Below are 72,089 nucleotides of genomic sequence, written 5' to 3'. Positions count from 1 at the left end.
GTAGGAACCCGAACTATAACCCCGGAGTCGAACAGTTTTTGTAGGTCTAGAAACATAGGGGAATCTTTGGCTAACATTGTTGGTAAGATACACCTCTGAGGTACGCGGGATATTAACTCTATTCTGTAACCTTCTGAGATTATCTTGAGGACATAATCGTTGTCTGAGATCTGACTCCATTGTTTGAGGAAGAAACTTAATCTCCCGCCTATTCCTATGGCGTCATTGTTTCCTTGGTCTATAGCCAGAACCGAACAAGGAATTCCTACCCCTTCTATTCTGAGCGTAGGAACTCCTAAAGGATCCTCTACCTGATCTCCATTGTTCTCTATACTCTGGAAATCTGCGGGGGGGGGAGGGGGAGGGGGGAGAGGCCTCCTCCGAAAGGGCTGAAACTTCTTGGGTTTTTCCTCGGGAAACCCTCTTTTACTATCAGCTGCTGACTCTAGGATGTCATCTAAAGCCTGACCAAATATTCTGGAACCTGAAAATGGAATGGCGCATAATTTATTTTTGGATGCATTATCCCCCGACCAAGATCTAAGCCAAATAGCCCTTCGTGTTGCATTGGACAAGGAGCTATTTCTAGCCGCAAATCTCACAGATTCAGCTGATGTATCTGCCATAAAGGCCGTGGCTGACTTAATGATAGGCAGAGAAGCAATTATATCCGCCCGTGAAGTCTTATTAATTAAATGTTCTTCCAGCTGTTCCATCCACAGGAACATGGATCTCGCTACAGAAGTAGCTGCGATGTTAGTTTTTATTAAAGCTGCTGAAGTCTCCCAGGCTCGACGTAAAAGGATATCCGCCTTGCGATCCATTGCATCCTTAAGACTAGATGAATCTTCGAAAGGTATGGATGTTTTCTTTGCCACCTTGGCTAAAGGGACATCTACCTTCGGAATCTCTTCCCATGTCTTGATCTCTTCTGAATCAAACGGAAGACGGTTTTTAAACTCTCTGGACATCACCAATCTTCGCTCCGCATCTTTCCATTCTTGTGAGATCATCTTACGTATGTGTTCACTCACCGGGAACACCGTCCGTTCCTGATATGTGAGCCCTCCGAACATCTGATCTTGTCTAGACCTCGGCTGGGGGTCTTCTTTCACCTGCATAGTACGTCTGACCGCCTGGACCAGTTCTTCTGTTTCTTCGACTGGAAAGTAGTACCTTTTCCCTTCTTGTTCTTCTACTGGCAGTTCTCCTTCTTCTTGATCAGAACCTCTATATTCTGATTCCGCCTCCGACGAACCATCCTGAACCTCCTGTTCTGGATCTTTCCTTGGTCTTTTACGAGCCGGGCCCGGACTGTACACTTCCCGTTGTAACATTGAAGCTAAGGAATTCTGGACCTCCTCCCGGATTATATTCCTCATTTCGGACAACATTGATGGTTGTTCTTCTCTGACAATTTTCTTAATACAAGAGCTGCACAGATCCTTCTTGTATGTTTCTGACAGTTTTGTGTTACAAAGAGAGCACCTCTTAGATTTAGTCAATACCTTGCCAGACTTTTTAGACTGAGGGAGGGGAGCTTGACTGGCCTCTTTATCCTAAATGTAATAATAAGGACAAGAATGGCTCAGTATGTGCAGGCGTATATTTGAGTACTCTGCGCATTGCGCACTTACCCCCATTTCCTCATTCCTGTTCTCCATATCTTCTGTGGAGAAATGCCACTATAAGTAAGAGATCCTTATGGTAACAGATGTAAAAAAGGGATATAGCAGCGACTGCTGCACTCACCCTTAGACTCCGGCATGTCTGCAGCAATCTGGTCGTACGGACCTTACTGTGTCCTGTAGCCAATTTCTCCAGGGATGCCCTCTAGCGCTTCTTACCACTAGAGGAAGCACTGGAAACATCTGCGAGAGCCCCTCTTTGCGCTCTTAAGTCTGCTCATTTCCGCGTTCCACCAGGTGGAACGCACGCCGAGATGGCCCCGACCCCGGATGTGACGTCACCTTACCTGCGCCTGACACCGGAAGTATCGCGCCTGTCTTATTAGTCCTACTTCCGCGTTCCACACAGTGGAACGCACGCTGCTGGATCCTCTAGCGGCGCCTCTTCTCCTGGCGCCCGAACCGAGAGCCCCCCACCGGGAGGAAGCGGTTCGACCCAGGAGCTCATCCGCTCTACTGGTCTTTATGGCAGAGGGACTCCCCACCGGGAAGTTTCTGCCTGGGGCTTAGTGGAGCGGGGGAAGGATATTGGCGTTAGCCGCACGATCCCCCGAGCCTCCGGACTGGTGAGTCTTCACGCTAGTATAGCGCTCCTTCTCTCGTGTGTCCCTCCATGCAGGGACAGGAAAAACACTAAGGAAAAGGGGGTGGAGTGGGACCTTTTAACCTCTCGTGTTGTGTTTCCTGTCCCTGCAAGGAGGAGGAGGACGTCCTCCAATGTGCTGTCAGGGGGACGTCCTGGAAAAGGTCTGCTTTTTTTTTTTAGAGGATCCTTCAAATTTCCCATATCCTCAAAGAGGAGTGAGGTTCTTTTTGCAGCTCTTGCTACGGCCGCATCTAGTTTTTGGGCTTTGTCCCAGATAGACGAGGAAGGCTCATCAAAAGGATATCTCCTTTTAAATGATGGGGGGAAAGAGAGCCTCTCCTCTTGGGTCTTTTCCATTCCCTCTAAACTAGGGCGTGGATCCTGTCATTTAATGGAAATGATTACCAATCAATGTCCTATCACAATTGATGAACAACTTCTTACTAATATCAACACACACAAGAGACAGTAAAATAGCTATCACTTCCCAAGAAGCAAAAACCATCGAAGTAGCAATTCAAATTCTTTTATTAAAGATATAACAGAAAAATTAAAAACAGCCACATATTGCATATCCCACCATATGACCCCAAGGAGGGTAACCACACTCTCTATTTGTATGGAGGAAATAAGTAAATAACAGATAATAAATAATAAATATTTTTTTATTTTTTTAAATATTCCCATATATTAATATTTCCTACCCAACACAAAGAGCATTTTCCAGAGCAAATATCTCCTATATAGTACGAAACATATCTCAGGTGCTACATAGCATCCCCACAAGTTAGTAACCCTATATAGCTGTAAGGAGACCAAAAGCCCTAAACATATGTGCTCAGTCCCTTAGTAAGGAGGAGGGTACGCATCTCAAATCCGAAGAAAGAAATAATAAATTCAATAACACATGTCCACATACTTTACCTCCAAAAAGTGCCGTGACAGAGAGAGCGGTGCCGGTGTGTGACCCTCCGTGCCCCGACGCGCGTTTCGCCCACTAGCTTCTTCCGGGGGCGTACAAGATGATATTAGGGAGGTCTTTTTATGTCCACAAAGGACCAATGAGAGAACCGATAGGAATTGTTTGCTTACGTGCCCGGTCGTTGCTACGGAGCTCCTTGACGCATGCGCAGAATCCAAATGCTCCGGATATATACCAATTCCTTCCTGTCATGCGCCGTCTGAACTGCGTGTATTAAATACACCGGTTTCACTATTGGCACTGTCAGGAAGGCTCAGAGCATGGATACTACGCGCATGCGTGCCGCCCCCAGAAAGGACAAAAGGAAGACGTGCCAAAAAAGTATGCCGTGCCGGGATTAGATAATAAGAGTTAATAATAAATATAAATATAAAAAGGGAAAGGAACAGAAACAAGCAGGGGAAGATACAGAATACCGCTCATTAATATAAAGTGCCGCAAGTGAAAAAATAATAGCGGAAGACTAAAAAGTAAATGAAAGAATAAATATGCCTAAATAAGACTAAACGTGAAATATAATGTACATACAAAGATAATAATTAATCAATCCTGAATAACTCTAAGATCAAAAGTGCTAAATATTAAAGTGACCAATAGTGCATGTCATGTATATTAATTAATCATATAGCAAATATGATTACCTCTCCTTAATAATATACAGTGGGGCAAAAAAGTATTTAGTCAGTCAGCAATAGTGCAAGTTCCACCACTTAAAAAGATGAGAGGCGTCTGTAATTTACATCATAGGTAGACCTCAACTATGGGAGACAAACTGAGAAAAAAAATCCAGAAAATCACATTGTCTGTTTTTTTTAACATTTTATTTGCATATTATGGTGGAAAATAAGTATTTGGTCAGAAACAAAATTTCATCTCAATACTTTGTAATATATCCTTTGTTGGCAATGACAGAGGTCAAACGTTTTCTGTAAGTCTTCACAAGGTTGCCACACACTGTTGTTGGTATGTTGGCCCATTCCTCCATGCAGATCTCCTCTAGAGCAGTGATGTTTTTGGCTTTTCGCTTGGCAACAAGGACTTTCAACTCCCTCCAAAGGTTTTCTATAGGGTTGAGATCTGGAGACTGGCTAGGCCACTCCAGGACCTTGAAATGCTTCTTACGAAGCCACTCCTTCGTTGCCCTGGCGGTGTGCTTTGGATCATTGTCATGTTGAAAGACCCAGCCACGTTTCATCTTCAATGCCCTTGCTGATGGAAGGAGGTTTGCACTCAAAATCTCACGATACATGGCCCCATTCATTCTTTCATGTACCGGGATCAGTCGTCCTGGCCCCTTTGCAGAGAAACAGCCCCAAAGCATGATGTTTCCACCACCATGCTTTACAGTAGGTATGGTGTTTGATGGATGCAACTCCGTATTCTTTTTCCTCCAAACATGACAAGTTGTGTTTCTACCAAACAGTTCCAGTTTGGTTTCATCAGACCATAGGACATTCTCCCAAAACTCCTCTGGATCATCCAAATGCTCTCTAGCAAACTTCAGATGGGCCCGGACATGTACTGGCTTAAGCAGTGGGACACGTCTGGCACTGCACTGGTAGGCCTTGTTACATTGGTCCCAGCTCTCTGCAGTTCATTCACTAGGTCCCCCCGCGTGGTTCTGGGATTTTTGCTCACCGTTCTTGTGATCATTCTGACCCCACGGGGTGGAATTTTGCGTGGAGCCCCAGATGGAGGGAGATTATCAGTGGTCTTGTATGTCTTCCATTTTCTAATTATTGCTCCCACTGTTGATTTCTTCACTCCAAGCTGGTTGGCTATTGCAGATTCAGTCTTCCCAGCCTGGTGCAGGGCTACAATTTTGTTTCTGGTGTCCTTTGACAGCTCTTTGGTCTTCACCATAGTGGGGTTTGGAGTAAGACTGTTTGAGGGTGTGCACAGGTGTCTTTTTATACTGATAAGTTTAAACAGGTGCCATTACTACAGGTAATGAGTGGAGGAAAGAGGAGACTCTTAAAGAAGAAGTTACAGGTCGGTGGGAGCCAGAAATCTTGATTGTTTGTTTCTGACCAAATACTTATTTTCCACCATAATATGCAAATAAAATGTTAAAAAAACAGACAATGTGATTTTCTGGATTTTTTTTTCTCAGTTTGTCTCCCATAGTTGAGGTCTACCTATGATGTAAATTACAGACGCCTCTCATCTTTTTAAGTGGTGGAACTTGCACTATTGCTGACTGACTAAATACTTTTTTGCCCCACTGTATAAGACCTATTACCATTAAAAAATATATTGTAAAAAGGTCATAAACCAGAAACAAGATAACGTAAAAGCAACCATAACAAAATAAATTATTCATGCAATATATATAATAAATAATTGATAATTAATAATTAGTGATATTTGTTCCTTTTTCTTTTTTTCTTTATCCTTTTCTCTCTTTTCCTGCTCTTCTTTCTTTTTTCTTTCTTTCTCTTTCTATCCCTTTCTTCTCTTCTTCATCCGACATTCCTTCTTTTTTTTTTCTTTCTCCCAAATAAGTCCTTCAAACTACATACCAAGCAGCCGTTGCTAGCATAGAGATGGATTTTCAAAAAGGCCCAATAGAATATACTATGAAAAAACTATGAAAAAATAAATTTTAAAACCACATAAAGACAATTGAATACAGTTAAAACCATAAAACAAAAGCCCACCCTAACCTCTAAAAAATACCTCCTCAAGAAATATAAATAGCTCCATAGCAAAATCAAGACAAAAGAGAACTACAAAAATGAAGAGAAGCCCAATGTTTCATTCAACCCATCTGGACTCAAAGTTCCCAGACGGTATATTCACCTACTCTCAACCTGTGAAAGGACCTTAGCAAGATCTCCGCCCCGGGGACCTAAGACTCCAGGGGTTTGATGATCAGGGCTATAGATCAGGTGAACTTAGGTCCCCGGGCGGAGACCCATCGTGGCCCTGACTGCCTTTATGAGGTTCTGTCTCCTCTTATAATAAAACAGAGACACCTAGTGTTGCCGTCTAGTGAGAAGGCTAACGAGGAAGAATCAGAAGATTTCTCGTTATCTGAATTACAAGACACATCTGATTCAGGGGATAACTGCCTAGCCCTTTTATCCTTCTTCCCCAATAAAGGGATTTGAGAGATTGTTTAACTTCTAACCTGATGATGGACCTTAAATCAATGGCAAAGTTAGGGGTCTTTTACAGCACTGTTTGCTCTATACATGACTGGCAATGTCTTTTTTTTGGTAGGAATCAGGAGGCAATATTCTACATAGTGCACACTCCTTATGCTTAGACTTTACCACACGCTTTTTTCCCTGGCAATAAATGATGAGGGAAAAAAAAAAAACAATATCACCAAGTGAACTTTCAGGAAGATCACTTACCATTGTGAGGCAATTAAAATGGTACCGAATTAAGAGAGGGACACATCTCAGCTGAAAGACTATCTCTGGAGGCTGAAGACTTGTCTACTTTACTGGGACTTCTCTGACTGGATCTGCTTCTCTTTGCAGGACTCTGTCTCTCACAGACACGAGTGCCGCCACTACTGCCACAGTGACGCCACTCCACCTGCTTCTGGGGCTTCCCATCAGGCTGCTGCTCAGTGTCATCATTTTCCTGGAGGCAACGGTGAGCAAGGAAGCCTTGATCCAAAGGCCCTTCTGCCCTAAACGCAGGAGCAATGTTATAGACCTGCCCCCCAAGCCTCTCTGGTACCCCGGGAAGTTCTGAGTCATCATTCTCTTGCGCATGGGATCGTCACCCGGGCATAACTCCAGACCTTCAACACCTGGACACGACCTCGGACATCCAGACATGCCTTCTAGTGTGCATTCTTTGCCTGATGAGCCATGCCAGAGCAGCCCATCATCGACCCGTAATGCAGCCCACCTGCACCCACACATGTGAAAATCCCTCATGGACCCACCGTGGCGCTTCCAGGTACACCCACACCAATCAAGGCAGGGAAGGAATAGATCTTTGGTTCTTCAATCTAATTTCTTCAGGCAGATCCCTGTAAGATGTCCTCCTGTCAAGGACATGAAACCAATTGATGCGGTGAGAGGTTCCGCCCTTTTCAGCCTGTAGGTTTCCTGTCCTTGAAGGGCAGATCCCCTCTCTTCTGGTGCTGTCATAGGTGATCGATAAAGCTTTAATTCTGCACCTAAAAGTGCAACTGCCTTTTTTTTAGGCTCCACATAAAAGCTTTTAGGCTACGTTACCGCAATGAGCTTTTATTGCTGCTCCATATTTTTGCTGCTTCAAAAATACAGCATCTTACAGTTCCAAAAAGTGGATGTGATATATGCTTCTTTTTAAACTCGGCATAAGCTGACCTATATTGCGCGTTTCACATCTGCAACATGTCATTTTCTCTTGCGAGTCCATTGAGTTTTCTGTGCAGACTTACCCCATAAACTTGCGTTGTGTGGAAATTCTGCAGATAAAAAACGGACAAATGTTTTAAGTGCATTTTTGCTGCGGAAACTCTTAAACAAATGCAGGTAATCCACACCTAGGTATATCAATAAGGTTTTGAAAGCAAAATACCAGGAAGTATCAAAAAACAAGGCAGCTTTATTTAAAAGCCTGACACACGAAAGACAAAACGCAGAGTCAAAAACGCACTAAAAACATTTTAAAGTAACCCAATTTATAAAATAGGTGCAGAAATTCTGCAACATCAAAAACGCACCAAAAGCTCATCATGGGAACGTCGCCTTAGAGAAAAAAAGTAAATAAATGCACAGTGCAACAGCGTCTTTAGACGCACAGTGGGCAGGAGTTTTCATAAAACCACATCCACAGTTAAACACAGCAGTATCTTCTGCACAAGAAAAAAGTCGGTCTAAAGGCAACAAACGTTGTATTCGGAGTTGGTCTAAAGGCAACAAACGTTGCGTTCGGAGGCGGCCTAAAGGCAACAAACGATGCGTTCGGAGGCGGCCTAAAGGCAACAAACGTTGCGTTCGGAGGCGGCCTAAAGGCAACAAACGATGCGTTCGGAGGCGGCCTAAAGGCAACAAACGATGTGTTCGGAGGCGGCCTAAAGGCAGCAAACGATGCGTTCGGAGGCGGCATAAAGGCAACAAACGTTGCGTTCGGAGGCCTAAAGGCAACAAACGTTGTGTTCGGAGGCCTAAAGGCAACAAACGTTGCGTTCGGAGGCCTAAAGGCAACAAATGCTGCGTTCGGAGGCCTAAAGGCAACAAACGATGCGGTCAGAGGCTGCGACTGTGTAACACAGCCACAATCTAACTTGTGCTCCATAAATGTTCACCACATTGGATGTGAGAAAGGGATTAAAAGATTGGGGCACAGCTGGTAATGGATAAAAGTGGCACAGTTTCTGCAAACAAGCCTTTTAAATCTATTCTCACCCATGATTCTCGTTGTCTATCCAACTGAAGGTTTTGGCTTCTCAAGAACTACAGACACAGGTAACACTATAAGTAAGAACCAGAACCATTTTGTGTATATATTACATTATACAGTCATGGCCAAAATGTTTGAGAAGGACACCAAAATTATATTTTCACATGATCTGCTGCCCTCTGGTTTTTATTAGTGTTTGTCTGATGTTTATATCACATACAGAAATATAATTGCAATCATATTATGAGTACCAATAGGTTATATTGACAGTTAGAATGAGTCAAGATTAGAATGCAAGTCAAGATTTGCAGTATTGACCCTTCTTCTTCAAGACCTCTGCAATTCTCCCTGGCATGCTCTTAATCATCTTCTGGACCAAATCCTGACTGATAGCAGTCCATTCTTGCATAATCAATGCTTGCATTTTGCCAGAATTTGTTGGTTTTTGTTTGTCCACCCGTCTCTTGATGATTAACCACAAGTTCTCAATGGGATTAAGATCTGGGGAGTTTCCAGGCCATGGACCCAAAATCTCTATGTTTTGTTCCATGAGCCATTTAGTTATCACCTTTGCTTTATGGCAAGGTGCTCCATCATGCTGGAAAAGGCATTGTTGGGCGCCAAACTGCTCTTGGACGGTTGGGAGAAGTTGCTCTTGGAGGACATTCTGGTATCATTCTTTATTCATGGCTGTGTTTTTAGGCAAGACTGAGTGAGCCGATTCCCTTGGCTGAGAAGCAACCCCACACATGAATGGTTTCAGGATGCTTTACAGTTGGCATGAGACAAGACTGGTGGTAGCGCTCACCTCTTCTTCTCCGAATAAGCTGTTTTCCAGATGTCCCAAACAATCGAAAAGGGGATTCATCAGAGAAAATGACTTTGCCCCAGTCCTCAGCAGTCCACTCCCTGTACCTTTTGCAGAATATCAGTCAGTCCCTGATGTTTTTTCTGGAGAAAAGTGGCTTCTTTGCTGCCCGCCTTGAAACCAGGCCTCGCTCAAAGAGTCTCCGCCTCACAGTGCGTGCAGAAGCCCTCACACCAGCCTGCTGCCATTCCTGAGCAAGCTCGGCACTGCTGGTAGTAGGATCCTGCAGCTGAAAGTTTTAAGATACGGTCCTGGCGCTTGCTGGTCTTTCTTGGGCGCCCTGGAGCCTTTTTGACAACAATGGAAGCTCTCTCCTTGAAGTTCTTGATGATGCGATAGATTGTTGACTGAGGTGCAATCTTTGTAGCTGCGATACTCTTCCCTGTTAGGCCATTTTTGTGCAGTGCAATGATGGCTGCACGTGTTTCTTTAGAGATAACCATGGTTAACTGAAGAGAAACAATGATACCAAGCACCAGCCTCCTTTTAAAGTGTCCAGTGATGTCATTCTTACTTAATCATGACTGATTGATCGCCAGCCCTGTCCTCATCAACACCCACACCTGTGTTAATGGATCAATCACTGCTCCTTTTAAGGCAGGACTGCAATGATGTTGAAATGTGTTTTGGGGGTTAAAGTTCATTTTCTGGGCAAATATTGACTTTGCAAGTACAGTAATTGCTGTTAAGCTGATCACTCTGACATTCAGGAGTATATGCAAATTGCCATTAGAAAAAATGAAGCAGTAGACTTTGGAAAAATTAATATTTGTCTCATTCTCAAAATTTTTGTCCATGACTGTAGATTATAGAATAATATGGACAGCTGAGATCTCCATCAGTAGGAAACAAAATGTTAAAAGATACAAAAATTAAACGTGTTTGTGTGAACATAGTCAAACAGTATATTAAAAAGGAAAGGAGTTTTTTTTTCTACAAGCTGAAATCTCTTCAAAGGGGAGATTTTCTTTCCCTGAACCCTTTTGATTCGACAGTACCTTGTTTGGACCGGATTCCAACATGATCCAACTCAAAGAAGGGACATGTACTTTTTTTTTTTTCTTTCCCCATCCAGCTGTTTTTCAAAAACTTTTCAGAGAGAAGTAAAAAAAAAAAAAAACTTGTACAAACAGCAAACTGTTTTTCCCATAGGAAGAGTTTTCCAAGTGTTTTTGAAGAATTTTTTAAAGAAATATTTGGAAGAGGATCTGATAAAAAAAAAAAAACCTTGTGTGAATAAGCACGGCCTTATAGCGAGAGCAGGATGCTCATGGAGGGCGTTGCTGTCAGTACGATTGTCCTTGTAGTGTCGTTTAGGGACAGGAAAATAGAAAACCACGTATGCCATTGAACATCGGTGGCAGCTACGCAGCAGAGCCAATAGTCTTGTATAACAATATGCTCTGCAAAAAGGCTCCGATGGCTCACGAGGATGTGATGATCCTTGTAATTAGACATGAGCGGCAGCGCTTAACCTTTATTATTTCACTACAATAATGACTGTTACATGGGTCATATGTGGAAAGAGCATTGATCGCCAACCTGTGTCCCTTCAAGCTGTTAAGAAACTACAACTCCCAGCATGCTATGACATCCACAGGTTAGAGACCACTGGACTAGAGGTGGTAGAGTTGATGCAAATCGATGCACAGGACCCGGTCCATCGGGACGGGAAGCATTTTAGCTCCCAGCATCCGCAGCTCTTCCTTTGATTAGCTGACCTGGCATGATGTCACATGTGAGTCTCGCCGCCGCTAAGACATCACGTCAGGCCGGCTAATCAAAGGAAGAGCTGCGGATGCCATCAGCGAGGAAGCGGTTCCCAGTGATCGCCAATTACTGACACGGCCGATGGAGCGATTCACACCAACTGTTAGGAGGTAACAAAAGAGAAAAAGACTAATCAAATCACTAGTAAGTGACACTAAGGACACGAACAGGAGAGCGGTAGTAAGGGAAGGAGTCATGGCTGCACAAAATACTACGCTAAGCTAGCCTATAGCTAGAAGTAAAGGGGCGCGCAGCCATGATAGGACTATGGATAACAGGATTTTTGGTTGCTTACCGTAAAATCTGTTTCTTGAAGCCTCCATTGGGGGACACAGGAACCATGGGTGTATGCTGCTGCCACTAGGAGGCTGACACTATGCAAATAAAAAAGTTAGCTCCTCCTCTGCAGTGTACACCCCACCGACTGGCATTATACTCTTCAGTTAGTGAGAAAGCAGTAGGAGAAAAGAACAAGGTTGAAAAACCATAACCACAAACTTGAGAACTGTAAACGTGAGAACAGTCATAAAACAGATAACAGAAACATTGGGAGGGAGCTGTGTCCCCCAATGGAGGCTTCAAGAAACAGATTTTACGGTAAGCAACCAAAAATCCTGTTTTCTTAATCGCCTCTCATTGGGGGACACAGGAACCATGGGACGTCCCAAAGCAGTCCCACGGGTGGGAAAAACAGACTTCCATCAGGTCAGAGGACTCACCACTGCCGCCTGCAAGATCCTTCTGCCTAGGCTGGCGTCCGCCGAAGCGTAGGTATGGATCTTGTAAAATTTGGCGAATGTGTGGATGGAAGACCAAGTAGACGCTTTGCAAAGCTGTAGGGCGGAAGCCCTGTGGTGCACCGCCCAGGAGGCGCCGACTGCCCGGGTAGAGTGAGCCTTAATCCCAGGAGGGGGCACTCTGTTCTTGACCCGGTAAGCCTCCAAAATTGCCATTCTGATCCAGCGAGCAATAGTCGCTTTAGAAGCCGGTTGGCCTCTGCGCGTGCCATCAGGAATGACGAAAAAGGAATCCGTCTTCCGTAAAGTGGACGTTCTGTCCAGATAGATCCTCACTGCCCTGACAAGGTCCAGCTTGTTCAACGATCGCTCCAAAGGAGGAGTCGGAGCTGGACAAAAGGAAGGTAGAACGATGTCCTCGTTGAGGTGGAAGGTGGAAACCACCTTAGGAAGAAAAGAAGGTGGGGGCCGGAAGACCACCTTGTCCTGGTGCATGACCAAAAATGGAGGACGGCAAGACAGGGCCGCCAGCTCGGAAACGCGGCGAATGGACGTGATGGCCACAAGAAAGGCCACCTTCCAAGATAAAACTGATAGAGGAATCTCCCTAAGAGGTTCAAAGGGAGAAACCTTCAAAACGTCCAGTACCAGGTTTAGGTCCCATGCCTCCACAGGGGCTCTGTACGGCGGGACGGCATGGGCTACCCCTTGAAAGGTCTTAACCTGTGGCCGAGAGGCCAAGGTCTTCTGAAAGAGGATGGAAAGCGCAGAGACCCGACCCTTCAGGGAGCTAAGAGCCAGGCCCGAATCCAGTCCTGCCTGAAGAAAGGCCAAAAGAGAAGGCAGGGAAAAAACCATAGGCGGAACGCGGTTGGACTCGCACCAACGGAAGTAAGCCTTCCAGGTGCGGTAGTAGATCCTGGAAGACGAAGGCTTCCGAGCCTGAATCATGGTGTGAATCACCCGGTCCGAAAGGCCGGACGCTCTTAAAACCGCGGTCTCAACAGCCACGCCGTTAAACTGAGCGACCGAGAATTCGGGTGGCAGATCGGACCCTGAGACAGCAGATCGGGCCTGTCTGGAAGACGCCAGGGAGCGTCCGCGAGAAGGTTGACGAGCTCCGCGAACCAAGCTCTCCTGGGCCAATCCGGGGCGATCAGGATGACCGGCACCCCTTCCGCTTTGATCTTCTTCAACAGCTTGGGAAGTAATAGAAGGGGTGGGAACAGGTAGGGCAGCTCGAACTGTGACCAAGGAATGGCCAGAGCATCGACGCCCACTGCGAGAGGATCGGGGGACCTGGAGACGAACTGCGGAACCTTCCTGTTGATTCGAGACGCCGTGAGATCCACATCCGGAGTCCCCCATCGAAGACAAATCTGATGGAAGACCTCCGGATGCAAGGACCATTCCCCTGCCGCGAGGCCCTCGCGGCTGAGGAAGTCGGCGGCCCAGTTGTCCACGTCGGGGATATGCACCGCGGATATCACCGAAACCGTTGCCTCTGCCCAAAGGAGGATCTTGGATCCCTCGGCAAGGGCCAAGGAGCTCCGGGTCCCCCCCTGATGGTTTACACATGCCACAGCCGTGGCGTTGTCCGTCTGGATCCGGACTGGAAGGCCCCTGAGGATCCTTTCCCAGTGGCGGAGGGACAGAAAGATGGCCCGAATCTCGAGGACATTGATTGGCAGAATTGACTCCTGCGACGACCAACGGCCCTGAACCGTCAGGTGGCGAAAAACCGCATCCCAGCCGATCAGGCTGGCGTCCGTTGTCACCACCTGCCAGTGAAGTGGAAGGAAGGACCTGCCCTGGGAGATGAGAGGTGACGTCAGCCACCAGTTGAGGGACCGCTTGACCAGAGAGGAGAGTCTGATCGGCCGATCCAGGGAGAAGACAGACCTGTCCCACTGAGACAGAATGGCTTGCTGAAGGGGTCGCGAATGAAATTGGGCGAAGGGAATCGCTTCCAATGTAGCTACCATCCTCCCCAGAACCTTCATGGCCGAACGGAGGGAGGGAGGCCGAGGACCCTGGAGCAAGCATATGTCCCGACAAAGAGTGGATCTCTTGTCTTTGGGAAGGAAGACTCTGGTCTGACGAGTGTCGAAAAGCATGCCCAGAAAGATGATGCGCTGAGAAGGAATAAGGCAGGACTTCTTCCGGTTGACCAGCCACCCGAAACGGGCTAAGGTGTCGAGAACAATGGACAGGCTTTTGTGGGCCTGAGCAAAGGACGGAGCCTTGATGAGGATGTCGTCGAGGTATGGAAATAGGACCAAGCCTCTGACTCAAGATGGCCATCAGCGCTGCCATGATCTTCGTGAACACCCTTGGCACGGTTGCGAGACCGAACGGCAGGGCGACGAACTGAAAGTGATCTCGTTGCACTGCGAAGCGCAGGAAACTGTGATGTCCGGGAAATATCGGGACATGTAGGTAGGCGTCCTGGATATCTATAGAGCATAGAAATTCCTGAGCCTCCATGGAAGCAATTACTGAACGAAGGGATTCCATCCTGAAGTGTCTCAGGCGAACTCTCCTGTTCAGCAATTTGAGGTCCAGAATGGGACGAACCTTGCCGTCTTTTTTCGGTACCACAAAAAGGTTCGAGTAGAAACCCGTGTACCGTTCCTTTTCTGGGACGGGAACGATTACCCCAGATTTGAGCAGAGAAGCGATGGCTGCGAAGAAGCCCGGAACTAGAGCGGGATCTCTTGGAGGACGGGATTGGAAGAAACGATCCAGGGGTCTGGAAGCGAACTCTATCTTGTATCCCGAGGATACAACTTCCCTGACCCAAGCATCCTCTACTGCGGAAAACCAGACGTCCCTGAAAAGGAGAAGACAGCCGCCCAATCTGGGAGTTGGGCTGGAGTCTTGCCAAGAGTCATGTGGAGGTGGATCTTCCAGTCCTGGGCCTGGAGGATCTACCCTGGGAGTAGCGAGGACGCCAGGACAGAGTGGGCCTAAAGGACACCGCCGCCTTCTCCTGACGTGCCTGTGGCCTCTGTTGCTGCTGGGAAAAAGGAGTTTGACGCAGCGAAGCGACGAAAAGGCCGAAAAGAGCGAAACTGTCGTCTAGGAGGAGGGCGACGAGGCTTAGCCTGGGGGAGAAGAGAACTTGTACCCCCGGTGGCGTCCTTAATGATTTGGTCCAACTGGGAACCAAAGAGACGAGAGCCCTGGAAGGGCAGACTAGTGAGGGACTTTTTGGAGGACAAGTCCGCCTGCCAGGCCTTGAGCCAAACGGTCCGGCGGATGGCAACGGCATTGCTGGAAGCCTGAGCCGCACAAGACGCGACATCCAGGGAGGCGGAAACCAGGTATTCACCAGCGTGGGAAATCTGGTTGGCAAGTTCCGCTAATTGCACGGGAGGCGCCCCGTCCAGGATACCTCGCCGTAGATCCTTGGCCCATTTTGAGATGGATTTTGAAGCCCAAGTGGAAGCAAAAGCTGGACATAGAGCTGCTGAAGCCGCTTCAAAGGCAGATTTCGCGAAGGATTCTATAACTCTATCGTTAGAATCCTTCAGAGATGCTCCGCCGGACAGTGGAAGCACCGAGTTGGTGGACAGCCTGGAAACAGGGGGATCCACCGGGGGGGGGAGACCGTCCAATTGGCAGTAAGTTCTGGTGAAAAAGGATATAACACCCCCAGGCGTTTTCCCCTCTGAAAACGTCTGGTCGGATTCTCTCTCTCTCTGGACAAGATTTCCTCGAATTCAGGATGAGGAGCGAAAAATTTAGAAGGTGGTTTGGCCCGTCTAAACGAAACCGCCTGATCTGCGGGTTCCGTAGAGGGATCCTTGATGCCACAAGTTTGGTTTATTGCCCCAATTAGGTTCTGGACCGTCTCACTCATGGTGGCGATTTGGTTAGGATCCAGCTCCGAAAAATCCTCCGAGGGCGCATCATATAATGCCTCGCCTGACTCAGGGGAGGAGGATCGGTGGGACACCAATCGCGGGGGAGGGTCGGGCGGCGAGATGGAACGAGAAGAGGACTCAGACTGACGTTCCTGTCTGGACCTTTTGTGGCTAATCAAGGAGGGCTCGGGCGGCGGTTCCTGCAACCCGCTGGCCACTGCAGGGGTCTGCAGGGGTAACCGATCCAGCGTGGACACCAGGGTTTGAGATACCCGTATTAAATCGGCCACCGACTGTGACAGAGAGGAGGCCCAGCCTGGGATGGGGGGGATCACTCTCGAGCGGAACAGCCGGGGGATCCTGGGCGGTGGGAACAATCGGGTTGCTGCAGGACTGACACAGCGGGGAGGACTGACCTGAGGGAAGTTTGCTGTTACAGGACGAACATGCAAAAGTACGTGACTAAGGCAGTAGATGAAGAAGAAGTAGGGGGGCGAGAGCGGCCCCCTTTAGAGGTAGACATTTTCGAGGGACCCTAGAGATGCCAGTGGATTAGGGGACAGTGGGCAGAGGAGGGTGTCAGTCTGCAGTGCAGCTACTCACGGACCCGGTCCTGGAAGATGTCCCACTTGTCCTCGGTGGAGAAATCCCCTGAGGTGCTGTATTCTGCAATGCTGAGCCCACAGAAGATGCGGGCGAAGGAGCGTGGCGCGCTGCGTCAGGCACTGCGAGGGCTGCTGCTGCTGTGGGTGTGAAGCGATGCGCACACCAGACGAGTGTCCCACGAAGAAGGGGGCGGAGGAACCGCCGGCCGGGAAAAAAGGGGCCGCGGCGCCTGTACAGAGCGCCGGAGCAATGCGCCGCAACAGGAGGCTGGCGGTGCAGGCGCTGCAGCCTGCGCCGCTGAAGGGCGCCGCAGATAACCACCTCCTGCGGCGCCGGAGCAATGCGCCGCAGCGAGAAGCGGCGCGATAGTCTGCAGGGCTGCCACGCTGAGGATGTGCCCAGGGAAAAACCGCAGCGCTGGTAGTGCGCCGCGGAAAGGAGCGTACGGCAGCCATAGAGCTGTCTTGTAAGAAGGTGCTGGCCACAGGGGATAAGAGCGCGGCGGCCAGAAAGGGGCCCCGCGCTGGAGAGCAGAAGGCCCTTGCAGAATGGGGAAAATGTGGACTACCAGGACACCGATAAAATACCGGCCGCGCCGCAGGATACAGGCGATGACCGGGTAAGAGGGTCACCGTCTGGGAGCCCCTAAAAAGACCCCCCCCCCCCCCCTAACAAAGATCTGGGATGGGATGGGGGAAATACTCACCTAAAACATCCCACGCCGGTACAAACCTTAAAAGGGGGTGAGACGTCCAGGGAGCTGATGGACGTCCTCGTCTCCTCCAACCGACAGGCTCTGGTGGGCGAGTGGGTGGGGGACGGAGCCAGGACCGGACTTCTGAGCACGCTTGTGTGCTAGGATCTTGGTCCTGCTGAGGGATCTATGAGGATACGGGGTGGCAGTACACGCCGTACTCATAGTCCGTATTGTGGGAGTACAGGTGTGACTGTTCACCCTGTATCCCTCCAGAAAAACCTGAAAAGAAACGACGCACATTGAGGTAGATAAGGGTCTAATGAAAGACCCGTGTCCACCTCCTACTGACACTAAGCTAAACTGAAGAGTATAATGCCAGTCGGTAGGGTGTACACTGCAGAGGAGGAGCTAACTTTTTTATTTGCATAGTGTCAGCCTCCTAGTGGCAGCAGCATACACCCATGGTTCCTGTGTCCCCCAATGAGAGGCGATAAAGAAATAAAAAACGACCCTGCAGGAGTCCTACCTCTGGAAATAGACGACTAGTTACCCTTCAATGCAGAAAACAGTCATTACCACAAGAGATACATTTATTAAGGTCAGTACATAATGCCTCATTACAGCAACAGTAAATGTCTGCACACGTATAGCTGAGCTGGGATTGTCATCTACCTGTGCCGAGTGTAACCATGGCGTGCTCTCGTGGCACAGGATTCCACATGACAAACGCAACTCTACAGTTATTGTGTTTTTAGGGAACCTGTCCGTAGACCCATTATGCCCTGAACATCAACAGCAAGAAACTTCAAAACTAATTAGAATGAACTACGTTTTACTTGTAAATGTGGCTGCCCCCTTCACCTGATTAGATTGACAGTTCTCCCCCTTATGTGTGTACAGTTAGAGACCCCGGAAGGAAGCCAGCCGCGGACACTTCTCCGCATCCACCGCCCCGCGGACACTTCTCCGCATCCACCGCCCCGCGGACACTTCTCCGCATCCACCGCCCCGCGGACACTTCTCCGCATCCACCGCCCCGCGGACACTTCTCCGCATCCACCGCCCCGCGGACACTTCTCCGCATCCACCGCCCCGCGGACACTTCTCCGCATCCACCGCCCCGCGGACACTTCTCCGCATCCACCGCCCCGCGGACACTTCTCCGCATCCACCGCCCCGCGGACACTTCTCCGCATCCACCTCCCCGCGGACACTTCTCCGCATCCACCGCCCCGCGGACACTTCTCCGCATCCACCGCCCCGCGGACACTTCTCCGCATCCACCATTCTTTTTTTTTTTTTTCAGAAACACCTTCATATCTGTAAATAAAGCAGTTTATTATATTGAGGGTGCCCGTCAGTATTGGCAACATGGATCTGCTGACAGCTTCCCATTAAACGTGTTCCACATCGTGCCATGACTTTTTTAAGTAAAAGAAACCATATTACTTAAAGGAAATCTGTCAGCAGGCTTTTTTTGCCACCTAATCGGACCGCAGTATAATGTAGAGGCAGAAACCCTGATTCCAGTGATGTATCACTTACTGGGCTGCCTGCTGTAGTTTTGATAAAAATCACTTTTAGCAGTAGATATCATCACTACAGGACTAGTTGTCTCCAACCATGTAGTCCTCCAGCTCTTTATAACCCCTCCCCCACCACTGATTGGCAGCTTTCTGTGAACACTGCATAGGCAGAAAGCTTCCAATCAGTGCTGTGGGCGAGGTTATACAGAGCTCGGCATTCAGAAAACTGCTGCCGATGAATCAAGGATTTTATCAAGCAGACAAGCAAGTGACACATTGCTGGAATCAGGGTCTCTGCCTCTACATCATGCTGCACTCAGATTAAGCAGCAAAAAGCTGGTGAAAGATTCCCTTTAATACTTATTATTCACTTCACATCAACATGTAGCAGAGCTGAAATTGTCATTCAAAACCTAAGCGGTTCTGCAGTGAAGACAAATGTTGTCCTATAAAAAAAAACCACAGATGACCGTGCCGGCTCTGCTATATCTGACCATATGGTAAATCACAAGCATTGATCCAACAGCATTCCTCAATGAATCCTTTTGGCTCCCACAATTCTTGAGCACCGGAAGTACATATCTTGTGACTGTCCAGCTGATCCTTGACAATTCGCATTCTTATTTTGCTCCATTATTTAATGATTCCAGCTCCGTCAACGCTACATATATAAAAAAAAAAAGAAAGAAGAAACATAATATACATAAAGAATTTAACATATATTCCACATCACTGCGTGTGGACGTGAAGCGTAATACTGGTACTCCTATCGGCAGGGATACCACCATCGTAAGGTACCAGGTTCTACATGAAAACTCCCTGAAGATTCTGTCAATGGCAATAAAAACCCAAACTTAATGGACGGTTCCAACATTCGTCCTCCGACTCCTCCACTCACATCCCAATAATTAAACGTGAGTGAATCTTCTCGGTCTATGTACAGATGAAAGCACTTTGGCTCGAGCACAGTTTATTTATCTGTAAGAAGCGGGGGTCCATTCCAGTGTCCTGCTGCGGAGAGGGGGCCGCGCCTGAAAAGAAAGGAGGATAAGTATCAAATAAAGGAGGAAAGAAAAAAAAATTGTCACCTCAAATTGGCGGGTTACGTTAATGCCCCGTGTTCAGTCAGATGGGCGGTGTTTCGTCTTCTTTCCTTCACCCCATCCTTCCCCGCTGTCCACAATATTTTCGGGAATTTGAGTAGGTATTGAGTAGTATTTCGCTGTGTTCCGGGACATAGTGCGCCGGCGCATGCGCAGTAATGCTTTTTGGCTTTGCCCGCAGATGGGCAAAGCATACTGCGCGTGTGCGAGGCAAGACTGCATTGAGCACGCGCAAGCTATGAAGGACACCTACTCAAATTCCCAAAAATATTGTGGACAGCGGGGAAGAATGGGGTGGAGAAAAAAGAAGAAGAAACACCGCCCATCTGACCGAACACATGGCATTTACATAGTCCAACAATTTGAGGCGACAGATTCCCTTTAACCCCTTAAGCCCCGAGGGTGGTTTGCACGTTAATGACCGGGCCAATTTTTACAATTCTGACCACTGTCCCTTTATGAGGTTATAACTCTGGAACGCTTCAACGGATCTTGGCGATTCTGACATTGTTTTCTCGTGACATATTGTACTTCATGATAGTGGTAAAATTTATTCGATATAACTTGCGTTTATTTGTGAAAAAAACGGAAATTTGGCGAAAATTTAGAAAATTTCGCAATTTTCCAACTTTAAATTTTTATGCCCTTAACTCACAGAGATATGTCACGCAAAATACTTAATAAGTAACATTTCCCACATGTCTACTTTACATCAGCACAATTTTGGAACCAACATTTTTTTTTTGTTAGGGAGTTATAAGGGTTAAAAGTTGACCAGCAATTTCTCATTTTTACAACACCATTTTTTTTTTAGGGACCACGTCTCATTTGAAGTCATTTGGAGGGGTCTATATGATAGAAAATACCCAAGTGTGACACCATTCTAAAAACTGCACCCCTCAAGGTGCTCAAAACCACATTCAAGAAGTTTATTAACCCTTCAGGGGTTTCACAGGAATTTTTGGAATGTTTAAATAAAAATGAATATTTAACTTTTTTTCACACAAAATTTATTTCAGCTCCAATTTGTTTTATTTTACCAAGGGTAACAGGATAAAATGGATGCCAAACATTGTTGTACAATCTGTACTGAGTACGCTTACACCCCATATGTGGGGGTAAACCACTGTTTGGGCGCATGGCAGAGCTTGGAAGGAAAGGAGCGCCATTTGACTTTTCAATGCAAAATTGAGAGGAATTGAGATGGGACGCCATGTTGCGTTTGGAGAGCCACTGATGTGCCTAAACATTGAAACCCCCCACAAGTGACACCATTTTGGAAAGTAGACACCCTAAGGAACTTATCTAGATGTGTGGTGACCACTTTGACCCACCAATTGCTTCACAGAAGTTTATAATGCAGAGCCGTAAAAATAAAAAATCATATTTTTTCACAAAAATGATCTTTTCGCCACCAATTTTTTATTTTCCCAAGGGTAAGAGAAGAAATTAGACCACAAAAGTTGTTGTGCAATTTGTCCTGAGTGCGACGATACCCCATATGTGGGGGTAAACCACTTTTTGGGCGCATAGCAGAGCTCGGAAGGGAAGGAGCGCCATTTGACTTTTCAATGCAAAATTGACTGGAATTAAGATGGGACGCCATGTTGGAGAGCCCCCGATGTGCCTAAACATTAAAACCCCCCACAAGTGACACCATTTTGGAAACTAGACCCCCTAAGGAACTTATCTAGATGTGTTTTGAGAGCTTTGAACCCCCAAGTGTTTCACTACAGTTTATAACGCAGAGCCGTTAAAATAATTTTTTTTTTTTTTTTCGCAAAAATTATTTTTTAGCCCCCAGTTTTGTATTTTCACAAGGGTAACAGAATAAATTGGACCCCAAAAGTTGTTGTCCAATTTGTCCTGAGTACGCTGATACCCAATATGTGGGGGGGAACCACTGTTTGGGCGCATGGCAGAGCTCGGAAGGGAAGGAGCGCCATTTGGAATGCAGACTTAGATGGATTGGTCTGCAGGAGTCACGTTGCATTTGCAGAGCCCCTGATGTACCCAAACAGTACAAAACCCCCACAAGTGACCCCATATTATAAACTAGACCTCCCAAGGAACTTATCTAGATGTGTTGTGAGAACTTTGAACCCCTAAGTGTTTCACTACAGTTTACAACGCAGAGCCGTAAAAAAAAAAATCCTTTTTTTTTCCCCACAAAAATGATTTTTAGCCCCCCAAATTTTTATTTTCCCAAAGATAACAAGAGAACTTGGACCCAAAAAGTTGTTGTCCAATTTGTCTCTAGTACGATGATACCCCATATGTTGGGGTAAACCCCTGTTTGGGCGCACGGGAGAGCTCGGAAGTGAAGGAGCACTGTTTTACTTTTTCAATGCAGAATTGGCTGGAATTGAGATCGGACGCCATGTCGCGTTTGGAGAGCCCCTGATGTGTCTAAACAGTGGAAACCCCCCAATTATAACTGAAACCCTAATCCAAACGCACCCCTAACCCTAATCCCAACTGTAACCCTAACCACACACCTAACCCTGACACACCCCTGATTCTAATCCCAACCCTAATCCCAACCGCAAATGTAATCCAAACCCTAACCCTAGCCCTAACCCTAACCCTAGCCCTAACCCTAATGGGAAAATGGAAATAAATACATTTTTTTTAATTTTATTATTTTTCCCTAAGGCTAGGTTCACATTGCGTTAGGGATATCCGTTTAGCGCCAGCGGATTGCGCTAACGCAATGTCTTTTTAGGTGTCGTGTTTAGTGGTCGCGTTAACGTCCCCGCTCTGGAAGATCGGGGATCGGACCTCGGGCGCGCCGCGGACGCTGCAAGCAGCGTCCGAGGCGTGCCACAAAAGAACGGCACCTTGCTACCGCGAGCCGAAAATGGCACGCTCTAGCGATGCGCTACACCCGAAAATCACATTGCTGTCAATGGGTGTGCTAACGGACCCGTTGCACGGCGTTAATTGTGACATTTTCGCCGTGCAACGCTGTCCGTTAGCGTTAACCCATTAACGCAATGTGAACCTAGCCTAACTAAGGGGGTGATGAAGGGGGGTTTGATTTACTTTTATAGCGTTTTTTATATCGGATTTTTATGATTGGCAGCCGTCACACACTAAAAGACGCTTTTTATAGCAAAAAAGTTTTTGCGTCTCCACATTTTGAGACTTATAATTTTTCCATATTTTGGTCCACAGAGTCATGTGAGGTCTTGTTTTTTGCGGGACGAGTTGACGTTTTTATCGGTTACATTTTCAGACACGTGACAGTTTTTGATCGCTTTTTATTCCGATTTTTTGTGAGGCAGAATGACCAAAAACCAGCTATTCATGAATTTCTTTTGGGGGAGGCGTTTATACCGTTCCGCGTTTGGTAAAATTGATGAAGCAGTTTTATTCTTCGGGTCAGTACGATTACAGCGATACCTCAGTTATATCATTTTTTTTATGTTTTGGCGCTTTTATATGATAAAAACTATTTTATAGAAAAAATAATTATTTTTGCATCGCTTTATTCTGAGGACTATAACTTTTTTATTTTTTTGGTTATGATGCTATATGGCGGCTCGTTTTTTTGCGGGACAAGATGACGCTTTCAGCGGTACCATGGTTAGTTATATCTGTCTTTTTGATCGCGTGTTATTCCACTTTTTGTTCAGCGTTATAATAATAAAGCGTTGTTTTTTTGGCTCTTTTTTTTTTTTTCTTACGGTGTTCACTGAAGGGGTTAACTAGTGGGCCAGTTTTATAGGTCGGGTCGTTATGGACGCGGCGATACTAAATATGTGTACTTTTATTGGTTTTTTGTTTGTTTTTTAGATAAAGAAATGTATTTATGGGAATAATATTTTTTTTTTCTTCTTTATTTAGGAATTTTTTTTTTTTTTTTTACACGTGTGGAAATTTTTTTTTTTTACTTTTTCACTTTGTCCCAGGGGGGGACATCACAGATCACCGATCTGACAGTGTGCACAGCACTCTGTTAGATCGGTGATCTGACATACAGCCGGGCAGGATTAGAACTGCAGCTGCAGCCTGATCCTGACCCGGAAGTGCTCCCTGCAGGACCCGGATGCAGCCCGGCGGCCATTTTGGATCCGGGGACTGCAGGGAGAAGACGCTCGGTACACGGTGAGTACATCACCGTGTACCGATCGTCTCAGGGAAGCCCGCAGGGAGCCCCCTCCCTGCGTGATGCTTCCCTGCACCGCCGGCACACCGCGATCATCTTTGATCGCGGTGTGCCGGGGGTTAATGTGCCGGGAGCGGTCCGTGACCGCTCCTGGCACATAGTGCCGGATGTCACCTGCGATAGGCAGCTGACACCCGGCCGCGATCGGCCGCGCTCCCCCCGTGAGCGCGGCCGATCGCATATGACGTACTATCCCGTCACTGGGAATTAAGTCCCAGGTCACCTGGACGGGATAGTACGTCATATGGGATTAAGGGGTTAATAGTTTGCCTATAGAAAAAAAAATTGCATAAAAAAATTGTGCATTGCACAAACATTACTGATCCTGTACTGATCCTGATTTACATCCTGTATTATACTCCAGAGCTGCACTCACTATTCTGCTGGTGCAGTCACTGTGTACATACAGTACATTACTGATCCTGAGTTACATCCTGTATTATACTCCAGAGCTGCACTCACTATTCTGCTGGTGCAGTCACTGTGTACATACAGTACATTACTGATCCTGAGTTACATCCTGTATTATACTCCAGAGCTGCACTCACTATTCTGCTGGTGCAATCACTGTGTACATACATTACATTACTGATCCTGAGTTACATCCTGTATTATACCCCAGAGCTGCATTCACTATTCTGCTGGTGCAGTCACTGTGTACATACATTACATTACTTATCCTGTACTGATCCCGAGTTACATCCTGTATTATACTACATCTGCACAGTCTGCAGAATTCTGAATGCAGCTCTGAAGTCTTCAAGCATTGGGTGTAATTTAATTGTCCTCTTTTATTCTACCTCAGAAGTAAAAGTGTTTTTAATGACAAATCTGGTGAGATTCTTTAAGAGGCAACAAGCAGAATTGTGAATGCAGCTCTGGAGTATAATATAGGTTGCAACTAAGGGTTAGTCCTGTAGTAAGTAGGGGAGTGTACTTACATAGGCGAACAACTAGCGCACTCTCCAGCAGCGGCATGTTCTTGGGTGTGAGTCCTGTGCATTACATTGTATGTGTGAGTCAGTTTGGCTCGGATGTGGCGGTGGCTTTGGTTTACAGTGGAAGCCATTACACTGTGCCTAATTCTCTGTACAACCAGATCCAATCAGCGTCCACAGGAAGCCACTGTCTTAGGATTTGGTAGGATGGACAAAAGTTTTCATTATTTCAGAGGAAAAATGTTGCTGGGTGCAGCAGAATTCTCCCAGAAGATCATACAATTGATGTGAACTTCTTGCAAGATCTAGACATGTCTACCCCTGCTTCAGTGATACCCCGCAGAGACTGATCACTTACCTAAATAATATCTTCGCTATTGATCTCCTCCTCATCATCCTCCTCCTCCTCCTCCTTAGCTCTGTAGTGGAGGTTCCTTAGTTCTCGCCTGCTCATAGAAGCACAGGATGTGGCAACTGGTGCAAAGTCCTAAGGGATAAAGAAATCAGACAGTGACCAGATACTTCACTCACACAGCATTGCCATGGAAAGTTTTCACAAAATTGTGTCTCATCCAGACAAAACTCGCCATGTAATATTACTGGCAAAAATGCAAAATGATGTGTCTCCACGGTTACAGACTACAAAGAAACTGAGTGTAGTCAGACCCTGCGGACTCACCTGCATAAGATCTGCGTTTTCAAAGAATCTCCCGAGAGGCATTGGCTGGTTACTGTCTTCGTCAAAAAAGGGACTGTTGTCGGTGCAAACCCCTCTGGCATCCGGATGGGACACGCCGTCTCCACTGTCGTCCGTTACCCCATGATATGAAGGACTGGCTCTGAACACGTGATGAGCAGTGGCACGGGTGCTGACCGTCACCTTTGGGCATCTCCTGCTTGGAGCCCTTCCCCGAGTTCCCGCCTTAGTAGCTCTTTTGGTGCCATCACTTTCTAGTGCTCTGTTCTGGTCACATATAACTTTTTTTGATAGATTCTTGTTGGAAGTTTTGCGGGTCGATGTCTGAAAAAAAAAAAGACCACTGTAAAACTTGCAATCCCTCCACTGCAAACTTGACTATGTACAACTTGACATTTTTTATTTGGTTCCCTAAATGCAAAACTAAACATTCTCTAATTACCGTAGTCTTTATTAAAAAAAAAAAAAAAAAAAAAAAAAAATCTAAAATGTTGCTCCTGCAGAGTCCTTTACCTAACTAGCTGGTATGCAAAACCTGACACACATCCGCAAGAGCGCTGCTCCTGGCTCTGATGGCTCCCTATGCACTCCATCCACCTCCCTCCTGTTAGTGTTAGAGATAGCAGCAGATTAGAGGAGAGGGGGGAAGCATTCAAGGCATTAGGAAGAACAGCTCACTCAAGATGTAGATAGGGAAGAAAGCACACGATCCTCCATAACCTCTAGAATGGAACATCACTGCAGGAAAGAAGCTGTGCTGATACATGAGAGCTAGTGAAGATAGCAACATCCTGAATGCACAGGCTTCACATCTGACCACGGTGATATCTGGGCCTCAGAAGACAAGAGCGCAGCGAGGCCCGGGCCTCAGAAGACAGAGCGCAGCGAGGCCCGGGCCTCAGAAGACAGAGCGCAGCGAGGCCCGGGCCTCAGAAGACAAGAGCGCAGCGAGGCCCGGGCCTCAGAAGACAAGAGCGCAGCGAGGCCCGGGCCTCAGAAGACAAGAGCGCAGCGAGGCCCGGGCCTCAGAAGACAAGAGCGCAGCGAGGCCCGGGCCTCAGAAGACAAGAGCGCAGCGAGGCCCGGGCCTCAGAAGACAAGAGCGCAGCGAGGCCCGGGCCTCAGAAGACAAGAGCGCAGCGAGGCCCGGGCCTCAGAAGACAAGAGCGCAGCGAGGCCCGGGCCTCAGAAGACAAGAGCGCAGCGAGGCCCGGGCCTCAGAAGACAAGAGCGCAGCGAGGCCCGGGCCTCAGAAGACAAGAGCGCAGCGAGGCCCGGGCCTCAGAAGACAAGAGCGCAGCGAGGCCCGGGCCTCAGAAGACAAGAGCGCAGCGAGGCCTTGTCTTAATGCTGCCGCATGCAGTGACGGGCACGTTCAGTCTAATTTCTTCTGAGGGGGTGCACTATAGCCCCTTTATTTGTCTGAGAAATTCATAGTTACATCTGAGAAAACTACCCCCTCTGATGTGCCTCAGCCACAACTATGGGACTTCTCACTGGGATCTCCCAGAAATGCTATATATCTCTACATGATCTGTGCAACAATATAGGAATATTTCAGAAATCCCAGGAGAGACTGAGACCCCCGCTCCTTACCAGGCAGACTTTCTTCGTAGACTTTTCAGAGTTGCGGCATTCAGCTTCATCATTAAAGGAATTCTGTGAAGTCGAACAATTTGGAGTTTTTTGGCGAGCCGAGCATTGCACCCCATCTGTTAACTGGAAAAAAATTATAGGAATTAAGTAGCAATCCAGCGTTTTATATCTCTCCTATATAATCCATTATAGGCTATCAGCAGAATAAGAGTCACAAGCACACACACCCGCTGGGCATGGAGGAGAGCCATGCTCCTGTGATCACATCTGACCCATGAGGGCCTCAGCACCAGGACACACACACCCGCCGGGCATGGAGGAGAGCCGTGCTCCTATAATCATATCTGACCTATGAGGGCCTCAGCACCAGGACACACACCCGCTGGGCATGGGGGAGATCCGTGTTCCTGTGATCACATCTGACCCATGAGGGCCTCAGCACTAGAACACACACCCGCTGGTGCTGTGAATTCTGCTTTTGGGTTCCCTCCAGTAGTTGTAGGTGGGAATGCAGTTGTCTCTGAGTCGCAGTCCTGGCCAGGTGTATCTGCTGATTGCAGTTCTGACTGGGATATTTAGGTGTGCAGGATTCTTTAGTCCTTGCCAGTTGTCAATGTTTCTTGGGAAGTGTTGGATCACTTTCTGGCTTCTCCTGCTTAGCTGCCAATTCAGCAAAGATAAGTGTCTGTTTCTTTTTCTGTGGCACACATGCAGTGTGCTTATATTCTGTGCTATTCATTTGTTTTTCTCTTGTCCAGCTTAGACTGTGTCAGTGTTTTCTCAGTCTTGTTGGATTCTCTGGAGTTGCAGATATACGCTCCACATCTTTGGTTAGATGGTGGAATTTTTGTATTTTCTGCTGTGGATATTTTTGGAAGGATTTTTAATACTGACCGCTTAGTATCCTGTCCTATCCTTTCCTATTTAGCTAGTGTGGCCTCATTTGCTTAACCCCTATCTGACCTCGGACGGGATAGTACGTCCGAGGTCAGATCCCCTGCTTTGATGCAGGGCTCCGCGGTGAGCCCGCATCAAAGCCGGGACATGTCAGCTGTTTTGAACAGCTGACATGTGCCCGCAATAGGTGCGGGCAGAATCGCGATCTGCCCGCACCTATTAACTAGTTAAATGCCGCTGTCAATCGCAGACAGCGGCATTTAACTACCGCATCCGGCCGGGCGGCCGGAAATGACGTCATCGCCGACCCGTCACATGATCGGGGGTCGGCGATGCGTCTCCATTTTAACCATAGAGGTCCTTGAGACCTCTATGGTTACTGATGACCGGTGGCTGTGAGCGCCACACTGTGGTCGGCGCTCACAGCACACCTCCATTTCTGCTACATAGCAGCGATCAGCAGATCGCTGCTATGTAGCAGAGGCGATCGAGTTGTGCCTGCTTCTATCCTCCCATGGAGGCTATTGAAGCATGGCAAAAGTAAAAAAAAAAAAAGTTAAAAAAATGTGAAAAAAATAAAAAAAATATAAAAGTTTAAATCACCCCCCTTTCGCCCCAATCAAAATAAATCAATAAAAAAAAAATCAAATCTACACATATTTGGTATCGCCGTGCTCAGAATCGCCCGATCTATCAATTAAAAAAAAGCATTAACCTGATCGCTAAACGGCGTAGCGAGAAAAAAATTAGAAACGCCAGAATTACGTTTTTTTAGGTCGCCGCGACATTGCATTAAAATGCAATAACGGGCGATCAAAAGAACGTATCTGCACCAAAATGCTATCATTAAAAACGTCATCTCGGCACGCAAAAAATAAGCCCTCAACCGACACCAGATCACGAAAAATGGAGACGCTACGAGTATCGGAAAATGGCGCAATTTTTTTTTTTAGCAAAGTTTGGAATTTATTTTCACCACTTAGATTAAAAATAACCTAGTCATGTTAGGTGTCTATGAACTCGTACTGACCTGGAGAATCATAATGTCAAGTCAGTTTTAGCATTTAGTGAACCTAGCAAAAAAGCCAAACAAAAAACAAGTGTGGGATTGCACTTTTTTTGCAATTTCACCGCACTTGGATTTTTTTTCCCGTTTTCTAGTACACGACATGCTAAAACCAATGATGTCGTTCAAAAGTACAACTCGTCCCGCAAAAAATAAGCCCTCACATGGCCAAATTCACATGAAAAATAAAAAAAGTTATGGCTCTGGGAAGGAGGGGAGTGAAAAACGAACACGGAAAAATGAAAAATCCCAAGGTCATGAAGGGGTTAATCCTGTTTCCTGCCTACGTGTGTCTTTTCCTCTACTACTCACAGTCATTATTTGTGGGGCGCTGCCTATTCTTTGGGGTTCTGCTCTGAGGCAAGGTAGAATTCCTATTTCCATCTATAGGGGTATTTAGTCCTCCGGCTGTGTCGAGGTGTCTAGGTTTTGTTAGGTACACCCCACGGCTACTTCTGGTTGCGGTGTTAAGATCAGGGTTTGCGGTCAGTATAGTTACCACCTACTCCAGTGAAAGTTTTCATGCTGCTCCAAGGTCACCTGATCATAACACGCTGGGCATGGAGGAGAGCCGTGTTCCTATCATCATATCTGACCCATGGGAGCCTCAGCACTAGATCACACATCCGTCGGGCATGGAGGAGAGCCGTGCTCCTATGATCATATCACCCATGAGGGCCTCAGCATCAGGACACACACCTGCCCGACATGGGGGAAAGCCGTGCTCCTATGATCATATCTGACCCATGGGGCCTCAGCACCAGGACACACACCCGCTGGGCATGGAGGAGAGCCGTGCTCCTGTGATCATATCTGATCCATGGGAGCCTCAGCACCAGGACACACACCCGCCGGGCATGGAGGAGAGCAGTGCTCCTGTGATCATATCTGATCCATGGGGCCTCAGCACCAGGACACACACCCGCTGGGCATGGAGGAGAGCCGTGCTCCTGTGATCATATCTGATCCATGGGGCCTCAGCAACAGGACACACACCCGCTGGGCATGGAGGAGAGCAGTGCTCCTGTGATCATATCTGATCCATGGGGCCTCAGCACCAGGACACACACCCGCTGGGCATGGAGGAGAGCCGTGCTCCTGTGATCATATCTGATCCATGGGGCCTCAGCAACAGGACACACACCCGCTGGGCATGGAGGAGAGCAGTGCTCCTGTGATCATATCTGATCCATGGGGGCCTCAGCACTAGATCACACATCCGTCGGGCATGGAGGAGAGCCGTGCTCCTATGATCATATCACCCATGAGGGCCTCAGCATCAGGACACACACCTGCCCGACATGGGGGAAAGCCGTGCTCCTATGATCATATCTGACCCATGGGGCCTCAGCACCAGGACACACACCCGCTGGGCATGGAGGAGAGCCGTGCCCCTGTGAACATATCTGACCCATGGGGGCCTCAGCTCCAGGACACACACCCGCTGGGCATGGGGGAGAGCAGTGCTCCTGTGATCATATCTGATCCATGGGAGCCTCAGCACCAGGACACACACCCGCTGGGCATGGAGGAGAGCCGTGCTCCTGTGATCATATCTGATCCATGGGGCCTCAGCAACAGGACACACACCCGCTGGGCATGGGGGAGAGCAGTGCTCCTGTGATCATATCTGATCCATGGGGGCCTCAGCACCAGGACACACACCCGCTGGGCATGGAGGAGAGCCGTGCTCCTATGATCATATCTGATCCATGGGGCCTCAGCAACAGGACACACACCCGCTGGGCATGGAGGAGAGCAGTGCTCCTGTGATCATATCTGATCCATGGGGGCCTCAGCACCAGGACACACACCCGCTGGGCATGGAGGAGAGCCGTGCTCCTATGATCATATCTGACCCATGGGGCCTCAGCACCAGGACACACACCCGCTGGGCATGGAGGAGAGCAGTGCTCCTGTGATCATATCTGATCCATGGGGCCTCAGCAACAGGACACACACCCGCTGGGCATGGAGGAGAGCCGTGCTCCTGTGAACATATCTGACCCATGGGGGCCTCAGCTCCAGGACACACACCCGCTGGGCATGGAGGAGAGCCGTGCTCCTATGATCATATCTGACCCATGGGGCCTCAGCACCAGGACACACACCCACTGGGCATGGAGGAGAGCAGTGCTCCTGTGATCATATCTGACCCATGGGGCCTCAGCACCAGGACACACACACCCGCTGGGCATGGAGGAGAGCAGTGCTCCTGTGATCATATCTGATCCATGGGAGCCTCAGCACCAGGACACACACCCGCCGGGCATGGAGGAGAGCCGTGCTCCTGTGATCATATCTGATCCATGGGGGCCTCAGCACCAGGACACACACACCCGCCGGGCATGGAGGAGAGCCGTGCCCCTGTGAACATATCTGACCCATGGGGGCCTCAGCTCCAGGACACACACCCGCTGGGCATGGGGGAGAGCAGTGCTCCTGTGATCATATCTGATCCATGGGGCCTCAGCAACAGGACACACACCCGCTGGGCATGGAGGAGAGCCGTGCTCCTGTGAACATATCTGACCCATGGGGGCCTCAGCACCAGGACACACACCCGCTGGGCATGGAGGAGAGCCGTGCTCCTATGATCATATCTGACCCATGGGGCCTCAGCACCAGGACACACACCCGCTGGGCATGGAGGAGAGCAGTGCTCCTGTGATCATATCTGATCCATGGGGCCTCAGCAACAGGACACACACCCGCTGGGCATGGAGGAGAGCCGTGCTCCTGTGAACATATCTGACCCATGGGGGCCTCAGCTCCAGGACACACACCCGCTGGGCATGGAGGAGAGCCGTGCTCCTATGATCATATCTGACCCATGGGGCCTCAGCACCAGGACACACACCCACTGGGCATGGAGGAGAGCAGTGCTCCTGTGATCATATCTGACCCATGGGGCCTCAGCACCAGGACACACACACCCGCTGGGCATGGAGGAGAGCCGTGCTCCTATGATCATATCTGACCCATGGGGCCTCAGCACCAGGACACACACCCGCTGGGCATGGAGGAGAGCAGTGCTCCTGTGATCATATCTGATCCATGGGGCCTCAGCAACAGGACACACACCCGCTGGGCATGGAGGAGAGCCGTGCTCCTGTGAACATATCTGACCCATGGGGGCCTCAGCTCCAGGACACACACCCGCTGGGCATGGAGGAGAGCCGTGCTCCTATGATCATATCTGACCCATGGGGCCTCAGCACCAGGACACACACCCACTGGGCATGGAGGAGAGCAGTGCTCCTGTGATCATATCTGACCCATGGGGCCTCAGCACCAGGACACACACACCCGCTGGGCATGGAGGAGAGCAGTGCTCCTGTGATCATATCTGATCCATGGGAGCCTCAGCACCAGGACACACACCCGCCGGGCATGGAGGAGAGCCGTGCTCCTGTGATCATATCTGATCCATGGGGGCCTCAGCACCAGGACACACACACCCGCCGGGCATGGAGGAGAGCCGTGCCCCTGTGAACATATCTGACCCATGGGGGCCTCAGCTCCAGGACACACACCCGCTGGGCATGGGGGAGAGCAGTGCTCCTGTGATCATATCTGATCCATGGGGCCTCAGCAACAGGACACACACCCGCTGGGCATGGAGGAGAGCCGTGCTCCTGTGAACATATCTGACCCATGGGGGCCTCAGCTCCAGGACACACACCCGCTGGGCATGGAGGAGAGCCGTGCTCCTATGATCATATCTGACCCATGGGGCCTCAGCACCAGGACACACACCTGCTGGGCATGGGGGAGAGCCGTGCTTCTCTGAAGTACCAGGACACACACCAGCCGTGCGCGCGAGAGGGGGAAGAGAGACAGAAAGCAAAAAGGAGAGAACTTAAAGGGAACCTGTTGGCAGGATGGTGCTCAGTAACCTGCAGACAGTGTCAGGTTGGTGCCGTTATACTGATTGCTATGATACCTGGTGATGAAATCCGTCTTGTGGTTGTTCTTTAATCTATATTTTCAGTTTAATGATATGCTCGTGCTCTCTGCTATCTCAGAGCTGCTACTGCCTAGGTGGCGCCAACTCTTTTCCTTCTCCAGTAAGATGGCGCTGCCGGCGCATGCACAGTAGCAGCTGTCGGATGACAGCTAGACACTGATAGCTGCTACTGCGCAGGCGCCATTTTCAAATTGATTTTTTTTTCTCCTACCTGAATAACATGAAGAAAATGTATTATTGGCACATAAAATATGTAATTATGCTGCGCGCAAGTGCATGACCTGTCAGCAATCTACATTATGAATACCTAATCAGACACCACATGCAGACCCCCACAGGCCGCCCCGCAGCACAAGCAGATCAGTAACTCAAAACTGATAGTAAAGATTAAACAACCACAAGACAAATTTCATCACCAAGCATCATTGTAATCAGTATAACGGCGCCAACCTGACACTGTCTGTAGGTCACTGAGCTCAATCCTGCTGACAGGCTCCCTTTAAAAAGGAAAAACGTGAGAGAAAGAAGAAGGAGGATAGAAAGAGAAATACAAGGAGGGAAAAAAATAAAATAAAATAAAGTAAAAAAAGAACTGCAGCAGGCACCAAAAACATAGCCCCTTTTTAATATCTCGACATTTTGGCAGATTAAATGTGGCGTTGCATAAATAAAGGTTAATATTATCTCCGCACATTATGCCGGTGATGGGAAGTAAAGGGTAATGCTCTGAGGCTATGTGCACACGTAGGAAATGTGGTGCAGAATTTTCTGCACTAAATCTGCATCTCCAGGCAGAATCTGCAGGTGCGTATTTTATGCGTTTATAGTGCGTTTTTTGTGCGGAATTGATGTGGATTTTGTGCAGTTTTTACCACTGCCGATTTCTATTAACCCCTTAATGACCGCCAATACGTCTTAACTGACCTGAGATATAAGAGAATAGCATGCCCATACAAGTGACATTCCAGTAGCTGTCGGCTGTACACTATAGCTGACAACTTGCTGCATCAGCCACGATCAGTGTTTGCGCCGTCCAACTCTGTTTAACCCCTTAGATGCTGCTGTCAATAGTGACTACATCATTATAAATGGTTAACAGAGTGTGGGGGCTTCCTATTTAACCAAGTTGGTGCCCTCAGATCTTGGTTTTGTGGTCCTGATGTTTACCATGGCAATTCATGACCAAATAGCGGCCTTAGAGTGATTGTTGTAGTAATCTGTTCAAAAGTTAGAGACATTTAGGCGGTAAAAATGCACATTTTCATTCCTATCATGCCACTTTGCATTAATTCCTGTACAGCACCTGAAGAGTTAATAAACTACCTGACTGCAGTTTTCAATATATCTGGGGGTGCTGTTTTTAAAATGGTATCACGTGTAGGGGTTTCCCAATATATGAGACCCCTAAAGTCACTCCAAACATGGATAAGTCCCTAAAAAAATAAATTTTGTAAATTTCCTTGAAAAAAATGAAAAATTGCTGCTACATTTTTAATCCTCCTAAAATGCTAACAAAATAAAATAACATTTTACAAATGGTGATGATGTAAAGCCGACATGTGGGAAATGTTATTTATTAATGGTTTGCTGTGGTATGGTCATCTGGATTAAAGGGATAATCATTCAAAAGTTTGAAAATTGCTAGTTTAACATTTTTCTCACATTTTTGATATTTTTTTTATAAATAAACAAAACATATTGACCTAAATTTACCATTATCATAAAGTATAATGTGTCACGAAAAAACAATCTCAAAATCACTGGGATTTGTTGAAGCGTTGCAGAGTTATTACCACATAAAGTGACACTGGTCAGATTTAAAAAAATTTGGCTCCGTCACTAAGGGGTTAATGGAGGGGTGCAGAAACGCACAAAAGTGACATGCACTTCTTTGAAATCTGCAGCGTTTCTGCGCAGCTTTTTTTTCACATTGATTTACATCGTACTGTAATCACAGTGCAGATCTGCAGCAGAAAAATCCGCTGCAGAACTGCACTAATTTTGCACTAAATCTGCATCGTGTGCACATACCCTAATACTTTATGACTTATCAGTGAACACAAGAACTGCCCTTCAATCATCCACATACCCTGGGATAGGGATGGCATTGTGGGGTCTGATCCCTCCGCAGCATCGCACAGGACAGCACAAAGGTTCCACTATGGCTCTCCGAAATATCCCCCTGAGCCCTTATGTAAATCAGGGGCTCCCTACAATGCCAGCTATACATGGAACCTAATGTTATTCTGGAGGCAATGCACAGAGAACTGTGACTGTACGGCTTCACCCCACACAACCTGACCACAGAAATGGGATTTACAGTAATAGTAGCCAAACTAGGACTCTTGAAATCCCAGAAATAGCCGGTCATAAAGAGTGGAAATGTCGGGAGACATAAATGCAGAGCCCTTTCCTATTCATGGGCATCCATCTCCTTTATGTTCTTTTAGAGTATGTTCAGACTTTTTCCAGATCCGCTGCATCCGTAGTAAAACCACATATGTATTTAGGATTTCGTTCATCGACAGTGAAAATCCACAGAAAAGTACTGACGAGCTGATAATTTAGAACCCGCGCAGCAGGTTCACTCCAACGTCAGAATCTCATTATTTTGCTGTTGCGGTGAGAAGCTGCAGACTTTCTGCCAGCACATCTGCACGGAAAGTCACCCGCTCCCGGGGACTGATCAGACTCTGCCCTTTATGGATTAGATTCTGCTGGATCAAACCCTTGTATTTCTGGATAGGAGTCATCTGGACGCACCGGCTACGGAAGGTTTTCAGTACCACACTGCTGTCCAGCACTGGATCTTATCTTATAGGGATTATCCAGATATTCTCCGGTCAACATCCGGCCAAAAGATGCAACTGCGCTATCCAGCTAGTAGAAGCCCCCGCAGACTAGTGGAGGATTCATACCCAACCTGTCTATTACTAATGTTAGATATGGGGCCAACTCATCCACGGCCTTCATCATCATCAATATCTGTCATAAGACAACTTACCAACAAATCAAGTCACACTGATGTATGATGCCCCACTATTGTCATAAGATACCCGACCCGTGCCTTCATCATCTGACACTTGTCTATCAGGATCAGACTCCTCAACCATCAGCTGCCTCCACTATTCCATTAGAAGACGTCTCCCGATATCCAGCGCCATCACCTGCTGCCACAATCATCTGACAATTCGCTGACTCACCCAACTCTATTGTCATCTGACACCCACCTATCATCACTGCCATCATCACCTGACACCCAATATCATCGTCCCCCACAAACTCATCTGACACCCATCTATAAATGAAAACTGACTCCCAACAATCATCCAATAATCTTTACACTCCCATCATTGTTATGACATCCGAATAATTATCCAACATCTCACACACTGCTATCATGGTCATGACAGCCGACTACTATCATCATCATCATCTGACAACTCACCTGAGACCCAACTATCAACATCCGACAACTCACCTGACACCAAAGCATCAACATCCGACAACTCACCTGACACCCAACTGTCATCATCCGACAACTCACCTGACACCAAAGCATCAACTTCCGACAACTCACCTGACAAACAACTGTCATCATCCGACAACTGACCTGACACCAAAGCATCAACATCCGACAACTCACCTGACACCCAACTGTCATCATCCGACAACTCACCTGACACCAAAGCATCAACATCCGACAACTCACCTGACACCAAAGCATCAACATCCGACAACTCACCTGACACCCAACTGTCATCATCCGACAACTCACCTGACACCAAAGCATCAACTTCCGACAACTCACCTGACAAACAACTGTCATCATCCGACAACTGACCTGACACCAAAGCATCAACATCCGACAACTCACCTGACACCCAACTGTCATCATCCGACAACTCACCTGACACCAAAGCATCAACATCCGACAACTCACCTGACACCAAAGCATCAACATCCGACAACTCACCTGACACCCAACTGTCATCATCCGACAACTCACCTGACACCAAAGCATCAACATCCGACAACTCACCTGACACCAAAGCATCAACATCCGACAACTCACCTGACACCCAACTGTCATCATCCGACAACTCACCTGACACCAAAGCATCAACATCCGACAACTCACCTGACACCCAGCTGTCATCATCCGACAACTCACCTGACGCCCAACTGTCATCATCCAACAACTCACCTGACACCAAAGCATCAACATCCGACAACTCACCTGACACCCAACTGTCATCATCCGACAACTCACCTGACACCCAACTGTCATCATCCAACAACTCACCTGACACCAAAGCATCAACATCCGACAACTCACCTGACACCCAGCTGTCATAATCCGACAACTCACCTGACACCAAAGCATCAACATCCGACAACTCACCTGACACCCAGCTGTCATCATCCGACAACTCACCTGACACCCAACTGTCATCATCCAACAACTCACCTGACACCAAAGCATCAACATCCGACAACTCACCTGACACCCAACTGTCATCATCCGACAACTCACCTGACACCCAACTGTCATCATCCAACAACTCACCTGACACCAAAGCATCAACTTCCGACAACTCACCTGACACCCAACTGTCATCATCCGACAACTGACCTGACACCAAAGCATCAACATCCGACAACTCACCTGACACACAGCTGTCATAATCCGACAACTCACCTGACACCCAAGTATCGACATCAGTTGCCGCTATGGTCATGAGACGCCACTATCACCGGACAAGTCGCCCACTGCTACTATTGGAACGACACCAAATATCTCACCCACGGCCTCAACAATCAGACACCCAGAACTCACCCACTGCTGTCACTGACATCACACCCACATATCTGACAACTCAGCAGCTGCCTCCATAATCTGACAACTATTGTCATCCGAAACTTGCCCCACTGCCTCCACTGTTATCTGACATCTATCATCATCCAACAGTCCGTGTACTGAGATCTGACACCCAACTATCATCGTCTGACAACTCACTGTCTTTATCTAAGGATCCAATCATTTTAACATGACAAACATCATCACCATTAGAAAATGTAGGTACGGTCCTCATCGTCACCCAACTACCATCCTCTGACAACCCGACACAGCACTATCATCCTCTGACAACCCGACACTGTACCACTATCATCCTGACAACCCCACATCGTACAACCATCCTCTGACATCCCCACACTGTACCACTATCATCCTCTGACACCGTACCACTATCATCCTCTGACAACCCAACACCGTACAACCATCTTCTGACAACCCAACACCGTACCACTATCATCCTCTGACAGCCCGACACCGTACCACTATCATCGTCTGACAACCCAACACCGTACAACTATCATCCTCTGACAACCCCACACCGTACCACTATCATCCTCTGACAACCCCACACCGTACCACTATCATCCTCTGACAACCCGACACCGTACCACTATCATCCTCTGACAACCCGACACCGTACCACTATCATCCTCTGACAACCCAACACCGTACAACTATCATCCTCTGACAACCCCACACCGTACCACTATCATCCTCTGACAACCCCACACCGTACCACTATCATCCTCTGACAACCCCACACCGTACCACTATCATCCTCTGACAACCCGACACCATACCACCATCATCCTCTGACAACCCGACACCGTACCACTATCATCCTCTGACAACCCGACACCGTACCACTATCATCCTCTGACAACCCGACACCGTACCACTATCATCCTCTGACAACCCGACACCGTACCACTATCATCCTGACAACCCGACACCGTACCACTATCATCCTCTGACAACCCGACACCGTACCACTATCATCCTCTGACAACCCCACACCGTACCACTATCATCCTCTGACAACCCGACACCGTACCACTATCATCCTCTGACAACCCGACACCGTACCACTATCATCCTCTGACAACCCGACACCGTACCACTATCATCCTCTGACAACCCGACACCGTACCACTATCATCCTGACAACCCGACACCGTACCAGGAAGGCAAAGTTTGAACAGCTTAGAGATGCCCTTAATCTGGTAGACTGGGACAATATCCTCAGAAATGAGAATACAGATAATAAATGGGAAATGTTTAAGAACATCCTAAATAGGCAGTGTAAGCGGTTTATACCTTGTGGGAATAAAAGGACTAGAAATAGGAAAAACCCAATGTGGCTAAACAAAGAAGTAAGACAGGCAATTAACAGTAAAAAGAAAGCATTTGCACTACTAAAGCAGGATGGCACCATTGAAGCTCTAAAAAACTATAGGGAGAAAAATACTTTATCTAAAAAACTAATTAAAGCTGGCAAAAAGGAAACAGAGAAGCACATTGCTAAGGAGAGTAAAACTAATCCCAAACTGTTCTTCAACTATATCAATAGTAAAAGAATAAAAACTGAAAATGTAGGCCCCTTAAAAAATAGTGAGGAAAGAATGGTTGTAGAAGACGAGGAAAAAGCTAACATATTAAACACCTTCTTCTCCACGGTATTCACGGTGGAAAATGAAATGCTAGGTGAAATCCCAAGAAACAATGAAAACCCTATATTAAGGGTCACCAATCTAACTCAAGAAGAGGTGCGAAACCGGCTAAATAAGATTAAAATAGATAAATCTCCGGGTCCGGATGGCATACACCCACGAGTACTAAGAGAACTAAGTAATGTAATAGATAAACCATTATTTCTTATTTTTAGGGACTCTATAGCGACAGGGTCTGTTCCGCAGGATTGGCGCATAGCAAATGTGGTGCCAATATTCAAAAAGGGCTCTAAAAGTGAACCTGGAAATTATAGGCCAGTAAGTCTAACCTCTATTGTTGGTAAAATATTTGAAGGGTTTCTGAGGGATGTTATTCTGGATTATCTCAATGAGAATAACTGTTTAACTCCATATCAGCATGGGTTTATGAGAAATCGCTCCTGTCAAACCAATCTAATCAGTTTTTATGAAGAGGTAAGCTATAGGCTGGACCACGGTGAGTCATTGGACATGGTATATCTCGATTTTTCCAAAGCGTTTGATACCGTGCCGCACAAGAGGTTGGTACACAAAATGAGAATGCTTGGTCTGGGGGAAAATGTGTGTAAATGGGTTAGTAACTGGCTTAGTGATAGAAAGCAGAGGGCGGTTATAAATGGTATAGTCTCTAACTGGGTCGCTGTGACCAGTGGGGTACCGCAGGGGTCAGTATTGGGACCTGTTCTCTTCAACATATTCATTAATGATCTGGTAGAAGGTTTACACAGTAAAATATCGATATTTGCAGATGATACAAAACTATGTAAAGCAGTTAATACAAGAGAAGATAGTATTCTGCTACAGATGGATCTGGATAAGTTGGAAACTTGGGCTGAAAGGTGGCAGATGAGGTTTAACAATGATAAATGTAAGGTTATACACATGGGAAGAGGGAATCAATATCACCATTACACACTGAACGGGAAACCACTGGGTAAATCTGACAGGGAGAAGGACTTGGGGATCCTAGTTAATGATAAACTTACCTGGAGCAGCCAGTGCCAGGCAGCAGCTGCCAAGGCAAACAGGATCATGGGGTGCATTAAAAGAGGTCTGGATACACATGATGAGAGCATTATACTGCCTCTGTACAAATCCCTAGTTAGACCGCACATGGAGTACTGTGTCCAGTTTTGGGCACCGGTGCTCAGGAAGGATATAATGGAACTAGAGAGAGTACAAAGGAGGGCAACAAAATTAATAAAGGGGATGGGAGAACTACAATACCCAGATAGATTAGCGAAATTAGGATTATTTAGTCTAGAAAAAAGACGACTGAGGGGCGATCTAATAACCATGTATAAGTATATAAGGGGACAATACAAATATCTCGCTGAGGATCTGTTTATACCAAGGAAGGTGACGGGCACAAGAGGGCATTCTTTGCGTCTGGAGGAGAGAAGGTTTTTCCACCAACATAGAAGAGGATTCTTTACTGTTAGGGCAGTGAGAATCTGGAATTGCTTGCCTGAGGAGGTGGTGATGGCGAACTCAGTCGAGGGGTTCAAGAGAGGCCTGGATGTCTTCCTGGAGCAGAACAATATTGTATCATACAATTATTAGGTTCTGTAGAAGGACGTAGATCTGGGGATTTATTATAATGGAATATAGGCTGAACTGGATGGACAAATGTATTTTTTCGGCCTTACTAACTATGTTACTATGTTACCACTATCATCCTCTGACAACCCGACACCGTACCACTATCATCCTCTGACAACCCCACACCGTACCACTATCATCCTCTGACAACCCGACACCGTACCACTATCATCGTCTGACAACCCGACACCGTACAACCATCCTCTGACAACCCCACACCGTACCACTATCATCCTCTGACAACCCGGCACGGCACTATCATCCTCTGACAACCCTACATTGCACTACCATCCTCTGACAACCCAACATCGTACAACCATCCTCTGACAACCCCACACCGTACAACCATCCTCTGACAACCCTACATTGCACTACCATCTTCTGACAACCCCACACCGTACAACCATCATCCTCTGACAACCCTACATTGCACTACCATCCTCTGACAACCCCACATCGTGCTACCATCTTCTGACAACCCCACACCGTACAACCATCCTCTGACAACCCTACATTGCACTACCATCCTCTGACAACCCCACGTCGTGCTACCATCCTCTGACAACCCCACGTCGTGCTACCATCCTCTGACAACCCCACGTCGTGCTACCATCCTCTGACAACCCCACGTCGTGCTATCATCCTCTGACAACCCCACGTCGTGCTGCCATCCTCTGACAACCCCACGTCGTGCTGCCATCCTCTGACAACCCCACGTCGTGCTACCATCCTCTGACAACCCCACGTCGTGCTGCCATCCTCTGACAACCCCACGTCGTGCTGCCATCCTCTGACAACCCCACGTCGTGCTGCCATCCTCTGACAACCCTACATTGCACTACCATCCTCTGACAACCCCACACCGTACCACTATCATCCTCTGACAACCCGGCACGGCACTATCATCCTCTGACAACCCTACATTGCACTACCATCCTCTGACAACCCAACATCGTACTACCATCCTCTGACAACCCCACACCGTACAACCATCCTCTGACAACCCCACACCGTACAACCATCCTCTGACAACCCTACATTGCACTACCATCTTCTGACAATCCCACACCGTACAACCATCATCCTCTGACAACCCTACATTGCACTACCATCCTCTGACAACCCCACATCGTGCTACCATCTTCTGACAACCCCACACCGTACAACCATCCTCTGACAACCCTACATTGCACTACCATCCTCTGACAACCCCACGTCGTGCTACCATCCTCTGACAACCCCACGTCGTACTGCCATCCTCTGACAACCCCACGTCGTGCTACCATCCTCTGACAACCCCACGTCGTGCTGCCATCCTCTGACAACCCCACGTCGTGCTATCATCCTCTGACAACCCCACGTCGTGCTGCCATCCTCTGACAACCCCACGTCGTGCTGCCATCCTCTGACAACCCCACGTCGTGCTACCATCCTCTGACAACCCCACGTCGTGCTGCCATCCTCTGACAACCCCACGTCGTGCTGCCATCCTCTGACAACCCCACGTCGTGCTGCCATCCTCTGACAACCCTACATTGCACTACCATCCTCTGACAACCCCACGTCGTGCTGCCATCCTCTGACAACCCCACGTCGTGCTGCCATCCTCTGACAACCCTACATTGCACTACCATCCTCTGACAACCCCACGTCGTGCTGCCATCCTCTGACAACCCCACGTCGTGCTGCCATCCTCTGACAACCCTACATTGCACTACCATCCTCTGACAACCCTACATTGCACTACCATCCTCTGACAACCCTACATTGCACTACCATCCTCTGACAACCCCACGTCGTGCTGCCATCCTCTGACAACCCCACGTCGTGCTGCCATCCTCTGACAACCCCACGTCGTGCTGCCATCCTCTGACAACCCCACGTCGTGCTGCCATCCTCTGACAACCCTACATTGCACTACCATCCTCTGACAACCCCACGTCGTGCTGCCATCCTCTGACAACCCCACGTCGTGCTGCCATCCTCTGACAACCCTACATTGCACTACCATCCTCTGACAACCCCACGTCGTGCTGCCATCCTCTGACAACCCCACGTCGTGCTGCCATCCTCTGACAACCCTACATTGCACTACCATCCTCTGACAACCCTACATTGCACTACCATCCTCTGACAACCCTACATTGCACTACCATCCTCTGACAACCCTACATTGCACTACCATCCTCTGACAACCCCACGTCGTGCTGCCATCCTTTGACAACCCCACGTCGTGCTGCCATCCTCTGACAACCCCACGTCGTGCTGCCATCCTCTGACAACCCCACGTCGTGCTGCCATCCTCTGACAACCCTACATTGCACTACCATCCTCTGACAACCCCACGTCGTGCTGCCATCCTCTGACAACCCCACGTCGTGCTGCCATCCTCTGACAACCCTACATTGCACTACCATCCTCTGACAACCCCACGTCGTGCTGCCATCCTCTGACAACCCTACATTGCACTACCATCCTCTGACAACCCTACATTGCACTACCATCCTCTGACAACCCCACGTCGTGCTGCCATCCTCTGACAACCCCACGTCGTGCTGCCATCCTCTTGACAACCCCACGTCGTGCTACCATCCTCTGACAACCCTACATTGCACTACCATCCTCTGACAACCCCACGTCGTGCTGCCATCCTCTGACAACCCCACGTCGTGCTGCCATCCTCTGACAACCCCACGTCGTGCTGCCATCCTCTGACAACCCCACGTCGTGCTGCCATCCTCTGACAACCCCACGTCGTGCTGCCATCCTCTGACAACCCCACGTCGTGCTGCCATCCTCTGACAACCCCACGTCGTGCTGCCATCCTCTGACAACCCCACGTCGTGCTGCCATCCTCTGACAACCCCACGTCGTGCTGCCATCCTCTGACAACCCCACGTCGTGCTACCATCCTCTGACAACCCCACGTCGTGCTGCCATCCTCTGACAACCCCACGTCGTGCTGCCATCCTCTGACAACCCCACGTCGTGCTGCCATCCTCTGACAACCCCACGTCGTGCTGCCATCCTCTGACAACCCATGTGCAGCCTCCTCTGCCCCCGCCACCCGTCCCTCTGTGGTGGCCGGTCCTGCAGCGCCCCCTCCTGTCCATGGCCCGCCGCCACCATCCCGCCGCCTCCTCGTTACTATCAGCCCCCTCGGTGCCCAGTACACCGGCTCCCCCGCTTCACTCACACCACTGGCCGTATTAACCTTGGTCGTCCTCACCAGCCCGTAGCCCCGGGCACCGCGGGGACATGACTGTCTCCGGTCCGCACAGCGCCCCCATTCCTCCGTGCTGTCCCCTCCTCACCTTTCTCTTCTTCATGGAGAAATCCCGGCTCGTTCCGCCGCCAAAACTCTCCTACTACTTAGTAAAACTTTCCAGGCTCCGCGTCAGCCCCGCCCAGCAACTCACACACGGAGAACCGGCCTGCGTCTGACGTCAGGAGGAAGCGCATAGTAACGTGGCCATCTTCACTGAGGGCAAAACAACCGGCAGCCGTGCGTAAGTGACCGCACGCAGGGGGACGTGAAGCCGACGGCAGCCATGACTGAAGCTGGCAAACGCGCATTAACCAGTTCAGCACTGGGTCACTGATTCGTTTCCAAGGGAAAATAATATATATTGAAACCGCAATTAAATATATAATTCTATCTCAGAACAAAGAAGACTTTAGATGGTTGGAAAAATAGCAAAATTAAAGACTGACATCGTCTGCACCTCATAGTTCGCGGCGTTCTTCACTATTCTTCTTTTGCCACACCAGAAGTATAGGAGCGCTGGGATCTGTCAGGGTCACATTAATCCACGGTGTCCACGCCCTTACACAGGCCCGGGTCCAGGCGTATGAGGGCCCGTAGCCCCCCTGGACCCACCCTGAGTGGGACGCAGCTGCAGGAAGCAGTTGGCAGCAGGAGTGGGGCAATGTCGTGGACCCCCGGGCTGTGAGTAGGGGGTGTCCCGGCAGTGGCACGTTGCGATCCCTGGGCTTCAAGAAAATGTCAGAGGCAGGGGCCGAGTCTGTTGCTTTCCCGGTGGTGGTCTCCAGGAAAATGGCCGCCAGAGTCGGTGCATGTGCAGATTAAGATCATCTCGTCATCCCGCCGCTGTCTGCCCTTATGATCTTGGAGCGCCCCCATGGGGCCGTGGGGTACTCGGTACCAGATCCTTCGGTTCACAGGGAGATGTCACAGTGGCTGACCCGGTCCGTGGCCCTTGGGACGTCCGTGTTAAAGGGAAAGGTCTTTAAAGGGATAATGTTCGTGACGCCACCTGTGGTATTCGGTCAGGGTGACCGACGCTGCTTAAAGGGGGTCCGCTGGGGTGATGTTATGGCAGCTAGATGGTATACCTTCCCACAGGTGAAGTATGTCCCCAGGGTTTCCCAGAGTGTAGATGGTGGATGGTGTGAGGCGCAGAGAAGAACGAGAACACAAGGTTGCAGTCTATTTACCTTTACTGAAGGCTTCAGCATCCATAGTCCAGAGCACCAGACCACAGGGCAGGCAGAGTCCGGCCGGTTTGGAGGCAAATCCAGAGTCCCCTTGTCCAGGTGGAAATCAGTAGCCTTCCCTTGTGCTGCAGTGTTGTAGTCCCTTACTGCTAAGCTTCTCATAAGGTCCTGACAACTGTTGTAGATGTTATGTGTTGTGAATTCTGTGGCAGAGCTCCCTCCTGTGGTCACAAGTGGTACTTCGGCTGATTCTCTCTGTGAGCTTCCGTTGGTGGAGGAAAGTGGTACTGCGGCTTCTGAGTTTCCTTCCTCAGGTGATGTGGTGAAGTTGTTAGGTGCTGCTCTATTTAACTCCACCTAGTGCTTTGATCCTGGCTTCCGGTCAATGTTCTAGTATTGGACCTGTTTCCTCCTGGATCGTTCCTGTGGCCTGCTGCTCTGCATAGCTAAGTTCCGCTTTTGCTTTTTGTTTGCTGTTTTTTTCTGTCCAGCTTGCTTATTTGTTTTCTCGTGCTTGCTGGAAGCTCTGGGACGCAGAGGGTGTACCTCCGTGCCGTTAGTTCGGTACGGAGGGTCTTTTTGCCCCCTTTGCGTGGTTGTTTGTAGGGTTTTGTGTTGACCGCAAAGTTACCTTTCCTATCCTCGCTCTGTTCAGAAAGTCGGGCCTCACTTTGCTTAATCTATTTCATCTCTACGTTTGTCTTTTCATCTTAACTCACAGTCATTATATGCGGGGGCTGCCTTTCCTTTTGGGGTATTTCTCTGAGGCAAGTTAGGCTTATTTTCTTTCTTCAGGCTAGCCAGTTTCTCAGGCTGTGCCGAGTTGCATAGGGAGCGTTAGGCGCAATCCACGGCTGCCTCTAGTTGTGTTGGAGAGGATTAGGGATTGCGGTCAGCAGAGTTTCCACGTCTCAGAGCTCGTTCTATGTTTTTGGGTTATTGTCAGGTCACTGTATGTGCTCTGACTCCTATGTCCATTGTGCTACTGAATTACCAGATCATGACAGTTATGTCTCTCTCTCTGTCCCCCAGATAGGATAGGACAAACCCGTATGACTGGTGGCTTAAGGCGGTTTATAGGGACTCTATCATGCCCCAGCCTCTGAGAGTTGCCACCGTGCCTCCTGGGTATAGGTCGGACAGGTACCGTGGAAATAGCTGTCCTGCCAGTCTTTGAAGTAAAGCGTAGAGATCCTTACTCCCTCGGTATTCTGGCCACCGGATTTCTGCACCTCAGAAGGAAGCAGCCTGCTCCTGGCTGATCTCCCTCTGATATCCTCTCCTTTGTTCTGCTTTCCTTCACGCTTGCTGCAATGTGTTCTGCTTTCTATCCGTCTGTTTCCTAGGAACTGCAGCACTTCAGGCCACAGGACCCCTTCTCTTTCCTCTCCCTCTGTCTTTCTGACAGGAACTGAACCCTTTCCTGCCAGATCAGGATGTTCTTATAGCGGAGTTCACCTTAAACTGGCTTAGAGCTCCCCCTTCTGGTCTGGAGTGTGAACATGTTGCATGCATTGTATTACCTGACAAAGAGTTCTCCTTCATTGCCTCCAAACATAGCATCACTCTCCCCGAGAGGAAAGCAATACCACTGCGACGACCAGGACCCTGGGGCGCCGCAATCTACAACCGCCACACACTGTCCGACTTAATGAGGCATAACCGCCCAACTGTCTGCCATTATCAGCTATAACCACCACACCGGCGTCTGCGAACCACGGCCTATACTGTGGCTGTCCCCTCTCCACTGTTTTCCCTTACACTCGCTATAGCTCGACACTGTCTCCCCTCATGCTAACCTCTCTCCATAGTGTTCCCCATTTTATGCCGCTCCCTCTCCAAATTCACGCTGTGCCACTTTTTCACACTATCTCCTCATCCTGCCCACCACGTTGTCCTTTCCAAACTGTATCCCCTCCTCACACTGCCCTCTTACACAGTATGATGGTCACCACAGTCGCCCATACTGTATAATATCCACAACAGCCCCAATATACACTATGATATTCATCAGAGTCCACAATGCAGTTATGATGTCTACCACAGCCCCCTATTATATAGCATAATGTCCCCACGGCACTCCATGCAATATTATGGCCTCCCAGTCACCAATAAAATATAATGGCCCCATAGGCCCTTACAGTATAATGTCCCCTACAAAACCCCGCATAGTATAATATCCACCACAGCACACCAATATACAGTATAATGTCCCACACAGCCCCCTATACTGTACTGTATAGTCATGAGATCCCCCAATATAAGGCCCCCAAAAGCACCAATACAGGATGGTCACTCTCTTGTTATGTCCCTACTGTCCCTATTGTAATGTCCCCTTAGCAAGACCTTCTTGTAATGTGACCACAGCCAGCCCCACGTGTAATGTCCCCATAGCCAGCCCTTTATGTTTCCATAACCAGCCTCTTATGTCCCCATAGCCAGTCCCTATTGTAATGTCCCAATAACCAGCTCCTTATGTCCCCATAGCCAACCCGTCTTGTAATATCCCCATAGCCAGACCCTTGTGTCCCCATAGCCTTGTAATGTCCCATAGTCAGCCCCTATTGGAATGTCCCCACATGCCCTAGATATAATAGCCTCCATTCTATTAAATGTAGAATAATAGAATAAAAATAAAAAAAAGCTTATACTAACCTAAACCAGTATAGATAATTGTTTGCTTAAGACCCTCTTGCCTGAGATAAGGAATCCTTCTGCCACTTTGTCCTTGTCTCCGTCAAAACAGGTTGCCCGAGTATAGACCACCTCTTTGTACATAAACACTGTCACGCTGTGACGGTCTATGGTAAGGAATGGGAGCCTCAAACTGTCTCTTGAAATGGGACCTTAACTATCGCTGTCTCGGGAGTACTCTTGAAGGTACAGAGGCCCATGTCTCCAATATTACTATGCTCTTGTTAAAGCCTCATCTGTCCTTTTCCCCACCCCATGAGGCATGGGACAGAAATGTAAGGTAAACACGACAGAAAGACAAAACAGGGATAACAGAAAATCTTTATCATACAAAAGCACTGACCATCAATAGGGAGGAGGATAGGGACAGGGACAAATAAACTAAATGGTAACAGGGACCAGGAAATACACACATACTACAGCAAAGCACACAACACTACTACAACAACTGTACGCCAACCACTTAGCTTTAGCACATAGCACAGGAAGACAAGTCTTTCATTGGCAAGGACAAGAAGGTCTGACTAGTTTATGCAGGAAGAAGTAATGACCAGATCAGAAGCAACTGAAATGGAGCTGCATGTTTCTGACCAGCATAGAAAGGGATTGTTAACCTCTTGAGCACCAGAGGAAATTAAATCCATTTATTTTGGGATCACACCATCTCTAAAGAAGGCCTCTGCTTCATTACCCGACATGACCTTCTAACTTCAGGTCCTCCAGGGGGACGTGACAAACACATCTGAATGCAGGTCCACTACATTAAGACCATAGGTCCTTCTACTTCTCAATACTGTTCCTGATCTACCTAACAACAAGAACTAACTGTAGGTTCATTTCGCCCACTTAACATCTGTCATACTCGGCTGGCCCCAATAGTTGACCTTATCTGTCGCTAACCCGGAGTTGTAGAACACAAATCAGACAAATCAAAAAGCTGCACACAGCTTTTTCATAGACACATTAGGCTACGTTCCCACAATGAGCTTTTGATGTTGTATACTTTCTGCACCTATTAATAAATTAGGTTACTAACAGTTTTTTCATTACAATTTTGAGTGTTTTTACGTGTTTTTATTGCGTTTTTGACGTTGCGGCTTTTGTCTCTTTTTTTGTATGCCATGTTTTAAATAAAGCTATTTTCTTTTTGATAATCCTGGTAATTGGCTTTGACAAAACTTTATTGATACATTCATGTGTGGATTGCATGCGTTTCACACGTTTCTGCTGCGGAAAGGCAGTAAAATCACATGGGCTTTTGCCTGCAGATTTTCCACATCTAATAAAAGTCTTTATGGAAATTCTGCACATAAAGCTCAGTTTAATTAGGGGAAGATAATGCATGAACGTACATTTGTAAGAGAACACCACTATCTGCTGTCCAAAGAAAATAAGAGGGGAAGAGGCGGCACCTGAACCTGGAACACGACAGACATGTGGAAGCAGCTGAGCTGCCTTATGGCCACCATAATGAGGAGTCAGAGACGAGCACACCAGAGCTGAGCGACCAGTACCAGAACCGAGTAACCGGAACCGTGTAACTTGAACCAAGTAACCCTAACCCAGTAACTAGACGTGACCTGGACCGAGGGAATGGACCAGTGTGCAAAGCTAAAACCATATGACCTGATAGCAGGACATGGAAAGTCATGTGAGCTATGATGCAAGGTGTGGACTTATGGTACAGAGGTGACCAGGGCCACGCTCCAGGGAATGGAGGCGGTCAGCATGATGGGTGATCGGAGCAACTCAATCAGAAACTTATGGCCTATCAGGGTAGTATCCTCGAGTCCTATTAGGGCCTGCACAACAATCAGTATTGTAGGAAGAGTGAGAGAACAACAGGTTGACGAAATAGAGTACCTAGAGCATACAGTCTACAGTGAAGGTGTTTATCTGATGAAGGAGAAGGTGGCTGCCACGCAGATGTGGTGTACACCCACCACCTTGAGAGAACTGAGAGCATTCTTGGATTTGTCAGGGTATTATAGAAGATTCATAAAGGATTTCGGAAAGACTACGGAACTTTTGCACAAAGTGTTGAGGGGGACAGCAGGAAGTCCCAAGAGTTGTCCGATTCAGTGGTGGAATATACAAGAAGAGGCCTTCCAGGCAATTAAGCTGGCAGTGACAAATGCTACTTTCTTGGCTTACGCAGAATTCTCTCAGCCATTTGTGTTAAACACAGATATAAGTCTCTATGGACTAGGAGCTGTGTTGGCCCATGACCAGGAAGGGCAGGGACTAGTGTTGAGCATTCCGATACCGCAAGTATCTGGTATCGGCCGATATTTGCGGTATCGGAATTCCGATACCAAGTTCCGATATTTTTGTGATATCGGGAATCGGTATCGGGATTTAGATTAATGTGCAAAATAAAGAATAAAAATAAAAAATATTCATATACTTACCCTCGGACGGGCCCTGGTTGTCACCGCTGCAATCGCCATGTTTTCCTTCCTATGAATGAGCTTGTTAAGTACCTTCGATGACGTCGCGGCTTGTGATTGGTCGCTGAGCGGTCATGTGACCGCTCACGCGACCAATCACAAGCCGCGACGTCATCGAAGGTCCTTAACGCGCTCATTCTTAGGAATGAGCGCGTTAAGGACCTTCGATGACGTCGCGGCTTGTGATTGGTCGCGTGAGCGGTCACATGACCGCTCAGCGACCAATCACAAGCCGCGACGTCATCGAAGGTCATTAAAGCGCTCATTCCTAGGAAGAAAAGCATGGCAATTGCAGCGGTGACAACCAGGGCCCGTCCGAGGGTAAGTATATCAATATTTTTTATTCTTTATTTTACACATTAATATGGATCCCAGGGCCTGAAGGAGAGTTTCCTCTCCTTCAGACCCTGGGAACCATTACGGATACCTTCCGATATTTGTGTCCCATTGACTTGTATTGGTATCGGATATCGGTATCTGCGATATCCGATATTTTTCGGATATCGGCCGATACCATCCGATACCGATACTTTCAAATATCGGACGGTATCGCTCAACACTAGCAGGGACGAGTAATTGCCTACGTCAGTCGATCTCTCTGGGATCTGGAATGGAACTGTGGCACCCCAGGAGTTCGGGTACCACAATAGTGCTGCCTTCCTCTCGGGGAGGATAGTGCTATGTCCAGAGACAAGTGAGATTCTCTTTGGTAGGTTTACACACACACACACACACACACACACACACACACACACACACACACACACACACACACCACCTTCCAATTTCAGGCCAGGAGGGGGAGCTCCAAGCCCTGTTTTAGGGCAGCTTCCCTGTATAAAGATCCTGTTTTGGAGGCGGAGTGAGTTCAGTTAATGCAGAGAGTTGGTGTGTGAGGACAGACAGGAGGGGAGCACAGAGGAAAGTGAGAGCTCCAGGAGGCCACGAGCAGGCCTCTGAAGAGCTATAGCGCAAGGAGTCGGGAGCCCGAGGCTTACGTGGACTCTACGACATGGAGCAGAACCGGAGGGCATTATACTACTAAGACTTTGCCCATAATCACTTGTGGCACAGCAGCACCTAGGAGCTTGGAGTCACCAAGAACGGACCCCACAACACACGGCTCGAGCTGCCTGCCATACAAGTACCTGTCCCAGTACAGCAGAATGAATAAAGACCTCGTTGGGACACTTAGGGGCAGCAGGGACTTAGAGGCAGAGAGCGCAGAGTGGTAGGCTCCCACCTGACTTACCCAGGGGAACCTGTTTGTCTCTGGACTGCCCGGACTTCTATGTGGACCTGTTTGCCGGTGCCCTGGACTGTGGCTGCTGAAGTCTTCAGTAAACGAGATAAAGAGACTGCAAACCTGTGTCCTCGTTCCTTACTGCACCTCTCACCATTCTACGATCTACACACTGGGAAGCCCTGGGGACATACTTCACCTGTGGGAAGTTATACCATCTAGCTGCCATAACATCACCCTAGAGGACCCCTTAAAGCAGCGTCGGTAACCTTGACCGAATACCACAGGTGGCGTCACGAACATAAACTTTATTCCCTTTAAAGACCTTTCCTTTTCACATTGGCGCCCAGGGCCACGGACCGGTTCACAGCCACCGTGACATTCCCCTGTGACGTGACGTGACGTCCCACATCGTGGGACGTGACAGATCATCGGAAGGTACGAGATGTTGTTTTTTTAATTTTTCCTTTGTTACAGAGCAAGGGTCTTTAGGTGGATTACCAGGATAATAAAATATTCCAACAACCTGTGTTTTTATTTCATTAAAAGACTTTGTAATAATGTGTTTGTGTTTTTTTTAACCATTTCAGACTATTGGATTAATAATGGATAGGTGTCATAATTGACGCCTCTCCATTATTAATCTGGCTTAATGTCACCTTACAATAGCAAGGTGACATTAACCCTTCATTACCCCATATCCCACTGCTACACGGGAATGGGAAGAGAGTGGCCAAGTGCCAGAATAGGCGCATCTTCCAGATGTGCCTTTTCTGGGGTGGCTGGGGGAAGATGTTTTTAGCCGGGGGGGGGGGGGGGGCAATAACCGTGGACCCTCTCCAGGCTATTAATATCTGCCCTCAGTCACTGGCTTTACTACTCTTGCTGAGAAAATTGCGCGGGAGCCCACGCCAATTTTTACCGCCATTTAACACTTTATTTTAATAGCTAGAGCGCCCAAATTTTGCACATACACACTACTAACGTTAGTAGTGTGGAATATGCAAAAAAATGGGGATATGAGATGGTTTACTGTATGCAAACCATGTCTCATATCATGTCGGGTTTAGGAAGGAGAAAGCAAAAGCCGGCAATTGAATTACCGGCTTTAAAGCTATCTAGCGCTGGATGAAATATTAATATATATACATATATGTGTCTACTGACATATATATATATATATAGAGAGAGAGAGAGAGACAGTATATATGTTGTTACGATTTTTTGACAACATGGATCCATTGTATGTCCGTATGTCGGTTTTGCAAGCCTGCGAGAAAATCTCGCAGTACGGATGCCATACGGATTACATACGGAGGATGCCATGCGCAAAATACGCTTACACACCCTGCCTAAGGAGGAGATACGGACCACTATTTTGGGGACTTTTCTGCGTATTACGGGCGTAAATTACGGACAGTATTTTTATACACTGAGTGTGACGCCGGCCTTAAAGAAAGACTCTGTAGCCTGTTTGAAGTGTGTCCCCTGACAGAGCATCAGAAGATTAACATTCTAACTGGCCAACTGTCTGGAGTGGCCCTGAGGGAGGTAAAATCCTGGCCGGCTGTGGATAAAGGGACTGTACAGCAGATCTTTGCTAAGCTCAAAGTTACCTTTGAGACCCGCACTGCTGCAGAGATAAAAATGAAGTTCTTCGGGTGTAAGCAAAAAGCCCAAGACAGTATCTGGGACTATGCTCTTAACTTGCAGGAGGCACTCTGGGCTGTTAATCAAGTAGATCCTAACAGCATACAGGATGCAGATAAACTTTTGAAAGAGCAGTTAATTGAGGGGCTCCTGTCTAACATCCACAGGACTCAATTACGTATTCTGGCTTTGCAAAACCCTGACCTAGATTTTGCGCAATTTAAGGACAGCACCATCCAGGTGTTGCACGAACCCCCACCCAGCCGTGCAGTACCTCCTAAGCGTCCAGCCCTCACGTACCACAAGGAGGTGGCATCCTATCCTCAGGTCCCTGCTGAGGCCGATGCCCAGGTCCTCGACGATGATTCTCCCGCAGGACTACGCCTCCAGATGCAGGAGCTGACCGAGAACTTTGCTGCGTTGGCCCGGACCATGCAGTCCCTACAGGAGGCCCCCAAGGAGAAGATCAAGCTCGCTTCAAGACTGGAGGATGTTCCCTGGCGACGACAGAAGAGGATCTCGCCGACCAGAGGGCGAGACGACGACCGCTATCACCAGGATGGATGACCCATCTGCCGCCGCTGCAACCAGGCAGGGCACAGTGCAAGGTACTGTCATTTAAACAAGCGACCCCTGGTGCAGAGGGCCAACCCCCAGGAGTAGGACGACCAGGCCCACACAACTGGCAAGCCAAATACTTTGGAGGACGACCTGTTCTCCCCATTGTGATCAACGGCATCCCCATGAATGCTTTGTTTGACACTGGTTCACAGGTTACAACTGTGCCTTACAGTCTATATAAACGTTATTGGGCTGACACAGACATTACTTGTGGCCCCGATGATGATTTCACCATAGTAGCCAGCAACAGTCAGCCGTTGCCACAAGTGGGATACAAAGAGGTCACCATAAAAATGTGACGGGTAGAATTAAAAGCCCAAGGGATCGTGATTGTTGATATTGATCGACGTGAATGTAACCCCATGATGACCATTGGTACCAATGTTATTGAAAATTGTCTGTCAGAGGTTATTGTCTTGTTACAGCAGGTGGCAGAAACAGCTGGTTCCAGTGAACAGAGAATCCTACAGAAGGAAATCAGGGCTCTGGTACAAAGACAACAGGTAGAACTGTCTGGTAGAGAAATTGGCAGAGTCACAGTGAGTGATCCAATCCCCATTGCAATACCCCCACGAAGTGAAATGTTGATATGGTGCCGGACAGCAATAGGTATCAGAGGTAAAGACTACCAGGCACTGTTAGAACCTGTGTATTCTGACAGTAGGCCTACAATCCTGACAGCCAGAGGGGTGGTTGAAGTACGCAAAGGGAGGGTACCAGTACGTGTTTTCAACTGTGGAGAAAAGGAAGTTCACTTAACCAGATATGCCGCGATTGCCAAATTGTTTACTGTCGATGACAATGTGATAAAGGCAGCAGAACCCTTGGTTCCGTCCACCCAGGCGGAGGACAATGACTCTGCAGGTCAAATGGAAGATTGGTGTCACAAATTGCACATGGGCACTGATTCTACACCTTCACATCAGAAACAAGGGGCTTACAGGGTGGTCCAAGAGTATGAATGAGTCTTCAGTAAACACCCACTAGACTTCGGGCAGGTAAAAGGGGTACAACATCACATCCCCACGGGAAGTCATACACCCATTAAGGAGAGATATCGGCCTGTACCTCCAGCTCATTATCAATGTGCCAAAAGTATGTTGCGAGAGATGAAGGAGGCTGGGGTAATCAGAGACAGTTGTAGCCCCTCGTAGTCCTCGTCAGAAAGAAAGACGGCACCAGGAGAATGTGAGTAGACTATAGGCAGATAAACCGCATTACACACAAGGATGCATATCCGTTGCCCAGAATAGAAGAGTCACGGGCGGCATTAAAATCTGCTAATTACTTTTCTACCTTGGATCTCACCAGTGGGTACTGGCAGGTTCCCGTAGCAGAGGCGGACAGGGAGAGGACAGCCTTCACGACACCGATGGGTCTCTCCGAGTTCAATTACATGCCTTTTGGACTGTGCAACACCCCAGGGACGTTTCAGAGGATGATGGAGTGCTGTCTCGGCCACAAGAACTTCAAAACTGTCTTGTTGTACATGGACGACGTCATTGTCTTCTCCAAGACTTATGAAGATCACCTGAAGCACCTGGCCGAAGTGTTTGAAGCCCTGTCCAACTTTGGTTTGAAGGTGAAACCCTCAAAATGTCATCTATTGAAATCCAAAGTACAGTACCTGGGCCATGTGGTGAGCTCAGAAGGAGTGGCCCCAGATCCTGACAAGGTCACCATGATCAAGAACTGGCCAAAACCCAGTAACCTCCATGAGGTCCAGCAGTTCCTCGGGTTGGTAGGCTATTACAGAAGATTTGTGAAAGACTTCACCAAGATAACCGCGCCACTACAAGACCTGTTAGTGGGCCAATCTAAGAAAACCAAGGATAAAAATACCCCGTTTGACTGGAACGACCGACTGGACGAATGCTTCACCCAGTTGAAGTTGGCTCTCACGGGAGAAGAGGTACTGGCCTACCCAGAAAACGATCAACCGTTTGTGCTGTACACGGATGCCAGCAACGTGGGATTAGGAGCAGTACTGTCCCAAGTACAAAGAGCAAAGAGGGTAATCGCATATGCCAGCAGGAAGCTGCGCCCCACCGAAAGGAACTCTGAAAATTAAAGCTCCTTTAAGCTGGAATTCCTTGCCATCGTCTGGGCAGTGACAGAGAGGTTCAAGCATTACCTAGCCTCTGCAAGATTCACAGTATACAAGGACAACAATCCGTTGACTCACTTAGAGACTGCAAAACTCGGTGCCTTCGCGCAGTGATGGATGGCCCGGTTGTCCAATTATGATTTCACTATCAAATATCGTGCAGGGCACAAGAATGCCAACGCGGATATGTTATCCAGAATGCCCAACCTACCAGAAGTGGGAGAGGATTCAGAAGAAGTTGAAGAAGTAGAGCTGCCAGCATTCCATCGCCGTGGAGCAACTCAATACTCGGATTACGTGAGGAACAGGCGGAAAAACAAGCAAGAAGCCATGCTGAACTCGTTGCCCCACCATGGATGGGCAGAGATGCATGTGAACCATGTGAAGCTAACCCCAAGCCAGTCAGGCTACATCTAATCTTTGACTATCGTGGATCCCTACTCCAGATTCCTGGTAGTTATACCTATCAAGGACCTGACAGCAAGGACAGCAGCCAGAGCTTTCCAACTGCACTTCTGTAGTCCTCACGGTTATCCTGAAAAATTGCTTACTGATCAAGGACCAGCCTTTGATGCGGCGGTATTTCAGGAGTTCTGCAACTTGTATGGATGCAAAAAGATTAGAACCTCTGCGTATCATCCGCAAACCAATGGAATGTGCGAGAAATGAATCAAATAGTTTATAAATCTACTGAAGACATTGTCTTTACATGAAAGGAACTCATGGCCAGAATTGTTACCGGACTTGATAGACTTGTAGAACCATGTCCCAGTAAATTTCACCAACTGTACTCCAGCGTACTTAATGAGAGGAAGATCCAGTAAGTTGCCTGTTGATCTAGACATGGGAGTCCTAACCCCAGAAAATACCTCACCGGATACCGATTGGGAAACTGAGAGACAAGAAAAGTACCGCCAAGTGCAAGAATGCGTAGAGAAAAGTTTATCACAAGCGAGACAAAAGCAAGAAAGAGACTATAACCAACATGCTCCTGCAATTTCCTTGTCACCAGGTGAACAAGTGCTCAAACGTAAAAGGAAATTGCACAAACTTGACGACCAGTGGGAAGAAGAACTGTATACTATCCTGCCTTCAAACTTCGACAACACGAAAGTCTGCCTTATCAGCAAAGATTGAGGAGAAACTTCGACAGCAGTATCCAGAGACCATCTCAAAATATGCCCTGATAAATTGAGGAGCAGAGAAACAGACACAGGAACATCTCCACCCATGGAATCAGAAGAAAAGAAAATACACACTGTTCTTGGAGATTTTCCCCAGTCTTGGACTCAAGTACATCAGGCCATTGTGATACCTGTCTTAACTTTTCCCCAGCCGGAAATAGAAGAAGTGACCAAGAACCATCCAGAGCCTGAAGAGACTCCGCACCACCAGGTTCCAGCAGCCAATGTCACCCCAGCAGTAGAACCCGAAAATCCGCCCTCTGCTATTGGTGAAACTGTCAGGCCTATGGTGAATCTGAAACCACGCAGACAATTGCCTAGTATACCTACACATAGTACACACACTAGTGGGTACACTACTACAGACATAGTAGACCAGGAATTACATAGGTCTACTCGTAGTACCAAAGGTCATATCCCAGCCAGGTACAAGGACTAAAAATGTCAATAATTATTGTTATTTGTTGAATTGTTTGCTTATCTTAGTTTGAGGTTTAAAATGGACAATAGGGTAATGGACAGTGAATTACTCAAAAACTGCATTTATACATAGTTGGCACCCTCAAGGTGCACCTTGGTTCTACCCACATTGCTAGCGTGAGTAGGACCTAGTTTGTTCCATTAGACCGAAGACAAAACCGTCTGGCGCGGCAAACACTTGGTCACGATACACCTTGAAGCCCGCCTAAGTCCTACGTTGGGGGTTTATGATGGATTTCTCGCATCGGTACTCTCATTTATAAATAAAGACACGCTGGTGTCAGACCAGATGTACTTTTATAAACTTGTTTTGCAACGTTCAAGTGTCCTTACCTCCCATAAAGGGAAGCCAAAGTTTATTATTGTTCAAATGTTTGTCAAGTTGTTTGCATTGTTTAACGTGTATTTTGTTATGTTTCTCTTCCCAGTCCAGGAGTACTGGATTTAACGGGGGGGGGGGGGGGGGGGGGTATGGGGAATCTGCCACCCCAGGAGTTCGGGTACCACAGTAGTGCTGTCTTCCTCTCGAGGAGGATAGTGCTATGTCCAGAGACAAGTGAGATTCCTTTTGGTAGGTTTACACACACACACACACACACAACACCTTCCAATTCCAAACCAGGAGGGGGAGCTCAAATCCCTGTTTTAGGGCAGCTTCCCTGTATAATGATCCTGTTTTGGAGGCGGAGTGAGTTCAGTTAGTGCAGAGAGTCGGTGTGCGAGGACAGACAGGAGGGGAGCACAGAGGAAAGTGAGAGCTCCAGGAGGCCACGAGCAGGCTTCTGAAGAGCTATAGAGCAAGGAGCCGGGAACCGGGAGCCCAAGGCTTACGTGGACTCTACGACACGGAGCAGAAACGGAGGGCATTATACTACTAAGACTTTGCCCATAATCACTTGTGGCACAGCAGCACCTACGAGCATGGAGTCACCAAGAACGGACCCCACAACACATGGCTCGAGCTGCCTGCCATACAAGTACCTGTCCCAGGACAGTAGGCAGCAGGGACTTAGAGACACAGAGCGCAGAGTGGTAGGCTCCCACCTGACTTACCCAGGGAAACCTGTTTGACTCTGGACTGCCCGGACTTCTATGTGTAACATAGTAACATAGTAACATAGTTAGTAAGGCCGAAAAAAGACATTTGTCCATCCAGTTCAGCCTATATTCCATCATAATAAATCCCCAGATCTACGTCCTTCTACAGAACCTAATAATTGTATGATACAATATTGTTCTGCTCCAGGAAGACATCCAGGCCTCTCTTGAACCCCTCGACTGAGTTCGCCATCACCACCTCCTCAGGCAAGCAATTCCAGATTCTCACTGCCCTAACAGTAAAGAATCCTCTTCTATGTTGGTGGAAAAACCTTCTCTCCTCCAGACGCAAAGAATGCCCCCTTGTGCCCGTCACCTTCCTTGGTATAAACAGATCCTCAGCGAGATATTTGTATTGTCCCCTTATATACTTATACATGGTTATTAGATCGCCCCTCAGTCGTCTTTTTTCTAGACTAAATAATCCTAATTTCGCTAATCTATCTGGGTATTGTAGTTCTCCCATCCCCTTTATTAATTTTGTTGCCCTCCTTTGTACTCTCTCTAGTTCCATTATATCCTTCCTGAGCACCGGTGCCCAAAACTGGACACAGTACTCCATGTGCGGTCTAACTAGGGATTTGTACAGAGGCAGTATAATGCTCTCATCATGTGTATCCAGACCTCTTTTAATGCACCCCATGATCCTGTTTGCCTTGGCAGCTGCTGCCTGGCACTGGCTGCTCCAGGTAAGTTTATCATTAACTAGGATCCCCAAGTCCTTCTCCCTGTCAGATTTACCCAGTGGTTTCCCGTTCAGTGTGTAATGGTGATATTGATTCCCTCTTCCCATGTGTATAACCTTACATTTATCATTGTTAAACCTCATCTGCCACCTTTCAGCCCAAGTTTCCAACTTATCCAGATCCATCTGTAGCAGAATACTATCTTCTCTTGTATTAACTGCTTTACATAGTTTTGTATCATCTGCAAATATCGATATTTTACTGTGTAAACCTTCTACCAGATCATTAATGAATATGTTGAAGAGAACAGGTCCCAATACTGACCCCTGCGGTACCCCACTGGTCACAGCGACCCAGTTAGAGACTATACCATTTATAACCACCCTCTGCTTTCTATCACTAAGCCAGTTACTAACCCATTTACACACATTTTCCCCCAGACCAAGCATTCTCATTTTGTGTACCAACCTCTTGTGCGTCACGGTATCAAACGCTTTGGAAAAATCGAGATATACCACGTCCAATGACTCACCGTGGTCCAGTCTATAGCTTACCTCTTCATAAAAACTGATTAGATTGGTTTGACAGGAGCGATTTCTCATAAACCCATGCTGATATGGAGTTAAACAGTTATTCTCATTGAGATAATCCAGAATAACATCCCTCAGAAACCCTTCAAATATTTTACCAACAATAGAGGTTAGACTTACTGGCCTATAATTTCCAGGTTCACTTTTAGAGCCCTTTTTGAATATTGGCACCACATTTGCTATGCGCCAGTCCTGCGGAACAGACCCTGTCGCTATAGAGTCACTAAAAATAAGAAATAATGGTTTATCTATTACATTACTTAGTTCTCTTAGTACTCGTGGGTGTATGCCATCCGGACCCGGAGATTTATCTATTTTAATCTTATTTAGCTGGTTTCGCACCTCTTCTTGGGTTAGATTGGTGACTCTTAATATAGGGTTTTCATTGTTTCTTGGGATTTCACCTAGCATTTCATTTTCCACCGTGAATACCGTGGAGAAGAAGGTGTTTAATATGTTAGCTTTTTCCTCGTCATCTACAACCATTCTTTCCTCACTATTTTTTAAGGGGCCTACATTTTCAGTTTTTATTCTTTTACTATTGATATAGTTGAAGAACAGTTTGGGATTAGTTTTACTCTCCTTAGCAATGTGCTTCTCTGTTTCCTTTTTGGCAGCTTTAATTAGTTTTTTAGATAAAGTATTTTTCTCCCTATAGTTTTTTAGAGCTTCAATGGTGCCATCCTGCTTTAGTAGTGCAAATGCTTTCTTTTTACTGTTAATTGCCTGTCTTACTTCTTTGTTTAGCCACATTGGGTTTTTCCTATTTCTAGTCCTTTTATTCCCACAAGGTATAAACCGCTTACACTGCCTATTTAGGATGTTCTTAAACATTTCCCATTTATTATCTGTATTCTCATTTCTGAGGATATTGTCCCAGTCTACCAGATTAAGGGCATCTCTAAGCTGGTCAAACTTTGCCTTCCTAAAGTTCAATGTTTTTGTGACTCCCTGACAAGTCCCCCTAGTGAAAGACAGGTGAAACTGCACAATATTGTGGTCGCTATTTCCTAAATGCCCAACCACCTGCAGATTTGTTATTCTGTCAGGTCTATTAGATAGTATTAGGTCTAAAAGTGCTGCTCCTCTGGTTGGATTCTGCACCAATTGTGAAAGATAATTTTTCTTGGTTATTAGCAGAAACCTGTTGCCTTTATGGGTTTCACAGGTTTCTGTTTCCCAGTTAATATCCGGGTAGTTAAAGTCCCCCATAACCAGGACCTCATTATGGGTTGCAGCTTCATCTATCTGCTTTAGAAGTAGACTTTCCATGCTTTCTGTTATATTTGGGGGTTTGTAACAGACCCCAATGAGAATTTTGTTACCATTTTTCCCTCCATGAATTTCAACCCATATGGACTCGACATCCTCATTCCCTTCGCTAATATCCTCCCTTAAAGTGGACTTTAGACAAGACTTTACATAGAGACAAACCCCTCCTCCTCTCCGATTTTTACGATCCTTTCTAAACAGACTGTAACCCTGTAAGTTAACTGCCCAGTCATAGCTTTCATCTAACCATGTCTCGGTTATTCCCACTATGTCAAAGTTACCTGTAGATATTTCTGCTTCTAGTTCTTCCATCTTGTTTGTCAGGCTTCTGGCGTTTGCGAGCATGCAGTTTAGAGGATTTTGTTTTGTTCCAATCTCCTCACTGTGGATTGTTTTAGAAATGTTCTTACCTCCCTTCTGAGTATGTTTTCCTGGGTCGTCTTTGTTCGAGTCTAATGTTTTTCTTCCCGTCCCCTCTTCTTCTAGTTTAACGCCCTCCTGATGAGTGTAGCGAGTCTTCTGGCGAATGTGTGTTTCCCAGGTTTGTTGAGGTGTAGTCCGTCTCTGGCGAGGAGTCCATCATACCAGTAATTCACACCGTGGTCCAGGAATCCAAATCCTTGTTGTCTGCACCATCGTCTTAGCCAGTTGTTTGCATCAAGGATCCTGTTCCATCTCCTGGTGCCATGCCCGTCTACTGGAAGGATAGAAGAAAAAACTACCTGTGCATCCAGTTCCTTTACTTTCTTCCCCAGTAAAGGACCTGTTTGCCGGTGCCCTGGACTGTGGCTGCTGAAGTCTTCAGTAAACGAGGTAAAGAGACTGCAAGCATGAGTCCTTGTTCCTTACTGTACCTCTCACCATTCTACCATCTACACACTGGGAAGCCCTAGGGACATACTTCACCTGTTGGAAGTTATACCATCTAGCTGCCATAACATCACCCCAAAGGACCCCTTAAAGCAGCGTCGGTCACTTCGACCGAATACCACTGGTGGTGTCAGGAACATAAACTTTATTCCCTTTAAAGACCTTTCCTTTTACATTGGCGCCCAGGGCCACGGACCGGGTCGCAGCCACCGTGAAATTCCCCTGTGAACACCGGATCCGCTACCGAGTACCCCACAGCGCTGGCGGGAAACTTAGAACCCTGAAAATTACAGCTCGTTCAAACTTGAATTGTTAGCCCTGATATGGGCTATGACTGAGGAGTTCACGGAGTACCTGTCGGGGTCTGAGTTTCATGTGCAGACTGATAATAACTCAGTTGCTCCCCTTAGAAAAAACAAAAGCAAAACTAGGAACATTGGAAAAATGTTGGGTTGCAAGGATGTCAAAGCTCCGGTAAAAATTCTCCTATCAAGCAGAGAATACTACACTATCCAGAGTGACCCATGAGCAACTGGTCCAGGAGATGGATAAAGAATTGGAGTGGGATGAGACCCCAGATTTCAGATGCTTTGCAACAGCTCTAGTGGCCTTCCAGGAATCAGGAGGAGGAAACTGACCAAATGGATTGCAGAGGCATCTAACAGATGCATAGTTACAACTTAAACAGTCTGACTCAGAACCATCAAAATTACATAAGTGGGTGACCTTGGGCTAGAAACCCTGCAGCGAAGAGAGGGCAGACTTGTCAATCGGTGCCTTACAGACACAGAGCTCCCGTGGTTATCATAACGGTCACAACTCCTGTGCCCTCATGATCACCAGGAACGTTTCATTGCGTCCATTTGTGGGAACTTACTGGTAAATAGGACATACTGAGGAGTTCAATGTTGGTATGCGGTTAAAATTTACAAAGTGTAAATTGTTTGTGCATAAATCAGCAAGGATTTCACTCTTTGCAATGGAAAGGGTGAAATCTGCGACAACTACACAACAAAATAGATAAGCTGCTGAAAAGTATGCACCAAGTACCATGACCACAGATTACTATACATAGTAATCACTCCCTGTCCGAACAATAAATATAAACTGAAACTCACCTTATTCTCCTCCTACGAGGAGAGATACTATTAACTTATTAACCTCCTTCAGACTTGTGAATAGGAATGAGCGGACCCATGGAGATTTTGGTTCTGGTACCCAACCCACACTCTATTCCAAAGTTCGGTTCGGGTAGAAGAACTGTACCCGAACTTGAACCAGAACCTGAATCCCATTGAAAACAATAGAGAATCAAACTTTGGGTCTGGGTAAAAAAAAAATTCTCTCTCACTCACTTTCTCTGCAACACACTTCTCCGGAACTCCAAACATTTTGACTGACCTCTCCTGGAACTCTGAACATTTCAACGGACTTCTCCCGGAACTCTGAACATTTCATCTGACTTCTTCCGGAACTCTGAACATTTCAACGGACTTCTCCCGGAACTCTGAACATTTCAACGGACTTCTCCCGGAACTCTGAACATTTCATCTGACTTCTTCTGGAACTCTGAACATTTCAACGGATTTCTCCCGGAACGCTGAACATTTCAACTGACTTCCTCCGGAACTCCAAACATTTCAACAGACTTCTAGGGAAAGTCCATGTTCAGTGTTCGTCGCGCAAAGAGCAAGCCATCATACAGATCAATTGACGGATAAGTAAAAAAGTTATGCGTCTTAAAAAATGGTGACACAGGCAACATTATTTTCTAAATTGTTTATTTTTATTTACACTATTTTTTCACTATTAATTAAAATATATACGATATATACGAAATATAAAAAAAAACTTTTCAAGTTAGGTATCGCCATTTTTGTACTGATCTGGAGAATCATGTTGCCAGGTCATTTTTACCAGACAGGGAATGCCATAAAAACAAAAAACAAATGTGAAATTGCATGCTTTTGTTGTTGATTTCATCACACTTTGAAAACAGTTATGGATTTTGAAAAAGGGGAGATAAAAAGACAAAAATGAAAATTGGATTAAGGGGTTAAAAGAATCAATATTGTGAGCATATAAGGAAGTTATAAATAATGGAGACCGAAACGGTCCAGTGTTATACTGACCTGTCTAGCATTTTGCCATAGAATTTGCCAGGTTAGTGACCGGCACTACCTAAGGGCTGTAAACATCTCATGTAATAATGAAAAAAAAAATTAAAATTAAAGAAGCCATAGATACTATATAGCTGAACTCTATTTTGGTATTAGTGATATCTTGGTTTCTTGTAGGAAGAGACTGTACAGGCACAAATGTTTACACAAGAGGGATGTCGTTCTTTATTGTGTGCAAAGAGATAAGAGTCTTAGTGGTTATTATGACTTGTTTTGTCGATTTATTAAAACTTTTTAAAAGAAAAATTGTTTTTGTTGCCCTTAAATTTTTTTAATCTACTCTATTAAAATGAAGGCTGTGCTGAGATTGATTGCTAGGGGCAACACAGACAGTTTTCCAATTTTCTCTATAGTCATAGAATGATAGAATGATAGAGTTGGAAGGGACCTCCAGGGTCATCGTGTCCAACCCGCTGCTCAATGCAGGATTCACTAAACCATCTCAGCCAGATGTCTGTCCCGTCTCGGTTTGAAGACTTCCATTGAAGAAGAACTCACCACTTCTCATGGCAATCTGTTCCACTCAATGATCGCCCTCACTGTCAAAAAGATTTTTTCTAATATCTAATCTGTATCTTCTCCCTCATCCGTATTTTTCTCACTGAACACCAAGCCTCTGGTTTACAAATATTGCTCCCACTATGGAATATTGCTCCCACTATGGCTAGTCCAATACCACTTTGTCTTATCTGGTCTTGATTTGTGCCTCTCACTTGAAAAAAGCTGATGCATTTTAACGTGTGTCTTGAGTCTGTGCTCAGTCTTGCCATGGTGTATGACCTGTGACATGTCTTTTTGCCCCCTCTTCTTCCATAAACTCCATTTCTGGACAGACTTCTCTGATCAGTAGTTGGGTGTAGCTGTGGCCAATTGGTTGCTTCCAGTTTTGAACTGATGGCACTGCTGGACATCTTCTGATTTCGAACGGAAGTAAGCTTGATGTGTACTTAATCTGTTGCATAAAGTTTCACTGGCTTACCGTTGCATCTATGGTCCTCAACATTGTCCACTTTTTGATCCTTCTTTAAAAGAACTTGAACATTACATCTTGAAACCACAGTCTGCTTTGAAATTTGCTTGGGAGAGACCTTGCTGATGCAGTATAACTACCCGATGACTATTCAAGAATTTAAAAAATTTACATACAGCAATTGTTCCATTGGTGGTATCTTATTCAAGGAATAAAGATCTAGCCAGAGTCAACTAAGCTCCAATGAGCCCCATAGATTTGCCCACAAATGTTAACCATCTATCAACAGACTATCCATTATTTATTTTTTTTAAACACTAAAATAATAAAACAGCTCTCCTTTTTGTAAAATTTTGCATACCTGGGTAATGCATAAAATTAGTCACTACAACTGAGAGTAAATCACACATTACATCCTTTGAATTTTTTTGTCCATTATACCTTTCTAGACAATGCCTGCAAACATGGATTCCGCTTCTGAAAAGTTAATGGGCCAACACTACGAGGTACCCTGACTTCCATCTGGAAGATTTAGAGACCTTAGATTTAGGCTAAGCACATAAGCATCGGATTGGCTGCACTAAAGTGTGATAGATCTCGCCTGTCTTTTGGCGAAATGTGCTTGTTTTTTACGCCGAGCACCGGGGTTATTAACATGAGGATATTCGTGCCACCAGGAATTAGTCAAGTTCCGAGTGGCTGAGCAATCGTTTTACGACGTCTGCTTCAGTATGCTTTAGCTGGACTTTTCCAGTAATAAAAGCTAAACACATAATCAATATTTATATGAGCTTTCCGATGATGTCGCTCTATTGCTTCTGTGTGTTTCATTTGGAATTTAATAGCATAATTCCAGCCAGCATGATATTAATGATGTGAGATAGTGAGAGGCTGAGAGATTCTGGGAGGCATTGACTTTTTTAGTTTTTACTGCAGAATTATAAGAAATAAAATGGTCTGCACCTGGTTGGAATTTTTTTTTTATGGTTCTGTTCATTCTGAATCTCCTGGTATGTGAACATAAAGTCAGAACTTCCAAAAACTACCGCAGACTGTCAGGAAAGGTTCAGAGTTTTAAAGGGGTAACCTTTATTCTCCCCTTACTAATAATGTGTGTGATCATCATTACATTTATTGTTATGTAAAGGGGTGTAAGCACACTCTATTTCATAAGAGAGAGACTATGCTGCCTTAATCTTGGGACATTTTGCCTACTATCTATATATATAATTGTCTAAGGGTTTTTCCGTCTGTCTGTCCTGGAATTCCCGCGCCTCTGATTGGTCGAGGCCACCAGGCCTCGACCAATCAGCGACGGGCACAGCATGGCGACGATGATGTCATAAAGGTTGCCTCGACCAATCAGCGACGGGCACAGTCTGCCGCGAATTCGCCTCGACCAATCAGTGACGGGCACAGTATCAACGTAGATGTCGTAATGGTTGCCATGGCGACGATGATGTCATAAAGGTTGCCTCGACCAATCAGCGACGGGCACAGTCTGCCGCGAATTCTGGAATCATCATTGTCCATATACTACGGGGACATGCATATTCTAGAATACCCAATGCGTTAGAATCGGGCCACAATCTAGTTTTATATATTTGCCTGGTACTCATTTTGTCATTGACTGTATCGCTTAGGCCGGGTTCACATTGCATTAACAGCAGCCCGTTCAACACATGCGTTAACGGGCTGCTGTTAACGCAAGTGCCGATATGTCGTCGTGCTAGCGCAGATAAAGCTAGCAGATGCTCTATCTGCGCTAGCAGTGACGGACCCGGAAACGCTGCAGCCCGCGTCCCAGGGTCCGTCACTCAATGACGGCGCATCGCTAGCGCACACCCACAATGGGCGTGCGCTAGCGATGTGTCCGACATTGGACTAAATGGCGGCGTTAACGGATGCCAAAAACGTAATGTGAACCTGGCCTTATGGGAGAGAGGACCCCGCTGACCATAAGAGCTTACACTCTACAGGAGTGAGAGGACCCCGCTGACTATATAAGCTTACACTCTCTACAGGAGAGAGAGAGGACCCCACTGACTATATAAGCTTACACTCTCTACAGGAGAGAGAGAGTACGTTGCTGACCATAAGAGCTTATACTCTATGGGAGAGAGAGGACCCCGCTGACCATAACAGCTTACACTCTCTACAGGAGAGAGAGGACCCTGCTGACTATATAAGCTTACACTCTCTACAGGAGAGAGAGATGACCCCACTGACCATAAGAGCTTACACTCTACAGGAGAGAGAGGACCTCACTGACCATAAGAGCTTACACTCTACAGGAGAGAGAGGACCCCGTTGACTATAAGAGCTTACACTCTACAGGAGAGAGAGGACCTCACTGACCATAAGAGATTACACTCTACAGGAGAGAGAGGACCTCACTGACCATAAGAGCTTACAGTCTACAGGAGAGAGAGGACCCCGTTGACTATAAGAGCTTACACTCTACAGGAGAGAGAGGACCTCAATGACCATAAGAGCTTATACTCTATGGGAGAGAGAGGACCCCACTGACCATAACTGACTCTCTACAGGAGAGAGAGGACCCTGGTGGCCATAAGAGCTTACACTCTACAGGAGAGAGAGGACCCTGCTGACTATAAGAGCTTACACTCTACAGGAGAGAGGACCCCGCTGACTATAAGAGCTTACACTCTACAGGAGAGAGAGGACCCTGCTGACTATAAGAGCTTACACTAAACAGGAGAGAGAGGAGCCCATTGACTATAAGAGCTGACCATCTACAGGATAGTGAGGACCCCTCTCTCACAGGCACCGGAGAGTCACTGTGACCTCAGGCAAGCACGCAGATAAGATGCTCTCCCCACTTCCACACTGCACAGTCATAGCTGGGAACCATGTGTATATAGCGATGACTATGCAGGGATGAGTATCTTGTCAGCGGTCACCCCGGAGGTCACTGGAGTCACTGAATATAGCACCCATAGAAGGAAGGATGAGGTATGTATTTCTGAGGGAGTGCAGGGCGCAGGCGCAGGATTCAGGGGCCGTATCTGACGTGCATGGGAGGCGGGTAGTATTGTAATGAAGAGGCAGGGATTTCTTCCAGGCACCACACGCACCGGAGCCTGGAAGAAATCACTAGCATAAAGACAGAATATGACATTTCTCATCAACAAGACCGTTAATATGAGGCATACAGGTAAGACATTTCTATTACCTGTATGCCCATATTAATAGGTCATATATACATCCCAGGGGGTGACAGATTCCCTTTAAATCCTGCTGTCAGAGATTGAGATTGTCAGGTTAACAGCCATGGGCAGAGCACCGCACCACCCGCGGCTGTTAAAGGCACATAACACCTGATCAGAGCCCGCATCAAACTCAGTGACCCAACATATGATGTAAATATGTTGTGAAGGGGTTAATTACATCAGTATTTTCCTTAAGTTACAATACATTTGCTTGAAGGATAAGGGGTTCAATACTGGACTGATGGAAGGGACTCAAGGAGTCTCTGTTTCTGGCTCTTTTACCTATGGGTCTGATATGTGCATAACGTTTATGGGTCATTCAAAGCGCATAACATGTGAGCATTAAACTTTTAAAGCGGAACATGTATATTTTACCTAAAAGGAGTCTGTCATCAGATTTTTGGTACCTGAGGTGAGGGCTCCATAAATATAGGGGCAGAGACCATGACCTGACGCTATTGCTGGGTCAGTACCGTGATCAAGATCTCTGACTGTTACTATCTTGGGATTTAAATTAGAATTTCTATGTACATTAGATGCAGCCTATGTACTAATCACAACTTTCAAAAACTTAGATAGAGCTGGTTTAAGGTTGGTGGAGGTTTTACAGCAAACAATTAGGCAATGTCTGAACCAGGGCCGGCTCCAGGTTTTCGTGGGTCCCGGGGCGAAAGAGGCTCAGTGGGCCCCTTTAACACATACCACGATTCATGATGCACAGATACAGCAGAGAAATATAGATATAGTACAGTGCCAAAGATTTCACTTACTTCTTACATTACATGAGTGATATCTAAATGTATATCATGTGTGTAAAATATTTGTGCTACACCCTTAATTCACGTGAAAATATTATACCCGTGTTTTATCTGTGTATATTACAGCCATGATATATTACACCCTTGGTTTATGTGCATATGTTACACCCATGGTTTCTGCGGCACATGTCCTTGACCCGCTCCTTACCTGGTAGCCGCCAATGCTCCTCAGACTGTGATCTCTAGGTCTGTTGTCATGGGTGTGTCAAGTGTGACAGATAATCACTTGGCTCTGCAAGCACCTTCTTGATCTTTGCATCTGTTGTGGAGTGATATCCTTCTCCCTCTAGGACATAGTGGAGACCTTCTGCTGCTTATTGACACACCCTTGCTGGATGTTTAAATACCTTTAGTCTCTTTAGTAACGTGCTGGTGATAGCTCTATTTTGCTCTATTCCGGTTGGAAGTGCTTGTAGTCGACTAGAGTCTTCTTGGAGTTTTCTTGGAAGATTGTTGAGGTCATCTCCCTTGTGTCTTCGTAAGCTAAGTGTATTCCCTCATTTGTTTACCTGTTTTGTCTTTAGTTGTAGTGGAGGCTGACCAGCGCTAACCCCATCCCTGCCTATCCAGGGTCTGTCGCTAGGGGCAGTCAGGGATTAGGCTACTGCTCAGGGATAGGTGAAGAACCTATTTAGGGACATTAGAGGAGTCAGATCTGTCTAAGGGCCTCCACCCCCCCCTTTCCTAGTGTTTGGTGTTACACACTCTCTTCTTGTTGATGTGCACCTAGGTGCTCCCTCACCCAGCGTGACATTATCAACAGCATACACATTTATAAAGAAATAAAAAACAAACAAATAAAACCTGCTACTTGTTGTTTTTTTGTGTGTTTTTCTTTTTTTGGTGTGTTTTTTTTTCTACTTCCGGATTCATAGATCCTGTTTCACTCTGGTTGGTGAAACATAATCCGATAGTGGATTGGCAATCCAGAGAAATTGTGGAGTGGGGAGATTACTGTCATGATAACTGCATAAACGTTTCCCTTTATGCAGTATCTACCGGGACCTTACCTCATTTTTGTCTGGTTTTGAGGATGTGTTTTCTGAGAAGTGGTGTCAGGATTTGCCTCCCCTTAGTGCATTTGACTGTCCTATTAACCTGACTCCCGGAGCTAAACTACCCAAGTCCAGACTGTACAATCTGTTCGGTCATGAGAGACAAGCCATGAAAGATTTTATTGCTGATAGGCTTGAGAAGGGACGTATCAGAACTTCATGTTCGCCCGTGGCGGCAGTGTTATTTTTCGTGAAGAAGAAAGATGGTGGTCTTCGTCCCTGTTTAGATTTAAGACTAATGCACCGGTGGTGTTCCAGCATTTCATTAATGATATTTCCATCATTTGGTGGACAGGTTTGTGGTGGTCTATCTGGATGATATTTTGGTTTAGTCACCTGATTTTGAGACACATCGGGGGCATGTTAAACAGGTGCTTCAGATATTAAGGGATAGCAAGCTTTAGGCCAAACTTGAGAAATGTGTTTTCGACGTCAAGGAAGTACAGTTTTTGAGGTACCTGTTGTCATCTGCGGATTTTAGGATGGATCCAGAGAAGGTTTGTACTGTATTTGATTGGGACCCTCCCAAGAACCTGAAGGCATTACAGCGCTTTCATGGATTTTACCAATTTTTACTGGAAGTTTATTCAAAATTATTCGGTAATGGTGAAACCCCTTACTGACATGACAAGGAAGGGGTCTGATTTTTCTAAATGGCCGAATGCTGCTCAGCAGGCATTTTCCTCCTGAAAGAGTTGTTCTGACACTGCACCTACTGTATACTCAGTTAACCTGATATTTCTCAACCTTTTATTGTAGAAGTGGATGAATTGGAGGTGGGGGTTGGGCTGTGTTGTCTCAGGGTCCGTACCCTGGTAAATGGCGTCCATGCGCCTTCTTTGCAAAATTGTTTACCTCGGCTGAGAGAAATTATGACATGGGTAATGGGGAGCCTTTGGCAATTAAATTAGCTTTCGAGGAATGGCGACATTGGTTGGAGGGGGTAGTCCATCCTATTACTGTTATCACGGACCACAAGGACCTTACATTTTATTCTACCTCCTGTGGCGATGTTTCGGTCCAGAGAACTTTTTCGGTCTCTGGACCGAAACGTCGCCATAGGAGGCAGAATAAAATGTAAGATTTAATCTTTACTACATTTTGAGGCGCTGTTTTTTTTTATTTATCTGGATATG

The 72,089-nt window shown here is 47.2% G+C and overlaps 1 protein-coding gene across 1 annotated transcript; it reads right to left on the bottom strand.

The window, feature by feature from the left end:
- Positions 1–17,730: 17,730 nt before the first annotated feature.
- On the bottom strand, positions 17,731–44,795 carry C10H1orf174 (chromosome 10 C1orf174 homolog). Its single transcript, XM_069742716.1, has 5 exons — positions 44,609–44,795; positions 27,190–27,312; positions 25,576–25,917; positions 25,255–25,383; positions 17,731–19,715 (listed from the first exon to the last, which is right to left on the bottom strand). Exons 1-4 carry the CDS (start codon positions 44,621–44,623, stop codon positions 25,255–25,257), a joined length of 609 nt encoding a protein of 202 aa, XP_069598817.1. The 5' UTR covers positions 44,624–44,795; the 3' UTR covers positions 17,731–19,715.
- Positions 44,796–72,089: the final 27,294 nt, after the last annotated feature.

Source organism: Ranitomeya imitator, chromosome 10 (genome assembly GCF_032444005.1).
Source record: "Ranitomeya imitator isolate aRanImi1 chromosome 10, aRanImi1.pri, whole genome shotgun sequence".
NCBI classification, from domain to species: Eukaryota; Metazoa; Chordata; class Amphibia; order Anura; family Dendrobatidae; genus Ranitomeya; species Ranitomeya imitator.
The sequence above is the reverse complement of the archived record's forward strand: the minus strand, read 5'-3'. Positions and strand labels throughout refer to the sequence as shown.

Coding starts and splice junctions, on each gene's coding strand:
- C10H1orf174 (XM_069742716.1), bottom strand. Junction 25,918..27,189: donor CTACGAAGAAAGTCTGCCTG/GTAAGGAGCGGG, acceptor TTTTTTTTTCAG/ACATCGACCCGCAAAACTTC. Junction 25,384..25,575: donor AAAACGCAGATCTTATGCAG/GTGAGTCCGCAG, acceptor TTTATCCCTTAG/GACTTTGCACCAGTTGCCAC.